This window comes from Perca flavescens, chromosome 1 (genome assembly GCF_004354835.1).
Source record: "Perca flavescens isolate YP-PL-M2 chromosome 1, PFLA_1.0, whole genome shotgun sequence".
Lineage (NCBI taxonomy): Eukaryota > Metazoa > Chordata > Actinopteri > Perciformes > Percidae > Perca > Perca flavescens.
In genome coordinates, this window is record NC_041331.1 from 10539832 (window position 1) to 10611920 (window position 72089).

General features: G+C 41.1%; 2 protein-coding genes across 2 annotated transcripts; one reads left to right on the top strand and one right to left on the bottom strand.

Annotated features, from left to right (window-relative positions):
- Window positions 1–25179: 25179 nt before the first annotated feature.
- Window positions 25180–28091, bottom strand: LOC114559573 (uncharacterized). The gene is made up of 2 exons (XM_028584308.1): window positions 27800–28091; window positions 25180–27079 (listed from the first exon to the last, which is right to left on the bottom strand). The coding sequence occupies exon 2, from the start codon at window positions 26853–26855 to the stop codon at window positions 25857–25859; it is 999 nt and encodes a 332-aa protein (XP_028440109.1). The 5' UTR covers window positions 26856–27079; window positions 27800–28091; the 3' UTR covers window positions 25180–25856.
- A 14870-nt stretch (window positions 28092–42961) lies between these two features.
- lto1 (LTO1 maturation factor of ABCE1) lies at window positions 42962–56702 on the top strand. Its single transcript, XM_028578780.1, has 6 exons — window positions 42962–43150; window positions 43270–43352; window positions 47190–47295; window positions 47679–47749; window positions 47882–47999; window positions 56050–56702. The coding sequence occupies exons 2-6, from the start codon at window positions 43294–43296 to the stop codon at window positions 56119–56121; spliced, it is 426 nt and encodes a 141-aa protein (XP_028434581.1). The 5' UTR covers window positions 42962–43150; window positions 43270–43293; the 3' UTR covers window positions 56122–56702.
- The last annotated feature ends 15387 nt before the right edge of the window (window positions 56703–72089 follow it).

Genomic DNA, 72089 nt, shown 5'->3' on the forward strand with positions numbered 1-72089 from the left:
CCGCCCGTCTGCCCAAAGGGACAAAAGTCCCCCTGCTAATTGCTGCCACATCAAATGAAGAGGGACATCCCAAATAGAAGCCCTCAGACTGATGGAGAGGGGGAGAGGGAAGAAAAAGGACAGCGTGTTATTCTTAAAGTTGCTCACTAGTTTTACTCAGATTACTTCCTTGGCCTTTGTTGAACACCATTTGATGAAGTCTGCATATATATGTCACGAAGTTTGATCTGGCTACACCGCTATTATACAGTATTCTGGGATAGGGGAAAAAACACTCTGGCTTGTTTGTATTTCTTTAATCCAATCACAACCATCTGCGACAGTGCCCTGCAAAAAAAGATAGCGAAGATAGCGGAAGGGGAGGGACGTCTGGCCTGACATGTCAGGCTTTATCACATGTCTGTACACCAGGCTATTACGCTGTCCACCAAAATTAGTATATAATAAGCAGGTTATTTTAACACGTCTAAACCTGCTAAAATTAGGCCATAGCCTCCTTTCCCATTACCAGCAGATGAGAATGCCTGTCTGTTTTCTTTCTGGTGTGTCACGTTTGACCTCATGAACGCTCCGGGGAACGGGTGTTGCTAACTTTTCCTGCTACAGCTTTCCTTTACAGTGCACAAAACTGCAAACACTGCTGTACATTCACTTGACATCTTCGCTAATTAACGTAAATGCTCAGACCGAACACACACACACACACACACACACACACACACACACACACACACACACACACACACACACACACGTACTGGCTCTGCTATTCTTTTCTAACAACACAGGGTTAGTAAACAGTAGAAAGCTGCATGGAGGCAGGTGGAGATGTTACCGCAGTTACACCTTTTTCATTCATCTGTTACTTATTTCATGTTCGAGCGGTGCTTGAGCAAAGATGGACTGATTTTGTGGCCAACTGGACAGAAGTTACCGACGTGAGTCACAGCATCGCGCCGGAAAAGAGTCAAAAGTAGGCGTATCTACCCGGTGTCCTGTTTCCATCACTGCCGATTGGAGCTGGAGTAGATTAATAGCCGTGCCTACTGCAGAGTCATTTTTCCCGGGAGTGAATGCCGATTGTAACCTTTCCCACTGCAGACAGAAGCCAGATGAGAAAGGGGAATATGGTTGCTTTTGATTATGCTAACTTCTGCTTCCTGGCGACCTCTCTCCTCCCGTGACCCGTAAACCGTTCCCCATCCACCATTAGGAAGGATCTACAATCCCTTAAATGCAGGTTGGGGAGGCAGAAATATGAAACATTGCTTTAGTTTAACCTATCCAACACTATAATGAAGTGGGACCAGCTGCAGCTTTAAAAATCTATTTATACATTAGCACCTCATTCTTAAATGTTATTATGGAAACATGACTCGGTTTACTGATGTTACTTTGTTTCCCTTTGCTTAAGTGGAGTTTTGCAACATTTCCCATTCTCACTTTGCTTGTATGGGATCTCAGAAGGTTTTCTGCCATTGTGCTCTTTCTGTATTTAAAAAAAAAATGGCAGCAGTGGTGAGATCTAAAGGGAAGGTTTTTAATCAATTTTTATCTCAGATCTGAAGTGTTGAATCCAGATATTCAGTTCAATTCAATTTTATTTATAGGATCAAATCATAACAAGAGTTATCTCGAGACACTTTACAGATTACTAGACCACATTGTAAAGTATGTTGTGGAGTTGATTAATGGTTTAATGAAGTCCCAATAATAATACTAATGTCATTATGTGAATAGGATTTTGGTGGTGGGTCCATGTGTTTCTTTTGTTTTATGTTTTTTGGAAAAGAGTTGGAGAGACATTCCCAGATTAGTTCTGCCCGTGCGACTGCCTGCTATGTTATTGGGGAGCAGACAGCAGCTGACTGACTGCCTGTGTGACTGACTGCCCCCTTATTGTCCTCCAGCAACCAGGAAGATCAGTGGACCAGGACCCAGCAACAAAAGGCTTGGAGCCAGTACTCTGTGTGTGTTTGTGTGTGTGTAGCTGTCACGGCCCAGTGATATAAGTGTCTCTGGGCCCCAGTCGGGTCCCTGCACCACACAGGGACAGAAAGAGAAAAAGCTGTCACTTCAGAGGGCCCTTTCAAAACCTGCATCACTTTAGAGCAAACAGGCCCCGAAAGTCACAGTCCATATAGTCCTCCAAGCAGTCAAATGGTTGCTGCTCACCTTCTGCATCAAATGGTTTGAAATGCTTTCTTAAACTTCCCCCTCCCACCCCAACATCAGCCCTCTCTCCCATCCAGTCCTTTCTTTTCACAACTCATGCATTCCTGTTTTCCAATTGTGTTGTCTTTGTGTCCCAGCGAGGCTTTGTTGGGGCCATGGTTGGCTGTTGAGGCCGGCGGAGAAGTTTCAAAGTGTTTATTGATGTGTAGTCTCTGCATGATGTTGGATCTTGTTGTCAGAGGTCACAACCTGTTGGTGTTCCGGTGTGGTCAAAGTAGGGCTCACATCTTGATCCATGGCGGCGGGTCACGCTAGGCCTTTGAAAGCAACAAGGCAAACAGATCTTTTGGACGTCGGCTCATCCATCAAGCACACCTTAAGACTGTATCAGCCAAGCATGCAGCGCTGTCACTCAGGAATAAGTAAGCTGTTGGCGGCAGGAAGCGAGGAGATGCTGTACATCAGTTGGTCAGAGCAACCTGGGGGCCACCCCTACCAGGGGTCTCCAGCTGGATCTTGGATCACAATATCACCCAGGTAGGAAATCGAAATACAAATTTGATAAACAAAATTGTGTTTATGATTTATGAAATACTGTATTTTCAATCTTTCAGACCTTTAACAATGAATCAAGTTAAACAATGTATAGACAACCTATGAAGAACGCTTGGTCAGTGTCTCAGCGTCAGATACAACGCAAAAATCACCCTTCAGCGTATGTATAGAACGCACCGGGCAGAGCAGCAGCTCGACCACGGCGCTGTAAGATGACGTAGTATTACAGTTTTTCTCAATTGTTTACACACAAATACTGGTACTTGAGACACAATGACCACAACATGAAACTCATGCACCAACCCCCTGAAACAATTCTGTTAAACTCCAAGCACAATTCCTGCTTTACACTCAAATTGCAGTTCTAAAACACACTTTTTTCAAAACACTACACACAATTCTCTGCATTTGGCACAATTTTCATGAAGAAAATCTCTTGTTTTTACAAGGAACACATTCAAATATGCACACTGACTCACACAAAGTCACACAGTTTTACAATTAGCAGAGCTTTAGCATAAAAGGGCAACAGGTGAGCTCTTTTGTTTTGGAAATTTTTTTCTGCCTGGAGATGGAAAGTGTATGACCGAAATCCACAAACGCATATACCCCATGTGGAGATATACAGTAGCAGTTGACGCTTTTCATGGCTGGATTCGCCATGCTAAGCGATATTTCCCCTGCTGCTTGGCCAGGGAAAACATTGCTTGTGATGTGGATGAGGTGCTGTGCCCAGACCGAAACAGAAGAGGGGATGCAGCATAGTTTTTTTTTTTACTGTAACTGTATACAGTAAATTCTTCTGTTGTTTTGTATGTAGACCACTGTATGTGCAACTTTGTGTTGGTTGGGATGTACATTGTTTTTGTGGGAAAAATAAATTATATTTGTTACTGTGTATTTGTGTGTTCTGAGTATAAAAACAATATTCTCAAATATTTTACAACACACTTATGTATGTACTGTCTGTAGTAAGTGTAACACTGAACAAAAAAAGGCCTAAGTCATTATGATGAATGGAGAAGAAGTGTTTTCCACTCATCATAGTGTTTTACATTGAGCACATGAAAACAAAATGGGTTTTCGTACCCCGCCGGTGCACACAGCAATGTGTTCTATTACAGTTTTACGATTGTTACACACTAAAATAAAAATTTCCACACAATTTGCAAAATTCTACTCCAATGAGCAAAACACCTCCAGATATGCACAACATTACACACAATGTCTGCTTCACCCTTTTTGCAAAACATTACACACAGTGATTTGCAAAACTCTACACACATTTTCACACCTTAGACACAGATAAGGATTGTGAGGTTACTTCCTTGTCATTACCAAGCCCCAGATTGCCAATGACCACACCAATGAACGAATTGGATAAACACATCCACCAGGTGTGGAAGCACACATGCTAATTTGAAAACGCAGCACTCAGGTGTGCTATATGGCCTGATCCAGCCAGACGGAGAGATGATGAATAGTTACAGTATTCTTGTTGCTTTTACAGTAGTTTTTCTTCAGAGTCAAAGTGTATGTACTTCATGCAGTAATTTTTATTTGTCTACAGATTTTATTTGTTTCATTGATTTCATTGTTGGTTGATTACTGTAACTGATTATGGTAAGAAATACTGTAAGTATCGAAATAAATACTTTAAATATTCAGTCTGCAGCATCAGTGTTGTGCAGTGCTTGGTAAGTTTATAGTAGGCTTATTTGTGTACATTATCCCTATATCTCAAACTAATCATGAAGAATGTTGTAGGTTTGTCACAATTTTTTTTGTCATCTAAATTAGCCCTTATATAACAATGTCTGGCCAAAAATCTAGCACATGCTATTTCTTAAAATTAGTTTTTTTTACAAATTCAATGTATGCTATTTGCAATAAGGCATGGATACCCGACCCAAGTCCGACAGGACCCGCCGGGCTGGGCCGGGCCGGGTTCGGACAGATCTTTAGAAATTATGGTCGGGTTCGGGTCGGGCTCGGTCACAGGCATTTGTTGTAAAATGGTGCTGCGGCTCCTTTAAGAGAATGTGGAAAGTGATCAGAAGAGAGAGAGAGGAAGCAGATGTGTTGAAGATGCAACCAGAGTAGAGTTGGTGGAATAAGTTTAAGTTTTGTACTCAGTGTGTGCGGTGTCCGAAACAAAGCAAGCAGGAAAGGTTAACACGTTGAACATTTTAACAGCTTATTAACGTGCGCTTGTTGCCCCGTGAGCGTTGATGCGCTCATCTGTTGACATTTCCGAATGCCTTCTTACGGTTCCTTAATCAAAGCTGGCTTTCCACACAAAAACGTAGCCTATATGTGTCATTAGTAAGAGGAAAAAATTAGATTTTAACTGTGTCAGGCTCGGGTCGGGCTCGGACACAAATCTCTTAATGCCGGGCTCGGGCCGGGTTTGGTCACAGCTCTGTTCGGCCTGATCCGGACTCTAATTTGCACCCCTGTGCAATTACAGTACCTTGGCATATATTTACACACAGTTATCCATACTAATCATGTATTACACCTTTTTGGAATATTATCATTTTTTACAGGGTGGTAGGGGAAGATTCATGAATATTCATTAGGGAACTCATCACTGATTGGCTCGCCCTGATATTTTTACCCTAACCATAACCAATCCCACTCCTCTTGCCTAAACCTAACCAACCCAACCAGAGCAGGCAACGAGTACTAGCCATTCAGGGATGAGTCCCCTAATGAATATTCATGAGTCTTCCCCTACCACCATGCAAAAACAAATTTGCGTTCGCGGGCCCTGCAATGGCATGCAAATTATCCAATCAAAAATGAAGAAAACAAGACCTCCTCACCAGGGAATCAAACTCCAAACTCCCAGACCAAAGCTCAATGTTCTAATCACTCACCTAGCAGTTCTTACAGAAAGTTATACAACTGTTTAATACTTGGTGTTTTCAAGCCTTGGTTGCTAGGTAACCATGCTGTATACAAAAAATAGGTACTAACTAACAAACATTGACATATATATAATGGACCAATAGACCTCGTTGCTCTGGACGGAGACCAGTGAAGGCTATTAGAAGCACTTTTCCGGTGATCTCTTGCTTTACTGCGCAGCCTCCAACTGACAGAGACAACGTAAATGTGACGTGAGCAACGTGTCTGAAAGTTGTAAGTCTTCTGGTAGCTGTGCCAAAAGAAATCTCAATCATTCCCAATCTTACAGGGACGGAGAGCGTAGGTATATGTAATGAGATAACATAAGCACAGGCTAATTATTGCTAACTAACATGCTAGTTAACATTAGTAATTAAACCTAAACAGCTAACATAAGTCGAAACTGCCTGCAAGCTTCTCCTGTACAATACGGTAATTCCTCTACTATGCGACAGTAAGTCACTTGGATATAAAACAATCGTTAGCCTATTTTTACAAAAACGTCTGCTACGGAGCCATAACGTGAGATACAAGGTAATGGAGCCTTTTATACATTGACGTGTTTCTTTAGAAATAAACAATGGACAAATAGAGTCTTTAAACGCTTCAGATGTAAAGTTATTCGCTGTCAAAGTGGCGCAGTCGCAGTCTAAAATAACGTTAAGTCAAACGTAATGGGAAAAGCAGGCTACAGCTAAATTAAGACTTTACAGTAATAACAATAAAGACAAATATTGAGTGATTGTATTTCAAATAAACTTTAGAGACAAAACTTTCCCAATATGCCAGTTTCTGCTGTCATGGAAGATGAACGTCCACCATGATTTTGGTGCACGCGAGCAACGTGTTTTTGTGGTTATGTCACAGGGGTGAATAGCTCAACTGTGTGGCCGAAGCTATTCGTACCGGGGGAGCAAATAGACACTCCAAAACAAAATACCATTTTGAGAAGAAATAACATTGTTTTGAATGTAAAGTTTCATTTTGCAGGAGAATTAAGGGGTTTTGCCCATTGTGTGTGTGTTTTTTGATTTGTTTGTAGAGTTCTGAGAATATGAAGCATGCTTTCAGAAAATGTGTGTAAACAATCAAGAAAAACTGTAAGAGAGACAACGGTAGAGAGTAGTATGAAAGGCTGCATAAGGAAGTTGGTTGGGGTGGTGGAATTGTCAAACAACACAGGACTTTCACCCAGGAGACCGGGATTCATGTCCCATTCTTGTCCCATGTGTCACAGAAACGTACGTATTTTTCTTTTTGGGCTTTTCCCGCCAGGACAGCTAGGTGAGAAAGGGGAGAGAGAGGGGGAAGACATGCAGGAAATTGTCACAGGTCGGATTTGAACCCTGGACCTCTTCATTGAGGCATAAACCTCTCAGTATACGTGCCCTGCTCTACCCACCTTAACCAGAGTGTTGTCAGGTCATAAAACTGATTATTTGAACAGTGATGTTGGACAGTGGTCTTAGACGGCACAGATACATGATGTGATCCTGCTGAAAGAGATCAGAAAACAGAAAACTATTCTACCACCACACACACACACACACACACACATACAAACATATTTTTGGTGTCTATCCTTCTAAGAAGATCTAAATTAATAAGAACTAAACTTCTTTTTTAAAGATTTCAGTGCTCTAATATAAGGTAAGCCAGTTTTGTGGGTCCGGTGGCAAAGCACGATAGGTGTGACTGTAATATAACTTATCTGGAATTTGTTAAACCTGGGTCAGACGTAGCTATTTTTGTCCTTCATGACACACACACTCTTCATTTATATCATATATTCCAATGCGTACACACTTCTACATACAGACAAAAGTGTGGGAAAAGGAGCATATCATTGAGTGTAAAGTACACCACATCATTCCCAAGGCTCTGCTGCCTGGAGTCCTCCCCTCCTTCCTGCCTGTTGTTTGAGTGTCTACCAGCTCGTTACACCTGACTGTCCTCATCAGCTCTCATTGTCATCTCATCAGGAGTTAGATCTAATGAGGCCCGCCGCAGTCTGACCTCTGACCTTCCTACGCCCAATCAAGCTTTTCTTTTTCTCCCTTTTAGTCTTTAGGTCAGACACAACACAAAATAAATAAAACAACAAATGGTGACAGAATGCTTGAGGATAAAAGAGGGAAAGAGACAGATGCTGTGAGGCGGATACAACTTTCCTTCAAAGTAATCTGTTTTTGAAAACATTAAATGTATTAAATGTTAACAAAAATGTAACTCTGCTGGTGCTCCTACTGACAAAGTTTTGATCCAAAGCATTATAATGTGCATTTAAAAACCTAAAACATTTTCCTGTTTCATAACGTAAGATGTGAACAAAAACCTCTACTAAGACAAGGAAAAAACAAACCTTTGAGAGTGAAAGATAGCCTCATATTTCTAGTGGGGTGATTGTAAAGCAGTAGGGGTGGGGGCAGGCAGCGGGGGTCACATTAAGGGTGGAGGTGAAGATTAGGGGGCAACAATGAGTTAAATGTTCCCCCGCCAGACCACGTAGAGGCCGAAGCATCCCCCCGGTGTCCATAATTTGTCTGGAATAATTGAGCGTGTGTTTGTGTAGCGGGGCTCAGGCCGGCTCTCTGGTAGCTGGAGGTGAAGGGGCTCTCCACACAGAGTGGAGGACCCTCGCTGTCACACAGGAATCTGAAGAGACCTCCCAGGAGCCCTCAGCGGTGAGACCCTGCCGCTCCATTTATTTGGTGATATGGGGCACACATGGACAAATGGCTACCAAGCTGCTTATATCTACAACACCGGCAATTATTGTACAATATGAGCACTTTTAAATATGATGTCATGCACAAAAAACGGTATTAACTGAAAGGAAATGAATTGCGATGAAATGAAAGAGATAGCACATTTTAAATCTATTACTTTATTTTTTACAATACTGGCGTACAACACTTAAGACAAAACATTTGTAATTTAAACACAGGCATATCTGATTTCTTACCTTTTACAACTTTGTGTCCAAGAAGTCCAAAAGTCCAATAAGACACTTGTCTCTATCTGAGGTGATGATGGAGGAGGAGGCTGCTGTGTTGTAGGTGGCAAGACAACAAATAGTCCTAAAATGAGACACATCGCAAGTGTTGTAGAATGCTGAATGTTCATAACATCAGCTTGTTGCTCAGCCAATGAGTGTGAATTGAAATTATGCACTGCCATCTGGTGGCAGGACTGTTGAACACAGGAAGGATCACTCCTGTGTTTCCATGGATACTGGACACTCTGGCTTCAGTAATGTGATCAGGTGAGTGGCATACTGACGTTTAGCCTCAGTTACAGGTATTTTGTATGACATTAAACTTGTTAGAAATCTTCCATAAACTTTTTTTAAATAAGTATTGGGCCATTCTCTCTCTCTCTCTCTCTATATATATATATATATATATATATATATATATATATATTTTTTTTTTTTTTTTTTTTTTTTTTTTCAGCAGAGTGAAAGAAGTTTAATTTTTATTTACAGAGAAGACTTAAGATTAGATAAATAATCCTTATGCAGTTAAACTAATCAATATTTTTATTTTGGGGCATTTTAGGCCTGTATTTGATATATCAGCTTAGACATGAAAGGGGTAAGAAATGGGGGAACAACATGCAGCAAAGGGCCACATATTGGAACCAAACCTGCGGCCACTACGGCGAAGACTGAGCCTCTGTTTGGGCGCAAGCTCTACCAGGTGAGCTACCCAGGCATCCCCACTACTACAGTTTTTTTTTATACTAACAAGGATCAAATGAGCTGTAAGGTGACAGGTGTGTCTCATAGTGACAGTGATAATTGGATGCATTTTCACCACAATCACATGAGCAATGTCCCTGCAGCTGACTGAGCAGCCATGTCTCCTGGTGCACCTCCTGACACGTTTGGCTGTATATGCTCTTTGTTTATTATAACTTTATATGTTTATGTCATTGTGGTGAGTAAGTCATTTTAGCGGAACTTACAGTTGTTTTTTTTTCCATTGCTAACAAGCATCTGTCAATATTGAAGCCACTTCTTAAAAACTCTTCATACAGTCTGCATTACCAACACACATCAGGCCGAACAGTTCATCTCACATCCAAAACTCACTCAAACCACCAAAACACTTCATATATAACATAAGGAAAACACTGGCAACACCTCCCACTCAGAAAGCAAACATCGCCACTCAGAACACACTAACACCAGGGAGCATTACCTAAATGATAAGCTTTTATTTTTGAAGTTTAAATGATTTCATTATAGAGTAAGAATAACTATATTATAATATTGGGTTTTTTTCAGGTATTGGAGTATGAATGAGATTTTTTTGAAAGCAATGAAAAATGATTGACAGTTTGGTCCACATAGACGGCTGTTTCTCTGACTGTGTGAAGAGTTTTGACAATGTGACTTTAGTTTGGACTGATGCATGTTAGCATTGGAAACAAACTGAAGTATCCTCTAGACAAGACATTTTTTGACAAGTCATCTTCATCTTTTCATCTGAACAAACTGGGCAAATAACACAATACTGTTTGTGTTTGTTGAGACTATCAGAGCCCTGCCCTTCACCTGGGGCAGGCTATCATATGGCATTATACATCCTATTTATGTTGAGCATAACAGCATGAAACACATACTCTCCCTTCTGATGACATAAAAAGAACAGATTCTTTTGAAGTTGTCCGTTTGCTTTGTTTATCACCTCTCGGATAACCTAGGACCTCTGTGACATAGGCAGAGGTTACTCTAGTTCAATTTCAACCAGCCAAGGAGGACAGACGGGAGAGTTACATGTATTAAGGTACCTATATTACAAAGAGTGGGACTGCATGAAATTAATGAAGCACAACAGGGACCTGTGTGGAGAATGCACAGAGGCAAAGAAATAAAGTCCTATGTCTATTGGCCGAGCTCTCTAACCCTAACCCTAACCCTAGCCAACGCTACTTTACCTGCAGTGCTATTTAAGATTTCAAATATATTGAAAATCTGAGATTTTCTACCTAAACATGCAATAACTGATGACTTTTGGCCCTTTGGGGCACAGCGGGAACAAGCTGTCAACTGACATATCAGCTTTTATAAGTGCCCTTAAAGTTTTCTTTCAAACAAAGTTTCTGTTTACATCCATTGTTACTCACCAAAAGTCGGTATGTACCCTTGAGGTCTAACTAATGTGTACATGCATCCTTGTGCACATGCATGAGACGAACAAAACAGGGACTTACTCATAAAAAAACAGCAGTCATGAAAACAAAATTATGACTGGTGTGTTAACTGCTTGCCAAATTAATCAGAGCACACAAGGCCAAATCGCCTCCTGAGTTATATTCTTTAAACAGAGTCCAACACAGTCACTCCACATAAAATAGGGATGGACCGATACTGGTTTTTCAAGGCCGATACCGATTATTAGTAGTTAATGAAACAGATAACAGATATTTGGAACCAATATTAATTTACAGTAAAAATGAAAATCTTTAAGTCAAAATTAAGATTTTGGAAAGTTACTCATACATACTCCAACACAAAACTTTGTTTAAATGCTTTAAAGCCCCAGTGCGTAACATTTGTAGTTGTTCATTATCAAAATCTGTATTGCCCTTCACAAACTTGTCCTTTTTCATGAATATTGACCACCACCATCAATTTCAAGTATTCCTATTAGCTTGGAATTTTACATTTGCACTTGCATGAACTGGGGTAGACCATAATGATGCGCCATCTTGAAATACATTAGCCAGTAAGGGACATACAGGCCATACTGCTCCGCCTTTCGCATTTTAGACTCACAGCTGCTGCTAATGGGTATCGTCGCTTTCCGGCACCAGCAAGTTTGAAGAAGGAAACATGGAGGACCACACATATTCATAATCTAAATTTCAGGAACAGGAGTCTTCTTCTTCGCCCAGAAAAAGAAAACAGATATTGAAAAGAGCAAGAGTCCGGAAAAGTGAACATTGGAGCTGCTTTCGAGGCACACACCAAATCCCAACTAGTTAATTATCCTCTAGACTGCTGCAGTCTCCTTTTCTTTCTCTCTCCTTTCCATCGGGTGTCGCTCGTGGTGTCCGCGCCACTCTCTGACATGAACTCATGGATGTATTACAGTTTTTTTCAATTGCTTACACACTAAAATTAAAACTTTCCCACAATTAGCAAAACCTTAGACTCAAGGACCAAAACACTAGGCTAGATTTGCACAACTGTAAGCACATTGTCAGCTTCACACTTTTTGCAAAACATTACACACAGTGATTTGCAAAACACTAAACACACTTGTATGCATTTGACACAGAAATTTCCATGATGTCATTTCCTTGCAATTTCAAAGCGAAGGTTTTGAAATGAACACACCCATGAACCAATTGGTTAAACACAGCCACCAGGTATGCAAACACATGACTGCTTAATTGTAGACACACCAATCAGGTTTAAGCACTATATAAAATGCAGCAGGTATGTTCACCTGTCTTCAACCAAAATAGAAGGAGTCCGAAGAAGAAGACTGAGAGTGAGAGGAGGAATTCACAGAGGAGGAGAAGGAGGTAGAGGAAGAGAAAGAGGTCCAGCCAGAGGTAGAGGCCGAGGTGGAGGTAGAGGAAGAGTGAGAGGGAAAGGAAGAGGAAGAGGGAGAGGGAGAGGAAGACCTGAAGCCAGAGAATATGCTCAAAGAAGAAGAGGACCAAATTTATCAAATGAAAGACTAAGAGTTTAGCCAGTAGATATACAGCGGCATCTGTCATAAGGACATTTTGACAAGGAAACAGGTGAAAGAAAATCTGTCTACAGTTACAGTAATCAGCTGCTCATTGTATGCACCATATCAGCACTTTTGATACCCCTGCCTGTGACATTTGAGGATTGAGGGTCGAGAACAACAAGGAGGAAAGGGGCCCATATTCACGCAAGGGTTTACGATCTCCGGCCCCAGGCTCAGGTACCCCTCATTCAGGCCATGGAGGACACCTGTGACCAAGTCAACGCCGCAGCTGTGCAAGGATGGATTTGCCTTTCAAGACGGTTGTCTTGCCAATGAGGATATTGCCTGTGATGTTGATGAAATTCTCTGGCCAGATCCAGCTAGGCAAAGAGATAATGTCTAGTATTTTCTGTACTTTTTCAGATAATTTTTTTGTTTGTTGTTGTTTTTCTGTGATTGTAACCTGTACTGGATACAGTATTTTATGTTTGTCTGTTGTTTACGCAGCTAACAGTGTTATGCACACTACTGTAGTAGCATGAAAACTGGGACTTGTTTTGTTGTTGATTCTCCATGTCGACATGTTGACTGATTTTGGTATATGGAGAGAAATAAATTATATTTTCCTCAGTCTGCAGCATTGGTCTTGTGTAGTGTTTGGTGAATTTATTGTAAATTTGCACTTTCTCAGTGTAGCAATTGAAAAAAAACTGTAAGAAAACGCATAAACTCCAACAATGACAGCTGAAAGACGGCCTTTTGTACACCTTTGCTTTTTGAAGCGTGAAGGCTACCGTAGCTGCAATACTGCGTGGCGAGAGAGAGTTGATTGCGATATATGATCTCAACGCAAGATGGGAGTAATTCTTACACAATGTAGCTTTAAGCAATTATTTAATAAATTAGAAACTTTCAACATAATACCCAGTAAAAGATAGTCAGATAGTGTTGTGGGCGGGACATTAAGTCAGACTCAGTGACGAGTGAAACTGAAGCAGTAGGACAGACACAGCTGTAGCCGAGCCAAAGTAGAACACTTTCAGGCAAATAAAACACTTATACAGATAATCTGCAAACTGCCAAAAAATGGACCGATAATCGGCCAGGGCCAATGATCGATCTATCCCTAACATAAAACACACCAAGACTACATTTACCTCCAGCTAACTAGCGAACTTCAGAGAACAATAACGGCAACACAGCATTACCGCTCTGTTTGAACCAAATATTCTCTGACTAGCTCAGCTAAAATCACCGGACCTGCAGCCCGTTACCGTATCGTTCACTGCCGGCCCACTTTATCCCCTGAATATATGTGATTCTGTATGATATGGGACATGCTGAGTGAATGAAATGTTCCTTGAAATGTTTGGTATGACTGTGTCTAAGCATACATGATGTACCAAGGTATTCTCTGACGTCAGATTTGTGTTGTAATAACTTCGGCTCATCAGGTTTGTTTCATTACTCATCAAAGTGAAGATTGACCAGAAGGTTTCCACATCACAAGTTACTCAGTAGCATTAAGACCAAACTCTTTTCTGCTACCCCAAATGACCCATCGCCTCTATGCCATCCATCAAATGCTAGCTATGGTCTTTCCTCATGTCCTGTACTGTACTGAGTCAGTGACATGGGGCAGCTGTTATCAGTTATCTGTTGGAGTCTGGCCAGCACGCACAGCTGTGGTGCTAAATGTGAAAGTCCTTTGAAAACAACATGTTGCTGTTGTGAGGTTTTTAGGTCATTAACATCACCAAGTCCTAGTAAACACTGTATGGTACCTTTTGGTCTATATAGCCAGATAGTGGACACTTGTGAGAGAACCTGAAGGTGTTCACTAGACTGAGATAAATGTGAGATCATCTTTGATTGAGAGTTGAGGTTATCCCTGCTCTTTTTTTAATCCTCACAATGACCTTGTAGTGACGCCTTATCTTTTCTCTGCACTCAGTGCATACAAACAGCACAGTGCAGCTGCCATTTGCACAGCTGTGTTGCTCTGGAGTCCTGCCAGTGTCTATCAGCCCACACAGCACACAACCCATCACACACACACACACACACACACACACACACACACACACACACAAATAGAGAGTGATGAGTAAAAACAAATTAGGGCCCCTCTTTAAGACAGGGCCTCAAGATCAGGTAAAACTTCCCTCACCACTTCAGTTTACATTCTGTGTTTGTGGCGGTGCACATTTTTAAACAAATGACTGATGAATGAATTAGACTACCACCAACTGCAATACAGTGAACCTGGGGCTTTTGGGGTCCTTGAGGACTTTTTCCAGTTGGTAATCCAGCCATGGCTGCCATGTACATGTCCATGACAGGATTCACACACAATGCTCAGAAGGTGTGAGATTTGGTCGGATCAATAGGCAATTTTATTTGCCCCTGGGCCCCCAAATAGCTTACAGGTTTTGCCGATTGCCTACAAACTAATTGAATACTGATTAACTAAGTAAATGCTTAGACAAAAGCATCAAAACCCCTAACTTTTGTAACCATGACTTAAACAAAGGCACTAAACGTTCTAACACGTTTTCTGCTCTGCACTTTGTTTGCAATTCTGCAACACATTTCTTGCAGAACACTACACACTGTATCTTACATTAGACACTTTGTTTGAAAATGAAAACTCTTGCAATGAATGGGAAAACACTTCCCTTTAAAATGCATAACACTATCTGAAATTAGGAACACACCCACACACTTGATCACCTTGTGTGCCGCCATTTGTCTGCAAGGAGTTCTCCATCACCATGCCACTCTAGGTTCCTACAATACTGCACACATAATCACTTTTGTGGATGCACTACATATGAAGCTCAGCGCAAATTCCTTCAGGAAGACTTCTATGACTGCAATCACCACTATTTCTCACTAATTCTATTCAGCTGTTAAGAGGCATGCACTCTTCAGTAAACCAATCAGAATTGGCCACGAAATCATGATCCAATCACAGAACGACATCTTGCTTTAAATGTCCCTCTCTTGCTATCAGCTGTCTTCTCAGGCAAAAGTGCAACCCTCCTCCTCCCCTTCCACCTCCGGGCTTCGTCAACCTTTGCAACCGGAGTCCCTTCTGGTGGACGGGTCCTCCGTTCGACCTCCTGCTTCCCTCTTCGCCATCACCAGTGTCTAGGCTGCATCAGGGAGGGGTGGGAATATGCCTGTTTTTCTGCCCCTTTAAATATTTACTATGATGGAGTTTAATCCCCAAAGACTATGCACATTTCATGTATCCATGTTCATATCATGCTCATCTATAATAAATATTTGCATATCTGCAACGAAGTCTCTCCTGATTGAAAATGTAGTTGTACAGGACGGCCCTGGTTTGTTGTCATCTGAGATAACACATTCTCACTCCCATCGCGTCAAAAAACGATGCTTGATCATATGCCTTTGGCGTTGTTATATTTAGAAGCACTTAGTCGGGACTCTTTGCTTCACTTTTTGACACCCTGGGTCGTGACTTACGCTTAACTGACATGTGGCACAAGATGGTGGGTGGGGTTACAAAATGTACGTTTTAGGGACAAGAATGGGACATGAACCCTGGTCTCCTGGGTGAAAGTCCTGTGTTGTTTGACCCATCCTCCACCCCAACCTGCTTCCTTAGGAGGATTTTCGGTCCTTCATACTACTCGCTACTGTTGTCACTCTTACAGTTTTTTTTCAATTGCTTAAGCACAATTTTGAAAACAGGGACTGTTTTTTTCAAAACACTACACACAATTAGCACAACCACACACCCAATTAGCAGAACACCTCAGACCCCTTTGCAAAATGAAACACTCTTGCAAAAACTATACATTCATTTATAGAAAACTTAATTCTGTCTGAACCGGTTACACACTGCTGTTGCTAACCTAAAACACTTTTAGCAATTCTACTTCCCAGTTACAGTTTTTTTGGATTGCTTAAGCACGATTTTCAAAACAGGGCCTGTGTTTTCAAAACACTACACACAATTAGCACAACCACACACACAATTAGCAAAACAACTTTGCACCTTTGCAAAATGAAACACTCTTGCAAAAACTATACACTAATTTATAAAAAACACATTTTGTTACCATATGAAACACACACCTTTCATTTGACTTAATTAAGTTTTAACCATATACACACTGCTGTTGCTAACCTAAAACACTTTTAGCAATTCTACTTCTCAGTGATTAGAGTACTGTAAATGAAGTACACAGAGAAATTTACAATAAGTTCACCAAACACTACACAAGACCAATGCTGCAGACTGAGGAAATATAATTTATTTCTCTCCATATACCCAAATCAGTCAACATGGAGAATCAACAACAAAACATGTCCCAGTTTTCATTCTACGACAGTAGTGTGCATAACACTGTTAGCTCCACAAACAACAAACCTAAAATATTCTATCCAGTACAGGTTACAATCACAGAAAAAACAGACAAAACAAAAACAAAAGATTTGAAAAAGTACAGAAAATACTAGACATTATCTCTTCGCCTAGCTGGATCCGGCCAAAAGAATTTCATCAACATCACAGGCGATATCCTCATTGGCAAGACAAAGTGGGAAGAACCGTCTTGAATGTTGAATCTATCCTTGCACAGCTGCAGCGTAGATTTGGTCACAGGCGTCCTCCATGGCCTTAATGAGGGGTACCTGAGCCTGGGGCCTCAATGAGGGGTACCTGAGCCTGGGGCCAGAGATCGTAAACCCTCGCGTGAATATGGGCCCCCTTCCTCCTTGTCGTTCTCGACCCTCAATCCTCACGTCACAGGGATGGGTATCAAAAGTGCTGATATGGTGCATACAATGAGCAGCTGATTACTGTAACTGTAGACAGATTTTCTTTTACCTGTTTCCTTGTTGAAATGTCCTTATGACAGATGCCGCTGTATATCTACTAAGATTAGTCCAGCCTCCCTCAGCATCAATCCGTGGTTCACAACATGGTCCACTAGTGTGCCTCTACCTCTGGCTGGGCCTCTTCCTCTTCCTCTACCTCCTTTTCCTCCTCTGTAGATTCTCCCTCTCACTCTCATTCTTCTTCTTCTTCTTCTGATTCCTTCCATTTTGGTTGAAGGCAGGTGAACTTACCTGCTGCATTTTATATAGTGCTTAAACCCGATTGGTGTGTCTACAATTTAGCAGTCATGTGTTTGCATACCTGGTGGCTGTGTTTAACCAATTGGTTCATGTGTGTTCATTTGCAAAATTGCAAGGAAGTGACATCATGATAAATTTCTGTGTCAAATGCATATAAGTGTGTTTAGTGTTTTGCAATCACTGTGTGTAATGTTTTGCAAAAAGTGTGAACCTGACAATGTGCTTACAATTGTGCAGATCTAGCCTAGTGTTTTGCTCCTTGAGTCTAAGGTTTTGCTAATTGTGGGAAAGTTTTAATTTTAGTGTGTAAGCAATTGTAAAAAACTGTAAACCAATCACAATCGTCATTGGCAGCGCTAAGCACCGGATGGAGCAACGGTGCCTCTGCAAAATAGCCTTGGGAAGGAACATGTTTTGGTGGAACATGTGTACGTTCAAAAGATAACTGCAATTTTAAATTTGGGTTTTACATTTTTTTTTAAATGTTTGTAACTTTAGTTTTTTGAATTTTGTCATCTACTTAGTATTGACATCAGATTGTAACATCAAACAAATTCAGTATTTTTAATGTCTTGTGATAATGCTGAAAGGTCAATACACTATAAACTATCAAGTATTGTGAAAATAACCACAGGTGTTGTATGTGTCTCTACCCACTGAAGGACCAGTGAGACTTTGCTTCAGAGAAGTGTTTGCAGAACTAAATCATTGATCTGTGTTAATGTACCTTATGGTCCCATATCCCAACGCTGCAGCTGTGTTTTCACAGCTGTTAGTGAGAAAATAGAACTTTATGGGGGCTCTGCGACATAACACCTCCTCTTTCCTGGTAGCATCGATATATACCACTACTGGACTTAGAACTGTTATGGACTATTTGTCTTCAAAGGCTACACCCTATCAACACGGCTCATGTTTGCTGTCAGCCTCCACTCAGAGAGAATACCAGTCTACAGACAGGTTTGTTCAGCGGATTCTGACGCCGCTGCAGAAACCTCCATTCATCTCTCCACTTGTTTTACAGCGCCCTCTGATGTTAGAATGACAGATTAACATTATTTTCATCAAATTCCAAAGTACTATAAAGTACTATAGAGCAGGGGTCTTCAACATTTTTTAGGCCAAGGCCCCTTCAGCTGATAAAGAGATGGAGCAGGGATCCTTTACCATATATATTGTATAAAATGGAGATGCAAATTAAACTGGGCCTACAATAACGTGTAGGGCGGCCTAAAAGCCTTTACACATACCTTTTTATGGTGCAAACAATACTAAGCTATTAAAATAATAAATAAAATAATAAATATTCATATAGTTATGTATCATGTTTTAACATGTGGCACAGTGGATCCTTATGGCTACATTATAGCTATCTATAGGCTATAAGCCTATCATCAATGTTGTGTAAATTAAAAAAGATGTATCTTTAAAAAATAATATGTTGGATTCATGGTAATGTATATTTTCTGACATATACTGTATATATATACAGTATATTTCTGAAAATATACATATATATATATATACATATATATTTTTTTTAAGTATCCGGGATACTATGCATTATGCTATGCAGCCTTTTAAAATGTCAATGACGTCATACACATTGTACGGCCAGAGATACTGCTTTACGGCAAGCTCTGAGTCACTTCCCTTTCTCTCACTCGAGGCATCGACAGCACAGCTAACAGGTTAGGCTCTCCCTGTCAATATGTGTGCTGGAAAGAGGTTTGCTAATGTTTTAAAGACCACGCCGAAATATTCACTCTGACGTTTTGGTTCTGCTTCTGATGCCGTCAAGCAGGATCTCTGATTGTAATCAGTCCTTATGTCTGACCAATCAGCATTCATTATCAGAATGCTAGCGTGTTATGGGCAACAACGACTCAACCTGTAAGAAATCAAAAGGACATAAGTACTCGTTCATTCAACTTTCAACCTATAATGGTCAGGATTTATGCTAAATTGATGCAAGTATCCGTAGGAGAACTCCCAATAGTAAAGAAAAGGGAGCGAGAGCTGAGCCTAGAGGGGAATGTAATTAATTGGGAGACAGTTTGGGACGACATGTCCCACTGTTCCAAGAACCCAAATCACCAGCAGATCCACTTCAACGTATGTCATAGGACATATTGGACAACTCGGAAGAGATACGTCTCTAAAGGCATTCCTACTCCCTATTGCACATTCTGTCAACCTGAACAAACTGGAACATAGTTATGCTGAAGCTCTCTACAGCAAGGATTAACAAAGCCAAATCATCAGCTATAGACCTATGGAAAGGTGCAGCAGCACAGGTATTAGTCCTAATGACGTCAGCATCACAAGAAGTAGAGGAGGGTGACTAGGCAAGGTGTGATTTATTTTTGTTTTTGTTTATTTGTTTGTTTGTTTTTTCTTTTCTTTTCCTCGAGACCGCAGAGGGTGGGTCGTTCTTGTTTAAGTGTGTTTGTCTGTTCTGTTTTTTGTTGTTTACAGTTTTTTACAATTGCTTACCCACTAAAATTAAAACTTTCCCACAATTAGCAAATCCTTACACTCAAGGAGCAAAACACTAGGCTAGATTTGCACAACTGTAAGCACATTGTCAGCTTCACACTTTTTGCAAAACATTACACACAGTGATTTGCAAAACACTAAACACACTTGTATGCATTTGACACAGAAATTTCTCATGATGTCATTTCCTTGCAATTTCAAAGCAAAGGCTTTCAAATGAACACACTTGAACCAATTGGTTAAACACAGCCACCAGGTACGCAAACACATTACTGCTAAATTGTAGACACACCAATCAGGTTTAAGCACTATATAAAATGCAGCAGGTAAGTTCACCTGCCTTCAACCAAAATGGAAGGAATCAGAAGAAGAAGAATGAGTGAGAGTGAGAGGGGGAATCCACAGAGGAGGAAAAGGAGGTAGAGGAAGAGGAAGAGACCCTGCCAGAGGTAGAGGCACATTAGTGGACCATGTTGTGAACCATGGATTGATGCTGAGGGAGGCTGGACTAAGAGTTCAGCCAAATCTTAGCAGATATACAGCGGCATCTGTCATAAGGACATTTCAACAAGGAAACAGGTAAAAGAAAATCTGTCTACAGTTACAGTAATCAGCTGCTCATTGGATGCACCATATCAGCACTTTTGATACCCATCCCTGTGACATGAGGATTGAGGGTCGAGAAAGACAAGGAGGAAGGGGGCCCATATTCACGCGAGGGTTTACGATCTCTGGCCCCAGGCTCAGGTACCCCTCATTGAGGCCCCAGGCTCAGGTACCCCTCATTGAGGCCCCAGGCTCAGGTACCCCTCATTGAGGCCATGGAGGACGCCTGTGACCAAATCTACGCTGCAGCTGTGCACGGATGGATTCGATATTCAAGACGGTTCTTCCCACGTTGTCTTGCCAATGAGGATATCGCCTGTGATGTTGATGAAATTCTCTTGGCCGGATCCAGCTAGGCGAAGAGATAATGTCTAGTATTTTCTGTACTTTTTCAGATCTTTTTTTTTTTTGTTTTGTCTGTTTTTTCTGTGATTGTAACCTGTATTGGATCAGAGGTGTCAAGTAACGAAGTAAAAATACTTTGTTACCTTACTTAAGTAGAAATTTTGGGTATCTATACTTTACTGGAGTAATTATTTTACAGCATACTTTTTACTTCTACTCCTTACATTTTCACGCAATTATCTGTACTTTCTACTCCTTACATTTTAAAATTAGCCTCGTTACTCATATTTCAGTTCAGCTTGTTCATCGTTCAAAAACACACACACAAAAACCCCTATCCAAATCGCTCCATCCGGAGGCGATATTATGAATCCCACTATGGCCACGCCAAGACCTTCAATAGCGTTCACATACTACTATTGGCTAAACCCAACCAATCAAGCTGCTTCGTAGGGCGGGTCTTGGCGTGGCCATAGTGGGATTCGTAATTTTGCCATCCGGAGAGAGTGAATTTGATTGTGGTTGGATGACAAGTATAAACATAGCTATTCCGACACCCTATTGGTTTGTACGCAATCCATCGCACCCGCACAGACCCGGTACTAATACGCCACGGGTGCTTTAACGACCGTTATCTACCGGACCGAATAGAGCTCGGGCGTAGACGTTATGGAACGGTGCATTGTGGGTAGCGGCGGCCATTTTAGAGGTAACGCAAACGCCGGTTGGGAACGTTTGGGAATAGGTAATAGCGTAGCCGGCCGGTCTCCACCGGCACCGAGAAAGGGTTATGGGCCGTGACAAAAAAAAGTTGACTCTACCGTATAGTGACAAACTTAACAATGAAGCCAAACAACGCTACTTAAAAAAAATTGAGGACATAGGCGGAATCGATCCCTATGAACATAACGTATGGTGTAATAATTATGAAAGTTTACCAAGCCTCAGCTTCCCTGATATTTTCTCCTACCAGGTCTGTGGAGTGAGCGCTTACACCTCCGATCAATTTAAAAACTTCAAATCACTGGAGGCTCACCTTCAGTTCACAAATGGATGGGTGCAAGATCTGCAGATTTTCAAAGTAAACGTAGAAAAAACAATCGTTCGCACTAAGGTAACGTTAAGCATCAGTGGTGACACAAACACACGCACACTTGTCAGATTCTGTGAGCCATGAAGCACAATAGTTTGTTTATGCGGGTTTGTTACACTTCAGGAGTAATTACTTACCTATCATACGTGCAATAATCCATTGATTTCGTCAGGTAGTTCTGTAATACTGTATACTATAGACGAACATTCACAACCCACCGTTCACCAAAATAAGACGCCTCACTTCCTATTTCAATATCGTTCAGCTTGTGACGTCGACCTCGCCTGATTGGTGGACGGCGGCCGGTGAACTAATTTAAAGTGATATTTTAATAACAAACTAATATAGTAAAATGTTATTGCAAATGTCTGTATTTATTTGTGCAGAAAAAAGCTTTTGTCACACACAACAGTGCCTAAATATTTCAGTCCGATCCGTGTGCAAGACAGCCATGGCTCACTGAGGTCTCTGCATTGTAGCTTGAATGTTATTTCTGATTTTGTGAATGGCTTTGGAAAAGCATCATCTAAATTAATTAAATTAAAATTAGGGAGTGGCAGCAGTTGTGTCATCACCCCATCCACCCTTGTAGCCACTCTTGTGTGCTGTAATTGTGCAACATCTGGAGGAGACATTTCCTCTCACTCTTATCGAATGCACTGCATCGTTTGTTTTTTAGGTTATGCACTCCCAGCGGCCAAATTAACCTCCACTTCAGCCATGGGTTATCCTCAGCTCCTGTGGCAAGGTTGACAATGGGCATTGCACATGCATGGCTGGCATTGCTGAGTCTTGCACCCATGTTGGGGCTTTGCTTTTTAAAATCGAGGCAGCAGTGAGGATACAGGGGACCAAGACAGTTACAGATGTTCCAGCGTACTGGATGATGCCCTCTAATGTGGACAAGGTTCGAGCAGAGGTGGCCCACAAAATTGATTTCTCCTCTGGTGCTGCTCAACGGAAAGAACTGGACCGGCGCATCAGTGGAGAAAAAGGCAGGCTGGGTATTCGTACCCGTGTTGGTAGTATTAATTCATGTGAACACAACCCCACACTTTCTGACCTGTCACCTCTTTTGAGAATTTTGCACATACACAGCAAGGCTGTTTGTCTGACGGGGATGGAGGACTATTATCAAAGTTATACAGACCCTGTCCCCCCTTGCATACTGCCAAAGTCCTTGCTGCAGCTTCATGATACAGGCAAGTATGGATGTGAGTTGTCTCTCCTCCAACAGCACTGTGAGGGCCTCGCAGACATGACTGCGGTAAATGAAGCACAGGCAGCTCTGGTGGAAGCTGAAACAAAACAGCAATGCCTATCACCGGCCTGGTATGCCCTGAGAGCAGGTAGGATAACCGTATCAAACATCCATGCCATTGTGTCCACCAGTGTTACCAAACCTGCCATCTCCACTGTGAGGAAGGTCTGCTACCCAAATAAATCGGCCACAACAGCTGCCATCAGATGGGGAATAGAACATGAGGAAGAGGCAAGGCAGGCCTATGTCACTGTTATGGCACCGCAGCATGAAAACCTGAAGGTGGAGCAATGTGGGTTAATATTAAATCCATCCTTTCCAGAAGTTGGGGCCTCACCTGATGGGCTCATCCACTGCACTTGTTGTGGAAAAGGCTGTCTCGAAGTCAAGTGCATTTTTAAGCACTGCAACACCCACATCCTAAAAGCCTGTGCAGATGACATGCATTTCTACCTCCAGGTAACTGATGGTAAAATTAGCTTGAAGAAGAAACATCAATACTACAGCCAAGTGCAAACACAAATCTTTGTGACTGAGTCAAAGTTCTGTGACTTTGTAGTGTGGACTGTGATAGACTGTGTTGTTGTTAGAATTTTACCTGATGTGGGCTTTTGGAGCATGTGTTTAGCTAAAGCACGGGAGTTCTTTCTTAAAGTGTCTCTGCCGGAGCTTGTGGCTCACCATTACACAAGGGCAGCCTCCACAACACCGCATGCCAAGGCTTTAACAGAAGTCTCACAGACATCTCGCACCGATCCCCCTATGGCATCCAGGCCAAGGAAACGGGCTCTACAGAAGAAAACCAAAACATGGTGCCTCTGTAGTGGTCCTGAAGGACTGGATGACATGGTAGCATCTGACAATGAGAACTGTGTAATTCAGTGGTTCCATCTCCGATGTGTGGGGCTTAGTGAGGCACCTTCAGCCAGCGAACCGTGGCTCTGTGCTACCTGCACACAGACAGGCTGACATATTTAGGCACTATTGTGTGTTGGTAGGTGTTGCGGCTGTAAGCAGTCCAACAAAGTGCTGCCGCGAGGGACCAAACCCAGATACATAAACACACTGTGACACGCTCGACATTGTATTGCAAAGATTTATTCCTCCACATGTAACATACAACTAGTTCTGCAGTTACAAAATGTAAAGTTAGCTTGTGAGTCGAAATAAGTGTTAGTGTGGCGGTCAACAGAAAGCGTTCGCTCCCAGGCTCAACCCTTCTCTGTCAAAACCCAAAAAAAACAGGTGAAGCAAACACATATGTTACAGCCACAGAAGCTCCTTATTAAAAAAATAACTTATATTGTTCATACTTTCAAATTAAATTTTATTTATTTCGATTTAATGATATTTATTTTTTACTTGTTTACTTACATGTTCTGCACTTCTTCATATTGTTCACTTATCCATGTTCTCTACATATGTTCTTATTGTGTATAGTCACCTTAAGGATTATTAGGAAAACCTGTTAAATTTCGCATTAATGAAATTATCTAATCAACCAATCACATGGCAGCTGCTTCAATGCATTTAGGGGTGTGGTCCAAGTCTAGCCAATCTCCTGAACTCCAAACTGAATTTTAGAATGGGAAAGGAAGGTGATCTAAGCTAGTTTGAGTGTGGCATGGTTGTTGGTGCCAGACGGACTGGTCTGAGTATTTCACAATCTGCTCAGTTACTGGGATTTTCACGCATAACCATTTCTAGGGTTTACAAAGAATGTTCTGAAAAAGGAAAAACATCCAGTATGCTGCAGTCCTGGGGGGGCAAAAATGCCTTGCTAATGCTAGAGGTCAGAGGAGAATGGGACGACTGATTCAAGCTGATAGAAGATCAACTTTGACTCAAATAACCACTCGTTACAACCGAGGTCTGCAGCAAAGCATTTGTGAAGCCACAACACGCACAACCTTGAGGCGGATTTACTACACCAGCACTCCACTAAAAATAGGAACATGAGGCTACAATTTGCACAAGCTCACCAAAATTGGAAAGCTGAAGACTGTAAAATTGTTGTCTGGTCTGATGTGTCTTGATTTCTGTTGAGACATTCAGATGGTAGAGTCAGAATTTGGTGTAAACAGAATCAGAGAACATGAATCAGTCATGCCTTGTTACCGCTGGGCAGGCTGGTGGTGGTGGGGGTGTAATAGTGTGGGTGGGATCCCTTTCGCTTTCAGAACTGTCTTAATTCTTTGTGTCATTGATTCAACAAGGAAGCATTCTTTAGAAAATGTTGGCCCATATTAATAGGATAGGGTCAAACACGGTATTGGAATGGTGTTCCTAATAATCCTTTAGGTAAGTGTATGTATAAATCAATTTCATGTTGCACAATATATTGTTACTGTGAATTTTTGTGTAAATGAAGGAAACACTTCAGTTACGCACCCTTAGTAACGGACTTCATTTAAAACACATTTGGCAACTTTATCAGCCTTTTCTTATTATTTCAACAACTGCCACAATATATTCACCAAACTTCTCACAACAATATGAACAGCAGTCTTCATACAGCAATATAACGATAATGACCGTAATAATAGTTCAGCTTTCCTGTAACATTATGGTTGGTTTCATAACAACACTGGGGCACATATTAGTCAGAGCACAGCACACACACACAATTTTGTCTAGTAAGACCATGTTTTTGCCGTTCACAGGAAACCACCATGCTTAGTGGAATTGTGTCGTTCAATATGCTGTACTTTCCGCGAACACAACCAATTACCCTCTCCACATGAACCCTTATGTGCGCTATCTTCCTGGTGTCTTCCACATCCTTCGCATCCAACTGACAGCGGCCTCGTGTGAAGGCGGGTGTTTTCACTTCAGCACACATCAGTCGAACACTGTCCCTGATGTCAAACCCACGATCCGCCAGCACCAAGTCTCCAAGGAGCAGATGATTAAGAATACCACAGTCCTCTGTCACTTGTTTGTCACTCACGCGACCACCCCACCCTTTTGAAATAAAAGATATTGCTCCCTGTGGTGTAATGCCAATTAGGTATTTCAACGTGTGTTTGTGCTTGTAGTGGGAAAATGTTTGTGCCCTAGCTTTAAGATTGGATGCCCTCTCTATGCCAATCTCGAAACAGTCCACAATAACTGCTACACGATCCCCGAAAGCCTCCACAAACTTATGTGGCATGGTACCTCGCAGACAATGCCTGTCTGGCCAGTGCACCAGTGGCCTGAGATGTGAAAACATTACTGCTATGGTCTCTCTGAAAGTAACTGAGACTGTCTTCCTGTCTAAGCCAAATAGATGTGCTACATGTTGAATTGGAAGGTTCAGCCTCAGCCGCATCAAAGTTGAAAGGACCATCTGAAAAGGTGAAAGTTTTCGACCTGTCTGTAGGCATGGAAGGAGCTGTGCCAGCACACCCATCAAAACAGCGAAGCAAGGCAGACCAGTGTAGTATTTCACCTTCATTTCATTGCCTTCAAGGAAGCTCTCATCAAAATTCTTCTTGGAGATCTCTTCCTTCATTTGCCTGTTCTCCTCTAGCAAACGGTTGATCTCAGCTTGCCTCTGCCCACAAAAGCTGCACTCTTGTGGTTCCCCAGAGTCAGAGGGTGTGTCATCGGCCATCGGTGTGTCAATAGGTAGGTCATCGGCTGTGTCAACAGGTGTGACACAGCAAGCATCATCAGATGTGGCGGCAGAAGGTGTGGTAAAGGGTGACACAACTGCAGCTTACTGCCGTTGAATCCTCCGCTGATATCTGTCAGAATTTCCACTGATCTCTTTATGACCAAGGTGTAGAGACGGTGCCCAGTCAGGGTCGCACTGCAACATTTCATATGCTGGCTTACCTGAAAACAAAAACAGAATTTCTGTTATGTAGCTTGCAGCAATTGTGTGATTTACATTTACATGCATTTCATTTGGTAGATATATTTAAATCCAAAGAGTTATAACAATATAATAACTTTAAGCAATTAACAATTACATTACAGAGCTCCAGCTATATAATACTATGTAAGCTATTAATAATAAAGCATTTTAGCATTTTAACATTTAAGCTACAGAACTACAGCTTCAGCAACAGAATAACATTTAAGGTCCAGTGCAGAGGAGACTATAGCTAGAAATTACCACTGCATTTGTGTGTCTATTGGCTGATGCTTTCTAGAAATGTAAAGTACAAATTATGCCATAGTCTGTCAGTATTACACTAACCTAGTCTAGCCACCAAAATCTAGATGAATAAACGAGGTGACATTGCTAATTGAGAATTGATATGCTGATTTGGCTAACAGCTACATAACTATTTTTATATATTTAATAGCTTGCTCACAAAACACAGCAACTTAATTAGCTACTGCTTTATTCTGAACAGCAGAACTTTAGTTAACTGCTAAATGAATACATCAAATGTAAATGTAGCTAGCTAATTCACTCTGGCAGCTGAAAATCTATTGACCATGTCATAAAAATATCAGTTAGCCTTAGCCTTAGCATTAGCAGCGATGCTAACGGAGTTGACCACAAAGCAAAGCAAAAAGACCCCAGCTTTAATAATAATACCTTACCTTTGTGAAAGTGCTGTGAGCAGACAAGCATGTACTTGGAAATATTATGAAAGGTGATGGTTTTCCTCCGTACAGCGGCGATCCAAGCCATCCGACGCCTCTTTGTCATGTCAGACACCAGGTCTCCTTGTGTTTTTTTCCAAGTAGGAAAATGGTGAAAACTAACATTATTTATCAGCCGTTTGCCCTTTCGATTGTGAGACCGATTGCAGCAGTTCACAATACAGCAACACTGAACCATTTCCTTGAAATAACCTAAATAAAACCTAATTCTCAAATGACCAACGTTCAATTTCAATAACCAACTGCCTACTAACTTCTACTTCCGTACCGTGATTCCCACAATGCATTGCGACGTGACGAAACGATCCCGAACTCTATAGCAACGCGGATTTCGTTGCCTTATTTAGGTGCCACTTAAATGAATGCGCTTCTCTCGGATGCTCGGATGCTCCGAAAACGGACGTTAGAGGGAACTGAAACATCGCCGCACGGGGCACTAGTTAACACTACAGTTGGCAGCAGGTAACGTTAGCCTAGCGTTAGCTAGCAGCTGGAGTAAACATGATAAAATGCAGAGAGCTAAACGGTGTAAAAGTGTGTCTGTATGTCACTGGAGAGGATTGTGACACCAGACTGTAGCTGCCATTGTCTGAAAAACACAGAAGAGATGTGTCACCTTTTTCAGCCCTGAGTTTGCAGGTACAATTTTAATATAACATTATTATAGTCATATGGTTTTGTCCCCACTTTTGGGGGTTACGTTTTTGTCCTTAATGGCATTTTTCCCCCTTACATCAGTGGTCTTTAACGTTTTTTTAAACCAAGGACCCCTTAACTTAAAGTGAGATGTAGCAGTGCACTATATTACATATATATATACATATTGTATGAAATTAAGTTGCATATTAAACTGGGCCTATAATAACTGTTAGGGAAACCTAAAGCCTTCTTATGTACCCTTTTTTCATAAGCTATTAAAATATTAATTGTTGGCATGATTTTATAAATCATATTTTAATGTTACATATGTGGCACAGTAAATCTAGGATTAACTGTATCTGTGGGCTGATATCTTAGTGACTACCTTACCTATAGGCCAGTAAGCCTATCATCAGTGGGAATTTATATTTGCTAATAATATGTTGGAATTATGGAATAATTTGGAGGTCCCCCTGCAATGACTCTGAGGACCCCCTGTTGAAGATCTCTGCTTTACATTACTTTTACTTTTATACTTTAAGTAGTTTTGAAACCAATACTTTTACACTTTTACTTAAAGGTGCAAAATGTAATATTGTATGTAATACTGGCAGCTAGCGGTTAAAATAGTTACTGCACTACCAATTCAAAATATTGGAGAGTGGTTTCCCCCGCCCCCTCCTGCCCAGACTCAAAGTTCACGGGGGTTGCCAGGCTGAGACCGCAGCATTCACAACAATGTTGCTAGACGCTTTTCTCACATAACCAGACATTACTCCACAGCACAGCGGAGTAGCTAACGGTAGATGCTGGCTATATTTGACAGTCATAAAAGCCCGTTCTCACGCGGAGCTCTGTAACCAACTGACAGACACACTTTTTTGGATTAAAATTACAGTATGAACCGCTAAAAACACAACAACCTCACTGTCCTCTCCACACGCCAGTCAGGCACACTTCCTCGGCTTAGAATTACAATACGAAACGCTAAAAATACCACTACCTTGCCGACGGAACACACTTCATTGGCTTAGAATTACGGCAACAAACGCTAAACACACTGCAAACTTACAGTCCTCTCTTTCCGATTTACAGCCCCCCTCTCGTGGCTTAAAATAACTCGCCGTTATTGGCTCCAGCCGCTGAAGAGGCTACACGCTGTAAACAGCCATGGGCTGCTTGCCTGGTCCTCCCGGTAACGTTAACAGTTAGCAGGTTTAGCATGGCGGAGTTAGCCAGGACCAGTCGGGATCACTTTACTGTCTATGTCTCAATTGTTTTTGCGAGTAACCAACTCGGGTACTCTAGCTATATAATTCAATATGAGTACACAAATGTTGAAATGACTAGTAGCTAGGCTAGCTGTGATAAATTAGCCTGAAGCTAATGCTTACCTGTTCAGGAGGAAATAAGCCAACTCTGCGTCCTTTTGGGATCTAAGCTGTCTCCATCTTTCAAATACAACTCCAATATTTACCAGGGGATTGTTACAGTTTAACATGTTTCCTTAATATCTGATGAGGCATTGGTGTCATTTTTGGATTTATTACAGTACAAATATTACATATTGGACCTTTAAGTAAAAAGCTTGAGTTGATACTTCAACTTCTACCAAAGTCTTTTCAAACTCTTGAGTAATGAATGTGAATACTTTTGACACCTCTGTACTGGATACAATATTTTAGGTTTGTTGTTTGTGGCGCTAACAGTGTTATGCACACTACTGTCGTAGAATGAAAACTGGGACATGTTTTGTTGTTGATTCTCCATGTCGACTGATTTGGGTATATGGAGAGAAATAAATTATATTTCCTCAGTCTGCAGCATTGGTCTTGTGTAGTGTTTGGTGAACTTATTGTAAATTTCTCTGTGTAATTCATTTACAGTACTCTTCTCACTGAGAAGTAGAATTGCTAAAAGTGTTTTAGGTTAGCAACAGCAGTGTGTATATGGTTAAAACTTAATTAAGTCAAATGAAAAGTGTGTGTTTCATATGGTAACAACATATGTTTTTTTATAAATGAGTGTATATTTTTTACAAGAGTGTTTCATTTTGCAAAGGTGCAAAGGTGTTGTGCTGATTGGGTGTGTGGTTGTGCTAATTGTGTGTAGTGTTTTGAAAACACGGGCCCTGTTTTGAAAATCGTGCTTAAGCAATCCAAAAAAACTGTAAATGAAAAATAAATAAAAAATTGATCTTAAAAACTTTCAACCTATAATCCATGTTGAACAAAAACTACAATCATATCTGCGATTTCTTAACAACAATCAGGCGAAAGAGACAAATTTAGCCGTCTAGCTCCATAGAGTCCCATTCATTTTGCACTCGCCTGCGATCACCCCCAGTGGAACTTTGGTGGAAAACATTCAGTACAATGGGGCTGAATAGGGAGTTAAAAGGCTTTCCGTAGACGGGATTTGCTTTGACCCACGGATATGGATCTTCAGAATCTGCATGATGAGGCTTTTAACAACCCTCAGCATAATAACAATAGGTTGTTCCAGACTGTTTTAAACTTATTTTTTTAATAATGCTTCCCTTTTTACTAAGCTGTGCTTCCAAACATTTATTGTGTATGCTGAATCATTTATTTCCAATTTTCATTCATTTTAAAGCCAATCACAATCAAAACTACAAATAAGAACAAAAAATAACATGGACGGCCCGCTGCTTGGCACTTTCCAACTGCTGGAATGTTCTATGGACTTGTACACGTGAGCAACTTGACACTAAGCAGTAACACCATTAGATATAGAACATTGTTTTATATCTATGAGTAGCACAGCCTGGAAGCTCTGGGTACACCCAAGGGGGTAAGCGAGCCTCCGCAAAGCATACCTCCTATGGCACCATTTTGATGCTAACAAGCCATCACCTCCCGTTAGCATTCCATTGACTGCCATTCATTTTGGCGCAATGTATAAAAGGCTTCATTATCAAAAATAGGCTAACGATTGTGTCATAACCACGCAACTTACTGTCGCACAGTAGAGGAATTACTGTATAGTACAGGAGAAGTTCGCAGACAGTTTCAACTCACATTAGCTGTTTAAGTTTAATTACTAATGTTAACTAGCATTTTAGTTAGCAATAATTAGCCTGTGCCTATGTTTCTCCTTACATATACCTACGCTCTCAGTCTGCAAGATTGGGAATGATTGCGATTTCTCTTGGCACAGCTACCAGAAGACTTACAACTTTCAGACAGGTTGCTCACGTCACATTTACGTGCTTCTAATATCCTTCACTGGTCTCTGTCATGGATGTTTAAAGAGAACTGGATACAGTGTTCGGGGGGAAGCCCCGTACGTTCCAATGAGAGTGCTCAAAAGCGCATAAAGCAAACATGGAGCTCGGATCTTCCACATTGACTGGCTCATGACGTCACAATGGACATGCACACCAGCAACATGACGTGACGTTACAGGCTTTACAGCATACATACATCCCTCGGGTGTATCATAAGATAACACCATGGACAATAGAACACATGGTGAATTACAACCATGGCAGGTTGCTAATTAGCCAATGCTAAAAAGTATGGCAGTACTAGTTTCCCCTGCTTTCTATCAATATTCCCCGTTATTTGTCTCTTGGTGTAGTTTGCTAACATGCTCATAGACATGTAAATTAACTGTTTGGGTGCTAGCTAAGGGCTGTTACAGAGTCAACGCGAGCAACGCGAACAAGCAACGTGAGCGACGCACTCCCTTTCATAGTCTAAACAGCGGACGCAAGTAGACGCAAGCGTCACGGGCAATGCGTGAAATGCAATATACCGCCCACGCAACAGGGGGTAGCGGAGTGCGCCACGATGTTCGGTCGGCAGAGCCAGACCCTCTCGGAGAGTGGCTCTTGTCAGGGAGCAGCTGGCTGGCTGACTTCTTTTTATCAGATGCTGGCATGTTTCCCCACCAGTACAGTGTGCTACGATTTGGTAGCACTGACCAATACATTGATAAAAGGTCACTTAAACATGGTTTAGCAGGTTTTAAAAATATATAGATACATTTGGGTCTCTCTCTCTCTCTCTCTCTCTCTCCTGCTGTAGGCTATTTCAGCCTCTTGAGGAGGGCACACAGCATAGACTACACACACACACACAATGTTGATACAAACCGAAAAATGTGACTCAGTAGTCCTATGTTTGATGAATTTGCTCAGCTAAGTTGATTCAATATTTTTGGTATGTACAATAGTGCACCGACAACGCATAGTATTGTGCGCATCGGCGCGTTGCGTATCAAAAACTGGGACGACACATTTGGCTACGCATGGACGCATAATGGCGGCCGAAGCGCAGCGCGGATGCGTATGCGTACCGATGCATTGACTCTGTAAGGGCCCTAATTCAACGGTCAACACCGTTTTTATATTTTTATATTGTAACGTGAAAGCTCAAGCTGCATTAGCTTCAGCTAAACCACAGCAGCAACTTGTACTGCCCCGTTAAAATGCAACTTCCACCCTCGGATATAACGGTAATCACATAGCGGTTTTTAGTGTATAGACATCTGTATGTGTGTTACACCTTTTGAAATACTTAGCTAGATTAGGTGTGTTACTGTGCAGGTAATATCCGAGGAGCATCTTGCATGATTGTGAATTCTACTGAACCAGACTGAGAGACCATTTAAAGGCTCAGGAACCCTTTAGCAGGTGTTTTGGATTAATTAGCTGATTAGAGTGTGACACTTTGAGCCTACAATATTGAACCTTTTCACAATATTCTAATTTTGAGGGTTTTCATAAACTGTAAGCCAATCATCAAAATTAAACAATAACAAATACAGGCTTGAAATATCTCGCTTTGCATGTAATAAGTCTATATAATATATTAGTTTTACCTTTTTATGCTTCTGGTTCACCTGTTAATTGTTAAAGACATTTGGTTGTAATGGAGACTGAATTCTTGCTGTTAATAAGTCCATAACGGAACAACACACCATTCTACTTTTAAGGGCTACATCAAATGAAATATGGCTTGTTTTCCATTTGAACACATTGTCATCAATATTAACAAGGTTTAAAATGATCCATTTTTCAAATTTGGATATCATTTCAAAATCGGAAATCAAATGAACAAAAAAGTACACCGGCCCAATACAGTAACTACATGAAAACTTCACTGTTGCATGAAATTTTGTTTGTGTTTAGCCTAAATCATCAGTTTCTATCTAATGTGAAACAAGAGGCTTTTTTTTTTTTTTTTTTTTTTTGTCTTCAAAAAACGTATTATTATTCAAGTACAGATACACATTGAAAACATTAAATGCATACACGAAAAAGGGGCGCATGAAATTTACATTAAAGAGGTTGTAAGGCATTGTGAGTCCAGATGGCTTTCTTATTTGTCAGTCCTTATAAAAGAAAAATTTAAAGATTCAAAATGAAAAGCATTTATCCAAATAATTTCCTTCATAGTAAAAAATGCTACCAGGCTGTCTTGGTCCGTTCGAGCGTATGGGGAGTGACTATAGACTGTATATAAGAAAATACCAACAGATCCGTTGCTCTGGACGGAGACCAGTGAAGGTGAAGTGAAGCACTTTTCCGGTGAGCGCTGAGCGTTACTGCGCAGCCTCCAACTGAGAGAGACGAAGTAAATGTGACGTGAGTAACCTGTCTGAAAGTTGTAAGTCTTCTGGTAGCTGTGCCAAGAGAAATCTCAATCATTCTCAATCTTACAGAGACAGAGAGCGTAGGTATATGTAAGGAGATAACATAGCCACAGGCTAATTATTGCTAACTAAAATGCTAGTTAACATTAGTAATTAAACCTAAACAGCTCATGTAAGTTGAAACTGCCTGCGAGCTTCTCCTGTACTATACGGTAATTCCTCTATTATGTGACACAATCGTTAGCCTATTTTTACAATAACGTGAGGTACTGGAGGTAATGGAGCCTTTTATACATTGTTGTGTTTCTTTAGAAATAAACAATGGACAAATAGAGTCTTTAAACGCTTCAGATATAAAGTTATTCGCTGTCAAAGTGACGTCAAAATGAATGGCAGTCAATTGAATGCTAATGGGAGGTGATATTTTTGTACCATCAAAATGGCGCCAAAAGAGGTTCGAGTTCTGAAGCGAAGCTTACCCCCTTGGGAGCATAGACAGTATATAATGGACCAACAGATCCCGTTGCTCTGGACGGAGACCAGTGAAGGCTATTAGAAGCACTTTTCTGGTGATCGCTAGCTTTACTGCGCAGCCTCCAACTGAGAGAGACAACGTAAATGTGACGTGAGCAACGTGTCTGAAAGTTGTAAGTCTTCTGCTAGCTGTGCCAAGAGAAATCTCAATCATTCCCAATCTTACAGAGGCAGAGAGCGTAGGTATATGTAAGGAGATAACATGGGCACAGGCTAATTATTGCTAACTAAAATGCTAGTTTACATTAGTAATTAAACCTAAACAGCTCACGTAAGTCGAAACTGCCTGCAAGCTTCTCCTGTACTATACGGTAATTCCTCTACTATGTGACACAATCGTTAGCCTATTTTTACAAAAACGTCTGCTACGGAGCCATAACGTAAGGTACAAGGTAATGGAGCCTTTTATACATTGTGTTTCTTTAGAAATAAACAATGGACGAATAGAGTCTTTAAACGCTTCAGATGTAAAGTTATTCGCTGTCAAGTGACATCAAAATGAATGCTAGTCAGTGGAATGCTAACGGGAGGTGATCTCTTTGTAGCATCAAAATGGCGCCATAGGAGGTTCGAGTTCTGAAGCGAAGCTTACCCAAGCCCCCAGGAAGAGCGCCATTTCTAAAAGCCACCATGGGCTTAGCGCATAACGGTGGTACTGCACCCCATGGCCCAGAAAGACTTTTCAAATAGACTTTGCATGGCGAAAGAAAAGTCTATATTTCAGCGGATAATTTGTTTTGGGGTATATCAACCTACCAGCCCGAACACTGAATCACGTTTTTAACATTTTTAACATTCACTTGAAACGAATCCAGAATTATTAAATTTGGAATGATAAAGGCGCATAATGGACGCGAGCAGACCCACGGGACTGCGCACGCCCGCATGACTGTTCTCCCGAGCTCATGTAGCTAGCTGTAATAACGGATATAGCTCATGGTTGTAATTCACCATGTGTTTTATTAATACGTCCATGGTATTATCTTATGAAGTTATGATACATCCGAGGGATGTATGTATGTTGTAAAGCCTGTTACGTGGATGTAACGTCATTAGCGTTTCCTAAAGTGGCAGGGCTATCGGCTAGCTAGCTAGTTGCTAACATCAGGGTTAGCTAGCATGGCTGTATTAAGATCATGCCTACATAACGTAACTACAGACATATTGATTACATGGCCTTGGTTCGCTCTTATGATACATCCGAGGGCTGTATGCTGTAAAGCTTGCAACGTGGATGAGAGATGAAGCCATGGATGAGCTCTGTTTACGAAACTGCAGGCTAATTGCTAGTGTTAATTGCTAGCTAGCTAGTAGCACAACATAATGATTAAATCTCCTTGGTTGTCTAGCTAAATACATCTATCGTTTATTTAGCTAAGCATGTAAACGATCGGGAACAACGAAAACACAATGTTTAACGTTAAGTGAATATTTTAGACAATGAAAACGGCGAGTTCGCCACTACAAGTCATGTAGCTAAGACACGAGAGATAAGCTCATGAACGAGCATGTTGCTACCGGGTGCTAAGACAACACAAACAAATTGGTGCTAGTGCGTGTTTCCATTGTGACGTCATGGGCCAAGAAAGCGGAAGAGCCAAGCTCCATGTTTGCTTTATGCGCTTTTGAGCACCCTCATTAGAATGTACGGGGCTTCCCGCCGAACACTGTATCCAGTTCTCTTAATACATCCATAGAGAGCCAAAGTCCCGCCCCTTCCGGTGGACCTCATGGGACCTAAACTCAGAAAAAATATGAACGGTGGTCAATGGCGAAAGACAAACTAGTTTGCTTAACTTTCTAGTCCCGATCGATTTGTGCCTTGGATTACACATATAATGTTTTTCAAAATAAAAAATGATTTTACATGTCAAGAATGTCATAGTTTGTCGCAAGAAAGTTAAGTAAAATGCTATGGGAAAATACGTAATTAGACAGACTACAAGTCCAAGTCGCTTACCTGACGTCACCACATTTTCCCTCCACTCACGGTTCTGTCCGCCCTTCTGTCACAGTTAAGTTAGAGAAACTCTCTCTCTATGGCTCTGAGCTAAGCTCGAAAACACGATGCCCGTGTGTTTTGTACCGGAATGCCACCATTCCAGCCACGAGAGTTGCTCTTTTTTTCGCTTCCCGGCGGATGAAAAGACGAGGACTCGGTGGACCAAAGTCATCAGGCAAGTGTGAACTTATCTAAATGAGCTTATTCAGTTAGCTAACAACGAGTGCTAGCTAATGTCCGCCTTTATTATTATTATTATTCCCATAATGTTTTAATACAGTCGTCATTAAAAATAATAATAATATTAATAAGGGAACCCTTTGGGAAATTGTGTGGTTTGCTGATTGCAGTAAGTAGGTCTACTACTCTCAGTTTTGATTTGCTATACAAGCACACGTCAAGTCAGGTTTTATATATCTAAGAGTTGTCACAGAGGTAAGACAGGTAAAACAATTAACATGTAACATTGACACACATTTTTCTCAATTGAGGTGTATTAACTGGTGTTATGATTTTAGAGCACACCCTTTTAAGTGTAATATTTAACACTAACATGATCAGGCAGTTCAGGGAAAGTCAAGGAGAGGAAGTCAGCCTTGCATGAAATTCTTCTGGACTGTTATTGCTTTGAAGGGTGAGTCAGGTCAATATTATACTTAACTAATTACTGCAATTGTGAATCAATGCGTCTATTAGGAAATAATTATGGTAATTACAAAGAAGTGGTTATTTATCTTTCCTTCAACTGATTTAACTAAAAGTTTTCTGTTTTGTTCCCTTTATTTCCTTTGCAAGAAGTACACAGGACTCTCCAACCAGAACCAACATGGACACAGGAAATCTAAAGTGAAGTGTTTTATTTTCAATCTTCACAGTTAACATTTTCAGGATACATAGCAATCTTTCAACGCTTGCTCATAGAACTAGAATTCAAATCAAATTTGTTCAGATACGTTCATGTTTTCTTTCTTTTTCTTTTCCTCAGCACCATCAGACCCAGTTCCTGTGTGTCCTGCTTGTGAATCAATGCCCTTAATGTTTATGTACCGTAATTACCAATAAACTCAATAACTTGTAGTCATTATGTTTCTGTCTTAATCTAAAACCAATATTTGTGTTGACAACATTCACACATAGTCCTTTACAGAAGATAAAATGAAGCCTTCTAGAACATACTTTAGACTTTTCACACACATTTGCTTAAGATCAATGACGTTATTCACACACAGTGCTCAGGGGTAGTAATGTTACTGTTAGTATTGATTGTGTATGTAGGTTTAAAGTCTAGGACCCTAATTGAAACAACAAAAAAAAAAAAAAAGTGACTTGTTCATAAACTAAAATGTGTGGGTGGATATAGCAATGGACTCCTCACTGGTGTATGCCGACCTTAAAGGGGGTGTTTGCTGGTTGATCTTCTGGTGAAAACCCAAAACAAAAAAAACAAAAAAATGAATATTTCATTTCTATGGATGTCTGTGGACATTTCAAGACCCAATATGCTACATCTACATACATTATTCCTAAGGATATACACAAGGGCTAGAAGGTGGGGAAGCAACAAGGGGGGTGGGCTCATTTTGTATTGAGACATAGTAAGATCAATTTAAATCATGAAAAGCTCTACACATATTTTACATGAAAAAGATGTCATGTATTGATTCCCAAGACTTCAAGTGGTGTATAATATGTTATATACTATGCTACATAACAATATGATTTACAAAAATGATTTAGAATGTCGGGGGAGGGGGGGGGGGCCTTCCCGCCAGCGCTAAAATGCGCCCAATATAGAATGAATGAATGAATGAGGAAATGAGAGAGAGCTGTCATTTTTTTTTTCATTTCATTTATTTATTTATTTGACAGGGACAATGCAAACAGACATAGTGTCAAAACAAAGCTTGTCACTGAAGTGCTGCATAAAAAGTTTATAGCAAATGCTAATTTTCAACTCCAGTCCCTGGTTGGGCTTTTATACAAAATAAAATTTACATACTTAACTATTTAAATAAAAAAAAATCTAAACATGATATATAGACAACTCCAGTCCTAATAAATAGAATATAAACATAGTATAAAAACATGCATATCATATATAATTCTGACCTACTTACAATAATTAAAAATTAGTACACTTTTGGTTTGTTTTTAACCAGTTTATGAGTCTGAAAGTAAACACTTTAAAGTCAGTTACAGTCTTGATGTCAGATGGCAATGAGTTCCAAAGTTTAGAGCTCTTCACAGTCAGAGGGAGGAGACGGAGAGAAACTCAAGGTTTCTTGAAGAAAACCTGCTCCCAACCAGGTTAGGTTCACAGACTCAGTTACCATAGTAACTGACTCTGAGGTTAAGTTACCTCTCTTTTTGAAACAGAAAACCCAGAGTTTCCCTCACCTCAGGGTTAACAAACTCAGTTCTAACTTAACCTGCTTTCTGAAACGGACCTTTAGTGTCTAATTGCACATCCTGTATATCCACACACCTGCGTGCTGGAGGACTGCAGACCCACTGATGGATCAGTCGCTGGTGGATGAAGGACGCGTTTGCCTTGGTTGTCTTCTTTGTGTTGGAAGAAGGGATCACTGACCTGGTCCAAATCTAAATGCATAAATACACTACAGGACTGTCAATACACACACAGGTAAAGAGAACGCACAGGAAGTAAACAGCGGCACAGGGCTGCTTTTAAGAAACTTACTAATGCTGTATGGGAAAGTCTCAAGATCAAGGATACTTAAATATCAGCAGTGTTCTTCACTTCTATCACTTAATCAATATTTAAATAATTACTTTTTAAGTAAGAAAACACAAGAAATGAATAAACAAACACTTTTTAGGTTTACACTCCCTAATTCCACATCCCATATATCCACACACCACCGAGCACTCTCATTAAATTACAATAGATGCAATTTACATTATAAAATATCAGTTCATACTGAATAAACTGACTGAACACTGAAACACAATGCTAATACATATTTTGCATTAAGTAAACTATGGATTGAGTATAATTATGCAGGTTTAAATTATTCGTTATTACATTTTCTCATTGCAGACGAGCAGACAAGGAGCCAGATGGGAACTCCAGAATATGCAGTTGCCATTTTCCATATGGGAAAGACAAAAGGCCGAGTCTTTTCCAGTGGAGCAAGACAAGCTTGGTCCTCCCAACAAGTCTGTCACAGTCAGACCACAATTATGTGTAAACAGCACTGGATAATGACACTGCTGCCACTGGCCCCAACTCAGGACCCTCCACAACACAATGTGGATCCACTCCACTGGATGGGAATGGAGACGGGGCTTCCAGATATGGCCATGTTCAGACGGGTGGTGGGGCTTGAAGGCTCCATTATTTATGCAGCTGGCTGGAATGTAGAAGGGGTACGTTTAGAAGACCAGGTCTTCATGACACTCATGAAGATCAGGCAAAACTATCCACATCTGCACCTAGCACAGCTGTTCTGCTGCAGCACTGCTACAGTAGCCAACATTGTGAAAACGATTATTCATGTGCTACACAAAGTCTTGTTTAAAGCAATGATGGCGACAGTGCCCAGTCGGCACAATAATTCCTACAGCATGCCTGCTTCATTTAGACCGTCTGCAGCTCTTTGCAGCTCCCAAAGAGATGGACAAGGCCAAATTAACATATTCGACTTACAGAGGGATGCACTCATTTAAGGTACTGATATCTGTGGCCCCAAATGGGGTCATGAATTACTGTAGTGCACTCTACCCTGGCTCTGTCTCCGACAAAGCAATCACGCAGCAGTCAGGGATTCTGGACCACCTGGTTGCTGGTGACCTGGTCTTGGCGGACAAGGGTTTTCTAATTTCAGACATTGTGCCAGAGGGTGTAACAGTAAATATACCACCCTTTCTGAACAAAGGAAAATTTAATGAGAGTGAAGTGAGGGCGACAAAAGAGATCGCAAAAAACAGGATTCATGTCAAGAGGGCTAATGCTAGGGTGAAGGAGTTTAGAATCCTTGACCAATGTCTTGTTGCAGCTGTGCTGTGCATTGGTCAATCTTCAGAACCCCCTCATACGGGAAGTAGGCAGCACCCTTGCTGAAAAATATTAAGCACAAGCTTATCTGTCCTCCACACACACACACACACACACACACACACACACACACACACACACACACACACACACACACACACACACACAGAGTGGTTACAGTTTTTCAAAACTTCACGTAGACAGCGGTTGCTGCGATATGATTCTACAGCACCTTTCAGCAATAAGGCAATTCAGTTACATTCCTTTGCACTTAAGTTAGTTCTCAATTACTTCAATGTTGACAACAGGGCAGTCACCAAGTCTATTGTTAAAAGTTTGTGTCATTGTGTCACAGTGCACTAAAAAGTCTTTTTTTACAGTCCTTTGCATTTTAGTTAGTTCAATATGAGCCTGTACACAATGTTATTTGTTTATTTATTTATTATTTATAATATGTTCATGTTGTGGCAAAAAAGGTTTTTCTTTTTTTTCAATTTCGGTTTGATTTTACAATCATAGCTATTGTATGTTCAGGACCTGTTGTCCTGTTGTTTATCTCTCTCTCCCCTTCTTTCCCTGTCTTCTTTGGAAGGCTTCTCGCCTTTCAAATAAATGTTTTCATGCTTTCCTTGTTTTTGTAAACTAATCAATATTTTCGTGTTATTTTGAAACCTGGTTCATGTTCACAAATTATACATGGCATTCTCTATTCTCTCTTTAACAGTATTCTAACCTACACAAGTCAATTTCAAACAGATTTCTGATAATAGTTTACAGATTACACCTATGAGGTTACTGAATTTGTATCTGGATCATTAGCTTCCCTGCCAATTGAACAGGTACTGACAGGAGACGCGACGGGAACGCTGATCCATTGTCTCCCAAATAAAAAAGAACTGATTGGAGAGGAAAAAAAAAACCCACTAAAACTATTTAAATATTTACATATATTTACATGTCCTCTCTACTGGCCAACACAGGGAGCATGTGCTGCCTGTAGAAAAAAATGAGGACATTTTCTCCCCATACAGGGTCTTTTGGGATGGGGATAATCACGACCTCCTTTGTAGTCCAAACAACAAAAAAACAAAGGTCCCGGTTTGTGACGTGCAGCTGCCCTTGGACTTGGTGCCAGTAGGGATGGTTGTCTTTGAGCACATACAACTCACCCTCCACACAGAGACAAAATGAGGGGGACTGCAGAGCTTCTGCGATGGTCATGTTCCGCTGGCTGTGGGGGCACTTCACCTCCAGCAGGGCAGATGGCTCCACAAGCCCATCAGGTGATGCTCCCAAGACACCAGACTTGCTCACAAAGAGTCCTGAGTCGAGCACCTCCATTTGATAAGCCTGCTCAAAGGCTTTCACTCCCTCTGGCTCATTCATGATACCCCAGTTGACAGCCATCACTCCATCCAAATTCTGCCCCCCAAGCACCCTCTTCATGAGGGATGTACGGGCGCCGTGACAGCAGCACCGCACCGAAATTGCTGGCTGTCAAACGTCCCTTCCTATGAAGCTGCCACTGAGGATTACTCCGCTGACCCCTGGTGGTTGCCAGTATGGTGGCCTGCTGGTCTTGGGTCAGATGCATTGAGGCAAGGATCGCCTCAAGCCCCTGACCCAGATGCTCCCTCACCAGTTCAGGCACAGTTGGCACCGGTTGATGCTCGGGCTGTGGCTCAGGTGACAACAGCCATGCCATGCCACACTCTGTTCCCCTCAGCTCAGACCTGAACCAGTCTACATCCTCAACACTTAGGTCCCTGGCCAGCGGGTTATAAGTGCCCTCCAACTGCGGGTACAGCTCCGACACTGGTAGAGTTGCTTTGGAGGAGGCAGGCTTCTTCCATTGACACTCCACGTCTGTCGTGCTGAACTCCCACATCCCAAAAATCTTTTGATACTTCTACCTTCGTCTTGGAAGAAGACGGTAAAGCTTGATAAGGAGGCGGCCATATTTCTCTGGTGACGTATATTGTTCGAGACGAGAGTGTAGTTCACTAAGCGATCTCACACAAAACCTAATGTTGTTCAACTTCTTTACGTCAAATCGTTGATCTCTTGACACGTAAACTTATATTTTAAATGTACACACGTCATTTGTGAAATGCATGGCACAATTCAAAGCGGATCAAAAAATAATTATTATCTCTCAATTGACTCTCGTTCATATTTTTTAGAAAGATAGGTCCCATGGGCCGGAAGTAGAAGGGCGGGACTTCGGCTCTCTATTAGCTTACCCCCTTGCTTGGGAGTGACGTAAGCAAAGAAAAATGGCTGACCCGCAGGCTGCAGCGAGATGGACTTGCCATCCAGAGCAACGGGATCTGTTGGTCCATTCTTATATACTGTCTATGGGTGCAGCCACTATGAGTGTGTGCAGACTCTGTGACTGTTCCCCTCCAGACAGCCAGGGAGCAGCACTGCTCTGATGGCGGAGAAAGCAGTTCCGGCTGCCTGCTGGAAATCGGTAGAATCCATACAGTAAACAGTTTGTAGCGGTTAGCAGCCAGCATTTTAGCCTACATCTGTGTTGATTAAAGCATCTGGCGCATAGGGCTGTAAATACTGTGAAATCTGTTTTTACAGAATAAGATTGTAAGTTAAGTGAAGATGGCTGGCGGCTCTGAAAATGAAGATCTATTTGACACTATTCTTCTAGCGGATGAAAGGTGAGTTTTCTGGCATTTGGATGTTGTCTTGTTTACCGGGACACGTCGTGCCTACCAAAACTTCGTAACGTTACATGGATATGTTAACGTAGCCCTTTAATATAGCCTAACATAACATAATGTTGGTGATTTTGCGTCTGGATGTTTTGGTTCTTCTACGCTGTAATTGTCAGAGCAGCAAGCCCTTACACCCGAGTTTGTGGGTGTAAAGTTAGGCTAGTGTTAGTGGAGCCAGACCACATGGACTCGGTTTCAGGAATGGCTCAGATTTATAATGAAAGAGAGTTTAATGTAGCCTAATTATGATCTTAGATGAGAACATGCAGGTTATTTTAAAATCTCTATTTTTTTGTTGGTGTAATTATCACATTTTCATTAAGAAGAGTGACCCATACATATGCATGATAAAATATAATTAAATAAAAATAATGAAAGTGTGTACACAACAAAAAGAACACACCAAATTGTTTGAGATATTAGCCAAAATACAAACTCGATTAAAATGTGTAGACAATTTTATTTAATTTGACATTAAAATTGAATTTCAACACTAACACTTTGATGACAATTGTTCACGCAATTAAATGCGGCTTTTTCAAGGAGACCTATTATGCTTTTCGTTTTTTCTGTCATATCTATAATGTTACAGTGTCGGATATTCATACTAAACATGGCCAAAGCTTCAAATACTAGCTAGCTACATGTAGATCTATAATACTCAATAATGTTTATTTCATAAGGTCTTAACCCTCATGTTGTCTTCCCGTCAACCATCAAAAAACTTCTCAAAAAAAATCTCAATGTTTAAGTCAGGTTTTTGTGTTATTCAACATTTTGGTCACTTTTTTTCCGACGTTTTTGTCACTTTTTCAATGTTGTGGGTGCTTTTTTCTTTTTGTGTTTTTGACGCCTTTTTTCATGTTGTGTTTTTTTTTATTTTTTTTATGCTTTTTCCAACGTTTTTTCATGTTCGTTTTGTTTAAATTTTCAGGCTTAGACCCATTCCATAGGGGCCCTACATTAAGTCAGTGCTAAAAGAGATTCAAGTATTTGACTGTCTGAGTTTCCAGCCAAGCAGCCCCATTGTAAACATAATGCCCATGGCTAAAAAAAAACGTTTAAGTGGAAATGACCTGTTGGCAGAATCATGGTTTCTTGTTTTGGAACTATTCCTTAAATAATGCATTGTTCAAGTCAGGTGTAGGGCTGCAGCTATCGATTATTTTAGTAATCAAGTATTCTATCGATTATTCCATCGATTAATCAAGTAATCGGATAAGAAATACTTTTGTTTTATTGAAGAGCAATAATATACAATTTTCGGGAAAAATTACATTGTTTTTAAAGAAAAGAAGAAAAAAAATTCTGAAATGCAATTATATCCTCAAACTAAGGCATACATTAAACATACATAAAACATTACCTTAAAGTGATGGTCTGGAGTGATTTCACCCTAGGGTCCTTTGCACCATGACCTCGAGCCAAACAACCCCCCAGAAGCTTTTTTCACCTGGATCGAACATTTGGAGAGTTAGCGTTATCAGCTGAATAGCTTAGTGCAGGCGTTAATGGATCCAACTGTGTATTTCGTAAGTTACCCCACTAATAATGCTCAAAATGATACCTAACTTCTACAGTAGTACAGGTTATTTACTCATAAAACGATGGATTGGAAAGTTTGTAAGTACACCAGGAGTTTATTTAAATAACACTTGTCTGCTGGCTTCTGCTCTCTGCTGCTACCGGCAGTAAGACGAGTGCTTAGGGACGTCTACAAATTACAACACCGAAAAGAGATACAACAAACATTTATTAATTTAATGATTAAATAAGGTAGTGTCTCCAAACTTACCTCAATTATAATATGTCTCCTGCTAGTTTACTACACCACTTACTTAAAAAAAAAAAAAAAAAAAAAAAAAGTTAAGCAGTGCAGAATAGCGTGGACATGCGCTTCACACCGCGAGTGGGCGCCACCCATCGGAGAAGTGAGAGAAAGGGGGAAAAAAAGAGACTCGCTGTCAGAGGTATAACTAGCCTTATTTATTTATAACAGCCTTACTTATGTTGCCGGTTCATTGTTAGCTGGTGATTTCGTTGTTTGTGTTCTTCACCTGCTAGCTAGGTTGCATGTGGCTGTTGATTCGATATAATGGCAATTGTTGAACTGTTATTTGCTAGCCTATATATATTTAATTCCTATGCATTGTGTATGGTAGCCTTTACAATGTTATTTATTTACAGCATTTGACCGCCATAAAATCGGCATATGCAGGGCTCCTGACTAACTTTTTGCCTTGGTTGCACTGGTGCGCCTAACTTTTTTTATTTAGGTGCACCAGCACAAAATTTAGGTGCACCCAAATTTTTCCTTGTGTCGCCGTTAACGCTGAATGGCGATACACGATATATAGCTCTGTATTCTTTTTACAAAGTGGGCTAAATGTTTTCACAATCTCTTTTATTAAAACAGATTGTGATTAAAATAAATTGCAAAGACAGGCTTTCCTTTACCAGTTTGAAAATATACAGCTGCAACACATGTAAATGAAAGTTATCTGAAATAAATAGCCTAGGATGAATGAAAAAAAAAAATATATCTCTGAGAAAGCTCCTTCACTTGTTTTTAACAACAACAACAAAAACAGATCAAAAGAGAAAGAGGACGCCTGGATAGCTCAGTTGGGTGTGTGTGTGTATATATATATATATATATATATATAGATAGATAGATAGATAGATAGAGGTTTGACTCCGACCTGCAGCCCTTTCCTGCATGTCATTCCCCCCTCTCTCTCTCTCTCCCCTTTCATGTCTTCAGCTTTCCTATCAAAATAAAGGCTGAAATCTTAAAAAGGAAAAACAAAAAAAAACAGACCGAAAGACAGAGGGAGAGGGGGGGAGTGCGATGGACTGAAGCGTATGCTACTCACAGAGTGATGGCTGACTCATTATGAATGGGTCCAGCACGGGTCGAATGCACTTTGGCGGTCAGCGGCGTTACACACGTCTTGTGTAGGCTATGAAATGTCTGTATCGTCACCGCGCTGTATTTTTATGAACTATGATATTCTGGTCATGGGTCACATCTCTCGCCCAGGTCCAGCAGGCTCCGTCTCACACGCCATTACTCAACGAACTGAAGTTAGTTGCATTTAATAACTTCTAATGTGCTATTCGCGGTGGCGGCCGCAATAACAGAGAGTTACCAGCAGAAACACTGGTACCAATACAGGTTTCCCTCTCATACTTAACAATATACAGCTGTGTTAATAACAATTAAAACTGTAGACAAATGTCAGCAGTTTTAGCAAAACAAACGATTGTGCCTGCTTTAGAAAGTTAACTAGTTGCAAGTTTGCCGCCCCACCACAAATTGCTTCCTAATCTGTGGGAAACACTGCAGCCTGTCGCCGGTCATGGCCGATCATGTCAAAATTGGCCAATTCGGTCACCAGCCGGTCAATCGGTGGATCTCTAATATGAGCTGAGATATTCTGCAAAGGAGTTAGCTGCTTGTTGTGTAGCCTAACATATTTTTGTTTAAAAATCATTCCCACATGCTTAGACCTGGCGTTCGCTCAGCAGCATTACATAAAAATGATTGGAAACCAATATCTTTTGTCCAGGAGCTTATCGATATTATTTCGGTACGGACCAGTCTGGAACCAGTCCCAGTTTAGGACTGGTTCTCGATAGGTGAATTTGTAACCAATGTTTACAAAGTTTAAGTAGTTTGTATTCCACTCACCAAGCATCATCCAACATATCCCAAAAATAATCAAAAACTCAAGTCTCAAGCAAAAACCATTGAGAAAGGGTGTGATTGTTTTTCAGGTTCCGAGGGGAGGGCTACCGGGAGGGATTTGATAAAGGGACTCGCCGAGGACTGCAGGACGGTCGCAGACATGGAGCCGCTCATGGGGCAAAGCTCTCCACTGAGGTGAGTTAACACAGGGACTCTAATGCTTTATTCTGCCATATATGGTTATATGTGTAGTGCCTTAACATTACCTGTTTACCCATCACACCAGACTGTAGATGTGTCAGTTTACTGTTCATTTTCTTTTGGCATAAGTACCAACTGCACAGAACTGACATAATTTACCAGACACCCCTCTATATCAGTAAGTCTGAACTTTAATAAGAACTGGTCACTATGACCATCCTATTTACTGTATGTGACCATTAGGTTAAATACATGGTCAGTTCGACAGGGTAGGCAGCCTGTTAGCCCATTTCATTTAAGAACAAGTTGAGTTGTGTTGCTTTGAATGCATTCAGCCTCTCAGGATTGTTTACAGTCTTTTCTCCTCTGACTGACAGATTTCATTCTATTATGGGTTTGCCATCACATGGAAATGTCTCCTCCAACATAATACAGATGTCAAATCAAGGTACGGTCTCCTCAAACAAGATGATTGTCTTGCTTAAATTTTCACTTCAGCACTCGGCTGGATGACTTCAGATTTTTTAATGGTGAGAGTGTCCTATTTGATAGTTTTGTGTCTGTATGGGTGTGCTGTCAGGAAGCGTATGAAAGCACTGGAGGCTCTCCTGGGTTTGATCCAAAACTCCCCTCATGATGATCCGCAGTCTGAAAAGCTACAGGAGCACATGGAAAGACTTCGTGCCAAGTTCAGACAGGTACTCCATTTACTTGACATTGGTAATAGTAAAGAATGTCTCAAATCAATCTTCATGATCAACCACTGTGGTCCAGATATGTCAGCTGTCAAACACACCATGAAAACACTGGTTTTGTAACCTGCAGTTAAGCAATATTATGCGCAAGCACCTCAATCCTGGCTAGCCTAGGGTGACCAGACATCCCAGTTTGACCCGGGACAGTCCCGACAAAAGCCTGTCGGGACGCTAAAATGTCCCAGTTTACACCAACCACTATGAAATTGTCTCGGTTGTCAGCAATTACATAGCCGACGTGGAATTATTATAGCCTGATCATTACCTAAACCCATGTAGAAAGACTAATAACGCGTCCAGCGTATCATTTTAACTGTGTGTGTGTGTGTCAGTCAATCGTAGCGGTCTGCGTCTGCATAATCCTGTGCAGCCAGCGCTACTATATATATTTGTAAACATTGTTGCAGTGCCTCTTCTTATCTGTCTCGTTTTAACCAGTCCCTCCAGGATTTTGCAGCCTTTTTTTGAGATTGTTGCGGCCCAAAATGCCTGATTTTGCAGGAGCTGTCCTCAATTTAGGTCATCGTGTCATCTCATCTTCGGTTTTTCCTGTATCCACCGTGTGTGTTTGTGTGTGCGTGAATCACGGGGGGAACTGAGCAACAGCCACGCCCGCTGCAGAGAGGGATGAAGTAATGCACAAATCATGAATTAATTCATCCATGAATTCATAATTCATGTACCCTTACCGTAAAGTGTTACCATAACTTTAGTTCAAGCCTGTGGCAGCAGTTCCAAATAATTCGTTTAGTGCCATGGAGTGAAAAATACCTTATCACAAAGTTTTTCATAAGTTCAGTGGGCTTTAATTCTGAAAAATAAAGTTGGTCCCACATGAAACTCACTCAATGTATTTCAGGGCTCCAGACTAACTTTTTGCCTTGGTTGCACTGGTGCGCCTGACTTTTTTATTTAGGTGCACCCAAATTTTTCCTTGTGTCGCCGTTAACGCTGAATGGCGATACACGATATATAGCTCTGTATTTTTTTACAAAGTGGGCTAAATGTTCAGTTTTAAGTCAAAGCCACTTTTTACAAGCTCTTTTATTAAAACAGATTGTGATTAAAATAAAATGCAGACAGGGTTTCCTTTACCAGTTTGAAAATATACAGCTGCAACACATGTAAATGAAAGTTATCTGAAATAAATAGCCTGGGATATATTAAAAAATATATATCTCTGAGAAAGCTCCTTCAATTGTTTTCAACAGCCATAACAGACTGATTAAAAGAGAAAGAGGACACCCGGATAGCTCAGTTGGTAAATATAGAGGTTCGACTCCTACCTGCGGCCCTTTCCTGCATGTCATTCCCCCCTCTCTCTCCTCTCCTCTCTTCCTCCTATCAAAATAAAGGCCGAAATCTTAAAAAAAAAAAGAGAAAGAGGGAGAGAGTTATGGACTGAAGCGTATGCTACTTACAGAGTGATGGCTGACTCATTATGAATGGGTCCAGCACGGGTCGAATGCGCTTTGGCGGGTCAGCAGCGTTACACACGTCTCGTGTAGGCTATGAAATGTCTGTATCGTCACCGCGCTTTTGCATTTTTATGAACTATGATATTCTGGCCATGGGTAACATCTCTCGCCCAGGTCCAGCAGGCTCCGTCTTATACGCTATTACTCAACAAACTGAAGTTAGTGGCATTTAATAACTTCTAATGTGTTTTTCGCCGTGGCAGCCGCAATAACCAAACCAAATACCAGCGGAAACACTGGTACCAATACAGGTTTCCCTCTCATACTTAACAATATACAGCTGTGTTAATAACAATTAAAGCTGTAGACCAGTGGTTCTCAACCTTTTTTATGCCAGCGCCCCCCTATCCATTATCCAGGTCCACTAACGCCCCCCATCAAATATTATGTAGGCTAATTGCCCCGAATATTAATGATTATGCCCTAATATAGGCCTATTATTGTTGTTACTATTGTTATCAAAAATAATCAATGTCACATGTATTAGTTTCCCAGGTATCAAAAAGCCATGTGAATAGAAATTATATATATTTACAGGTTTTTTAAAAAATGCAACCATTTGACATTCAAATTAAATAACATTAGCTAATCAGAACGACTAGATATGTAACATTCAAACTATAATTAGGTATTATCAAAAGGCCTGCTGCATGTCCCTGGTGTGAACCTCAGCACCTTCATAAGATGACTATAATTTGAATGTCCTTTTTTGTTTGTGAAGTGACCTTGGGTGTCATGAAAGGCACTTTAAATAAAATGTAGTATTATTATTATTATTATTATTATTATTATTATTATTATTATTATTACAAACACTAACAGTAGCCAATCAGAAACAGCTAGCAATTTAACATTCAAATCTATTTTTCATTCAAATCTAAATCTATAATCGAATCCAACGGAAAACAAGCTGGCACTTATCAAGGGGTAAAAGCAGAAGGATCTCACACACACACACACACACACAACTAAACGTTTGGAGAAACGCAACCCCATATTGCGGTGTGTTTTGTGGAGGTGTGAGAGTCCCGTACAGTAAACAAGTGACATCAATGCCTGTATCGCTTCCATAAGAAAGTTTTAAAACCGAAAACACAAGCCCTGAACTGCCCGGGAGTTTGTGAACCAGCTAAATGTTTGTGAAACAACAAAGCACAGTCGATATCTCTCGCTCTTCTCTTTTCTTTCTCCATGAAATGAAGCTGCCTTCAGGTGCAGTAGGAAACTTTGTGTTCTATAAACAATCTGCCGAAAAACTATTACTGTGAAATATAAAGTCTACTTGTGCTACATTGGGGGGCTTACAGAATACAACACGACGTCACGGCGATTGCTTTTTTTAAATTTTTAATCTGAATGCAGCTTCACGTAGTAGGCTAGGCTACTGAGCTCATTTAAGATGACCTCTGACGTCCCGTTTCCATGAAGGCAGCACGGAGCTGCGCCAAACTAAGCTGACAGAAGCACAGAAGAGAAGAGTTATGATACACCGTCTCATCCAGTCACAGTGCTGTAAACTGGCAGCTTTTAATGTTGTAGACCACTGATTTTTTTTTTTTTTAGTATTTTTAAGTGTAAACATGTATTGTTATTGTGAATCTTTGGTTTAAACAAGCTTTCAAACAAACGCCATCCAAGGGCACCTCAACGCCCCCCTTTCCAAAATATTGCTTCCAACGGCCCCCATCATCTTCTGAACACCCCCTGGGGGGGCGGTACCGCCCCCCTTGAAAAAACACTGGTGTAGACAAATGTCAGCAGTTTGGACCGGCAGCGCTGTTTCTCTCCACGTTGCAGGGGAGCCGTGTGTGAGTGAATGGGGGTGGGGCTGCGCAGAGGTGAGATCCAAACACAGACACGGCTTTACAGAAGGAATGGGTCATGTAACGCAACATTAAACCATATCGATATAAACGACATCCCTTCGTTCGTGGAAAGGCAGCGGATGCGAGGACGTTAGGTGCACCGGTGTGACCTAGGAAAAATCTTAGTTGCACCTTTACAAATTTTGGTCGCACTCTAGAGCCCTGTATTTTAATATTATTTCTTAGATATGTAGGCTACATACCAAAATTCATGAATATTAACTGAGCTACCCCATTATGTTGTGAGCAGTAGCCACATCACTGTTGTGCCAATAATGACGGTAAATCAAGCCCTCAAGTGTAATATTGCGATTATATAACGTTTACCAACAAAATAAGTTCTAATCAAAGTGTATTCGCTTTGTATAGCTGTCGGATTTCCCAAACTGAATAATTACAGCAAATCTAAACACCAAACTGCTTTGCTAGCTCTATCCTGTTACAACTAAGATATCTGCTGAAAAAAATATTTTTTCCATGGATAGATTTAGACACTAAAACGTCTGCGAACTTTGAACAACAGAGACAATTTCCTGTCCCTGTAACGTTACATTAGTCAGCAGCTAACTTAAGCTAACGTTAGCTTTGTAGAGATCGTGGGACTTCCCAAACTGAATAACTGCTGCACATATAACACAAAACTGCTTTGCTAGCTCAATCTTGTAATTAAGATATCTGCTGACAATTTTTTTTTTCATCGACCGATATAGCTCCTGCACATCCCCGAAAATCACATTTAGCAGATATTTTATAGATAGCGCTGGCACAGCTGATCCAAACATACAGTGGGGGAAATAAGTATTTGACCCCTTGCTGATTTTGCAGGTTTGCCCACTTACAAAGAATGCAAAAATCTACAATTTTAATCATATGTACATTCTAACAGTGAAAGACAGAATCCCAAAGAAAATTCCAGAAAATCACATCATATGAATTTATTAAAATTGATAACCATCTGATGAGGAAAAACAAGTATTTGACCCCCTGGACAAACAGCAAGTATTCTGGCTCCTACAAGCCAGTTAGTTTTTCTTTAAAACACAGCCCCAATCCGAACCAATTATCTACATCAAATATACCTGCCTCACCTCGTTACCTGTATAAAAGACACCTGTGAACACCCAAACAACCAGCATCCAACATCACTACCATGGGCAAGACCAAAGAGCTTTCTACGGACATCAGGGACAAGATTGTTGATCTGCACAAGGCTGGGATGGGCTACAAGAGAATCGGAAAGCAACTTGAGAGAAAAGATCAACTGTCGGTGCAGTTATCAGGAAATGGAAGAAGCACCACACCACCGCCAACCTCCTCGGTCTGGGCCTCCACACAAGATCTTGCCTCGTGGGGTGTCCCTGATCATGCGAACGGTGAGGAATCATCCCAAAACCACAAGGGGAACTGATGAATCAACTGAAGGCAGCTGGGACCACAGTTACAAAAGAAACGGTTGGTAACACACTACGCCGTCATGGATTGAAATCCTGCAGCGCACGCAAGGTCCCCCTGCTCAAGAAGAAACATGTACAGGCGCATGAAGTTCGCCATTCACCACCTGGACGACTCAGAAGAGGCCTGGAAGAAGGTGATGTGGTCAGATGAGACCAAAATAGAACTTTTGGCCTCAACTCGTCGTGTTTGGAGGGCAAAGAACACTGAGTACAACCCAAAGAACACCATCCCCACCGTCAAGCATGGTGGTGGCAACATCATGCTTTGGGGGTGCTTTTCAGCCAAGGGGACGGGACAACTCCATCGTATTGAGGGGAGGATGGGACGGGGCCATGTATCGTGGAATTCTGGACCGACATCTCCTTCCCTCAGTGAGAGAGCTGAAGATGGGTCGAGGATGGGTGTTTCAGCACGACAACGACCCTAAGCACACCGCCAAAGCAACAAAAGAGTGGCTGAAGAAGAAGCACATCAAGGTTCTGGAGTGGCCTAGCCAGTCTCCAGACCTGAACCGATTGAAAATCTTTGGAGGGAGCTTAAAATTCGAGTTGCCAGGCGACAACCTCGGAACCTGAATGATTTGGAGGCTGTCTGCAGGGAGGAGTGGGCCAACATCCCTGCCGAAATGTGCACAAACTTTGTCACCAACTATAAAAACCGTTTGACATCTGTGCTGGCCAATAATGGCTTTTCTACAAAATATTAACATGGTGTTTGTCCAGGGGGTCAAATACTTGTTTTTCCTCATCAGATGGTTATCAATTTTAATAAATTCATATGATGTGATTTTCTGGAATTTTCTTTGGGATTCTGTCTTTCACTGTTAGAATGTACATATGATTACAATTGTAGATTTTTGCATTCTTTGTAAGTGGGCAAACCTGCAAAATCAGCAAGGGGTCAAATACTTATTTCCCCCACTGTATCCAGTGAAAGTTGACTTCAGAGCACTGTAACAAATAAGTCGTTTAATCCGATAAATCCCTTTATATACTAGTTGGAGAGCTTTTGTGTGTTCCACTGAGGTTCCTGCAATACTTACATGAATACAAATGTTTTGAAACAGTTCTTTAATTCAACTCTGTAATGTTGACCGAGAAATGGCGGAGTGGTATTTTAAGTGGTGCGCCAGGTGTGCTAATATGGGTCTGGGTGTGCAGTTATGCTGATTTGAGCACGTTCTAAATGTCTAGTTGACCAATCAGATTGTCTGGTCGGATTTACATTAGCCTCCATGCAATATGTTATGTTACTGTGTGTTGTCTATATTTACTAGGTTAGCATTAGAGATGGTATATAAAGATGGACCATGCATCTCCACTCCACGCTGCCACTTTCCTGACTGTTACTTTGCTGCTACATATAGTAAACATGGAATGAACGATTTGCACTAGTGCTGTCAAACGATTCAAATATTTAATCGCATTGTCATAATTAACTCTCAATTAATCACACATTTTTATCTATTCTAAATGTCCCTTGATTTCTTTTTGTCCCATTTTTTATTTCTTTTTTCTCATTTTAATGCTTGCCTTTAATGCTTGCTTTGTGCAAATGTTTTTTTTTTTTTTATTATTGAAAACATTGGCATATACTGTAGTGTTCAATTTCACATTAACATTCTCACTTGGAGCAGTCATTCACACTTGGAGCAAATAATCTCTCACACAATGTAACACTGTCCGACACGAGGGGACGGAGAATTCTCATCAGCTGTGTGCTTGGCTATCAAGTGGTATTTCAGACTGCACATGCTGCAATGATAGCTCAGTTCACAACGACAAAACACACAGATCACTTTGGTCTTGTCAGTGGAACCATTTGGCAACTTTTTAACGTGTTAAACAAATGTTTAGTTTTTCTAACGTTACTAGTTGTTGCAACAGCATGTGAAACAAACTACAAAGTTTGCTAGGCCAAAAAGAACGTTAATCTCGCGATTTAAAAAAATGTACGTTGTTAAAATGGGTTTGCGTTTAACTGACAGCACTAATTTGCACATTTAGATAGTATTATAGAAGATATTCATCTTACCTCTATGCTGAAGCCAATACCTGTTGTGGAATTTCTCGATAAATCCCAACCACATGTACGAAACCCTCTACAGAAATGCTGCTACTTAAAGGTGCTATATGACATTTGGAACATTAAAGGGATAGTTTGGATTTTGGGCTGGATTGGCAGGAGGGGCAGCCCTATAAATGCGAAAGTCTGAGTGAGTGAGGGAGGGAGGGAGGGAGGGACATTGCTGAGCTTCCGTGTCGGTACTCCTGCCTTCTTCTCCAAACTGGGGGCGTGCTGACCGCCATCTACTTTAGCTAACACACTGACTATGGAGAAGTAGCTCATACAACCACAACACATCTGAACTATCCCTGTTAGATAGCAGCAAACTAATTTGCTATGTAAGGATATAGTGGAGTAATTGTGTCCTGAGCAGAGAATTAAGTCACTGTCCCTCTGTGTGTGTGTTGTAATCTGAGCTTCTCTGTTCTGTGTTTTGGTAGCCGGGCCGGCTGCACATGCATGTCAGTCCCTCCTTTTTAAAACTGCTTGTGACTACATAAGTGAGAGCTGTGTGGAGGCAATCCTGGCCCAGACTCTGAATGATGTAAATAGCACCTTTTCATGACCCACACTGCTGTTTTACCTTTAGGTAAATGGTCGCTGCTGCTGCAAAACTGCTGCGTTCCCTACACAGCCTGTGTAGTCACTCACTATGTTTAAATGCACATAATATTCAATTTTTTGTCCTTATTCCTACTAAGCCGTTTACATGGCTATTGAAAGTGATACCATTAGTATTCCACTAATATTCCCATTTACATGCAAACTGTTGGCTGCTTGGTTTGTGTACAATTGCCATAGCAACGCAAAGAGCTGACCGTAAGCCATAAACTCTCACAAATTGCAGTAAAAATCTTGATTGAGACGCAGATTCTGAATATACTGTATACATGTCCAAAGAATGATTCTAAAACCTGAATAATACCAGCATATCACCCATGTCTTAATCTGAAAATGCTAAATTCGGGGAAAGGCCTCATTCAGAATGTCTGTTTACATGACCTGTATCAATTTGGGAATAATAGTGGAACATCCGTGCGCGTGTAAACGTACTTGCGGTGTTGGTGTCAGTATGGATTAGCAGGGCACGTATTGCACACCAGCTAACCTCTGTCTGGTATTGTCCAGGTCTGCTCTATGCTGAGTGTCCCGGCTGACTTCAACGATCACATCAAAACTTGTGAAGGGACTTCTTTCTGAACCCAGGCTGATGGGGAGGATGTGCTGAGACCACTCTACGTCCTGGACAGAAGACAGCAAAGTCCTGTCCTGGGCTTGGTCTGCAGTGGATTCATTTCAGGGTCTGCAAGTGTGAAGCAGGGACTGCATCAGTTTGGCAGTCCTCTTTGAGATTAGTCTTTGCCTTCACATTCTGGTGGGAAAGTCTAACTTGTAGGAAAGTCCACGGCCCGCATTAAACTGGAAAATCTCAGGAGACGACTGCAGCCACTGGAATGGAGTCCCAGTAAGAAAGAAATGGTGTATATTTTTCTTGTTTGACTGTGGTAAATGAGTGGATTTATTGCAGTGATGTTGAAGCAACTGAATTGAAATCGAACAAAGACACAACAGAAGCAAAAGACACCAAAATAAAATCTTGGAACATAATTTGCTTTTTGGTGTCCTGAGTGTCTGTATTCTTTTTTTTTTATATTTTGTATTCTGTATTTCTTTACTGAACTACTGTGACTAAATAATAGGAGAAACTAATGATAGTAACTAACTGAATGACCAAACTGAATTTTCCCAAGAGGGATTAATAAAGTATATCTTCTCATGTGCTCAAGTCCTTTTAATTTTGTGCTGCTCTGTACTCCAATACACCACTATCATACAGCTGTTTAGTTTGCAGAAAAAAGATTTAACACAAATCTGAAGAGCTTCAAAAATAGGATTCATTGTTAGAGATTTCACATACAACAGGGTTCACTCAGTGTCAGTTTGTTAGGGCCACCAAGCTAAAACGAATGCATTAAACCTTACCTTCACCGTTGGTACATGAAAACACTGGTCAAACTGTCAGTTGTGATTATAGGGATGCACCGAAATCAGGATTCAGATTCGGCCGAATATTGGGCTTTTTGACTGGGTTCGGTTTCTGCTGAACCTTAGAATTTTTTTTACACCGAACCCTACGCTTGCACTGCGCGTGCTACGCTGGTCAACTTAATGTAGGTGGACCGTTCAATGCAGTAGCCTGTGAGAAAGTGAAAATGGAACTCGCTAGCAGAAATGGCACCGCCCGGCAGCACCCCCAACCCAAGCCGAGCCACACGCCCAACCCGCAATGCCGACCTGTTCCGCGACGGTAAGGACTCCAAACGACACACAACATCACCGCTGCCAAAACACCTGCGCATGAAACATCCAAAAGAATACGAGCCGCGCATGAAGGACTCCATAGACAGCAGCCAAAACGCAGCAAACCTAGGTACGGCAAAGGAAGGACAATCACAGCTAAAAACTTGTGTTAACCAGACCGGGCTGTCAGCTGTTCTCTCGGCAAATGAGTGTCCCTACAGTGGGAGAGGAGCAACCGAACAGCCAGCTGCTGCTCGTTAGTTAACGTTAGCTTTCTAATTTCACCCACCTAACATGCCTTCATCGTACACTGGTTAGCGAACATTTGCCAAACAAAATTGTCACTCCTACGATGTGGAAAGAGCGTGTGAATTCAACATTAAGTTGTTACATGTAACTATTTAAGAGGCCGTGGACGTTGTTTACTTCATTAATGTGTTTACTGTGTTAATGGACTGACGACTGGAGTAGGATTCGATATTCGGTTTCGGATTCAGCAGAATCTTAACAAGTGGATTCGGTATTCAGCCGAACCCCAAAAATCTGGATTTGGTGCATCCCTTATTAAGTACAGCGCAAAATGGCAAGACAGTGTTCTTTAGGACAATAGGATGTTAGTGTATACATCTGGACATTTGGAGAAAATATAATCTGAGTGATAAAAATTGCCCAGATACCTGTAATTTACACTGCTGAAAGAGAGATGGAAAAACTGATCCTTGGACATTCTACAGACTATGTAAGCAGCAAGCCACTAGAGGGCGGTGCTGTCATTCAGTGATTACACCATAATCACAAGCTCTGGCCCTTTCTCCTACACACACACACACACACACACACACACACACAAACATTTCTGTTAAAGTTGAGGTGAGCTGTGTTTAGGCATAACAACAAATACCTTGGAGCAGTCAAAAGAAATGACTGATATGCTGATTGGTTGGGTGATGCAGACCTGTCTCTTTGAAATAATGTTCCATACAACTAAACTACATTCTCAATTATTTTTCAAGGTAAACATGTTTTGTCTCGGATTACTTTTTTTTTTGACATATCACAGATAGGTTTAATCAAAGTCTGTTTAGGGAGCTTAGGGTGGAGGAGTCAAACATACCCAGGGCTTTCACCCAGAAGGCTGCTGTTCGTGTCCTGTGTAAAACCACTTAATTACGTAACAAGCTTACTTATTTTAACCCAAACCATGATATTTTTGTAAACCTAACTAAGTAGTTTTGTTTCAATTCCCACATTAACCACGTTTAAAACAGCGACTTTTGCACAACGTGCACTGGTCGCTGAAAAATATGTTTCCCTGGGAATATAATAAAGAATGCAGTTTTGTTGTATAGGAATGTAAGTTTTAGGAAACAGGGTTGTGTGTTGATTAAGGGCACAAATAAATGTTCTATGTTATGACTTATGGAAACATTCTGAGCAACTATAGCTTTGAAGTTATGTTGTGATGTTCTCTCACAGCTTCCGCCCTCATAATTTGCCCTGGCATTGTCCCAGCAACACCCGATTTGTCAGCAATAATCCCTCATTGCACAGAAACACCATGTGCACACACAGCTATGGCAAGTACAGTAGCCCAAAGTTAAAGCAGAATATTGGTCTGTAAACTGTGTAAATATATATATATATATATATATATATACAGTGGGGGAAATAAGTATTTGACCCCTTGCTGATTTTGCAGGTTTGCCCACTTACAAAGAATGCAAAAATCTACAATTTTAATCATATGTACATTCTAACAGTGAAAGACAGAATCCCAAAGAAAATTCCAGAAAATCACATCATATGAATTTATTAAAATTGATAACCATCTGATGAGGAAAAACAAGTATTTGACCCCCTGGACAAACAGCAAGTATTCTGGCTCCTACAAGCCAGTTAGTCTTTCTTTAAGACACAGCCCCAATCCAAACCAATTGTCTACATCAAATACACCTGCCTCACCTCGTTACCTGTATAAAAGACACTTGTCAACACCCAAACAACCAGCATCCAAGATCACCACCATGGGCAAGACCAAAGAGCTTTCTACGGACATCAGGGACAAGATTGTTGATCTGCACAAGGCTGGGATGGGCTACAAGAGAATCGGAAAGCAACTTGGAGAGAAAAGATCAACTGTCGGTGCAGTTATCAGGAAATGGAAGAAGCACCACACCACCGCCAACCTCCCTCGGTCTGGGCCTCCACACAAGATCTTGCCTCGTGGGGTGTCCCTGATCATGCGAACGGTGATGAATCAACTGAAGGCAGCTGGGACCACAGTTACAAAAGAAACGGTTGGTAACACACTACGCCGTCATGGATTGAAATCCTGCAGCGCACGCAAGGTCCCCCTGCTCAAGAAGAAACATGTACAGGCCCGCATGAAGTTCGCCATTCACCACCTGGACGACTCAGAAGAGGCCTGGAAGAAGGTGATGTGGTCAGATGAGACCAAAATAGAACTTTTTGGCCTCAACTCAACTCGTTGTGTTTGGAGGGCAAAGAACACCGAGTACAACCCAAAGAACACCATCCCCACCGTCAAGCATGGTGGTGGCAACATCATGTTTTGGGGGTGCTTTTCAGCCAAGGGGACGGGACAACTCCATCGTATTGAGGGGAGGATGGACGGGGCCATGTATTGTGGAATTCTGGACCGACATCTCCTTCCCTCAGTGAGAGAGCTGAAGATGGGTCGAGGATGGGTGTTTCAGCACGACAACAACCCTAAGCACACCGCCAAAGCAACAAAAGAGTGGCTGAAGAAGAAGCACATCAAGGTTCTGGAGTGGCCTAGCCAGTCTCCAGACCTGAATCCGATTGAAAATCTTTGGAGGGAGCTTAAAATTGAGTTGCCAGGCGACAACCTCGGAACCTGAATGATTTGGAGGCTGTCTGCAGGAGGGGGTGGGCCAACATCCCTGCCGAAATGTGCACAAACCTTGTCACCAACTATAAAAACCGTTTGACATCTGTGCTGGCCAATAATGACTTTTCTACAAAATATTAACATGCTGTTTGTCCAGGGGGTCAAATACTTGTTTTTCCTCATCAGATGGTTATCAATTTTAATAAATTCATATGATGTGATTTTCTGGAATTTTATTTGGGATTCTGTCTTTCACTGTTAGAATGTACATATGATAAAAATTGTAGATTTTTGCATTCTTTGTAAGTGGGCAAACCTGCAAAATCAGCAAGGGGTCAAATACTTATTTCCCCCACTGTATATATATATATATATATATATATATATATATATATATACACATATAATATATACATATAATATACATACAGTTTACAGACTGATAACCTGCTATATACATAATCAAATTGTTAAAAAAGAAAAAGAAAGTGCGAAACGTTTGGCTGTCTACAACAGCCTGTGTAATGGCCGAATGAGCAAGTGGGTGGGTTAATGACATTTCTATCATGCAGCTGGCACGAAATCGAAAGAATACAAACAACCGAGGGTGAAGAAGAAGAAGGGTGATTTACAAGAAAACGGGGACGTTTGTGTTTTAGTGGAAAGACGACGAGATTCAGGAACATCCGTCAATAAGGCTTGACGCCGAATTCTTTAGACAAATTCAAGAAACGGCGAAACACTTTGTTGTTTATGACCAAATTACGAAGCAGCTACATGGCCTTGGTGTAATCCACATGTTCTGCCTCCGGCTCTATAGCGAGAGTGCTACAGTCTTTACATAGAGTTTTACAACATAGGACATTATATTATTAATTTATTTTAAAATGTATGGGTATGAAGATCTTTTAAAATACATGTTTATGTTGAAATAATGAGGACTGTCACATAGTCTTAAATCACCAGCCAACGCAAGGCCTAGCAAGCTAGGTTGGCAAGGTGCTACCGAACGCTAAACAAGACATTTTTAGGCGACCAAAATGTTCACATCAACTTTGCTGAAATGAAAACACACAGTGAGACGTTCAAAGTTGAAAACATGAACAACACCCAAAAACAAGTTGAGATCTATTTTAATGTCCAAAGTGTTAGCATGGTTAGCATTGCTAAGCCTCTGTCCTGATTGACAGGTCCTAAATCATCCTCTGCTTGTACGGTTTATGAAAAAATTAAGACAGAGACAGAATTGCCCTGGTACTTGTCTTCTTCTCACTCGTGCAGGCATTTTTCTTGCTTTCTTTGTGTTCATCTATATTGTTCATTTTCCACACAAGATCAAGATCAGATTCAGATTAGTCTACTGAAAATTTCTTGGACCCAGAAATGTTGTTTCCTATGAACTTTTATGATTGAAATATCATCTACAGCCCTAGTGAATGAAATTAAGCTTGGTTGCTAAAAGTTGCATTTTGGGCAAGTTAGTAATTAGCATTATTAGCTTATTTAGGTGTAGACAACGCAGGTGAATAGGCTAAAAAAAATAACTAATATATATCAACATGGAACTTCCCAATTTGATTACTGATGTTAAGACAAAAAGAAAATGTACAAGTTTTCTGAAATGTTATGTTTAAATATGCAAATTAAGCATAATCTTATTGTCCAGAACTGAAATCTGAACATTGGATAAAGCCAGGTTTAAAAAAATCTTGTCAAATTTGGTTGACATATTAGCTTACAGTCAATGGTTTTTACAAAGAGAAAAACAGTTAATATGAGCAATGATGCGAAGTCCACCCTTATCCCACCTGCTGTGTCAACTGCTACTCTACCCCAGAAATTCTGCTGTGTCACCTAAATAAGCAAATTATGCTAATTACTAACATTGCCCAGAATGCAACTTTTAGCTTAATTTCATCCACTAGGGCTGTAGATGATATTTCAATCATAAAAGTTCATAGAAAACAACATTTCTGGGTTTCATATGGGCCGTGTAGGGGTTTCCAGTAGACTATATGGTCATGCGATTGAAAGAACCTCAACACCTGAGTGTGTTTCCTAGATGTCAATCAGCTGTGATTGATCTATTAGCATAACTTCAATCTGCTGTTTCTCAGTAGCAATGGAACAAAATGCAGGGGATATAATTGTGTTTAAATTTACAATATGAACAGCTGTTCACTTTGACTTTAGCCTAAAAGTTAGGTTTAGAACATGCTGTTATCTGTTCTGACATACAATGTGAAAGCATTTGTAAATTTGGCTGTAAAGATCCATTGTTTGGGTTTTGGTCTTGGTTGAGCTTGTGTGTAAAGGAAGTTCAAGCATTTTAAATTTGTTTTAACTGTATGCATTCTGTGTCAAAGCAACAAGACGTGTTAATTGTATAGTCTACACAGATGGATGTTATGCTAACTGTGTTAAGAGAAAAAAATTGTCATGGCAATAGTAAAAAAAAATTTAAGAAGAGAGTGTAATTTATAGGACATGACCTTCAGGTAGTTCCTGTCAGTTTATATTTCAGCAATGAGAAGTGCTGCCAAATACAACACATAGTGTTAGCTATATCTGTTAGCATGGATATAATGCTGGCACCGCACTAACCCAGCAGATAAATAAAAAATAATAATAATTGCAGGATGCACAATGCCTTTTGTGGTGTCAGGAGAGGAAAGCTTGTTCTCACAGATGCTAAATGTTTGCTGCTTGAGTAAAAGAAAGATTATGCTTTCAGAAGGATGGACAACTGGTGACACTGCTCCTGACAAAAAATAAAGTAAATCCTGTAAGTAAAACTGTATAGCTTTAAATGCAATACATGCATTTCAATTTGTCAAACAATGCAACTAACAACAACTGCTCAAATTTGTATAAATATAGTATAAATATAGGCCAATGGATACATTATTATTTTGAAAATATTATCAATATATATCATATTATGCATTTATCAATTGGCTGGTTACGGTGTAGGTCTAGTCTGTTGAAGTACAGCATGGGGATTGTCATAAAGAAATGGTCCAAAATAAAATGGGAATAATCCTGTAAGAGTTGAAACTTTAGTGAGAAGGAACACAGAGAGGATGATGAGAGCATGTCTGCAGACAGGCCAACACACTTTACATTAGCTTATGTTAGGGTCACATTGACCCGTTTTCAATTTTTGTTTTTTCAAGGTTGACAGGAAGACAACACGAGGGTTAACTCATGTCCCTCTCCAAATCACCAATCTCTATTGTACACAATGTATACCTGCTGCTGTTGGTCCACACACACACACACACACACACACACACACACACACACACACACACACACACACACACACACACACACACACATACACACCACCATCATCATCATCATCATCATCATCATCAACAACAACAGTAGCATCAGGAGGCACCAGAGGGGACCAAAGGGACTTTTTCAGCCTTTGTCAGTCAGCCTGCTTTCTATTCTATGTCCAAACTCACACAGACAATAACCCAACAGGACTGTGTGTGTGTGTGTGTGTGTGTGTGTGTGTGTGTGTGTGTGTGTGTGTTTCGGGTACAGTAGCAGCTGGTTTATGCAGTGTCAGGCAGCAGGTGAACGCTGTCTTCCAGTCGGCAGCTTCTGAAGGCAAACAGAAAAGAGAACGGGGGGGGCTCACTCGGCCAGAGGCCAGAGGCAGAGTGAGCAATTATCAAATGAAGAATCCAAAGAAAGAGAAAAGGAATGGATTGGTTGTTGCTGCAGTAAAGAGAGAGGAAGAAGAGGAGAAGGAAGGTTACGGAGTTAGAGGAATAATTAGCATAGGAAGAAGGAAAGGAGGTGAAAAGGAGGTGAAGGAGAAGAGGAGAAAGCGGAGGAGGAAGAGCAGGAGGGAGAGGAGGAGGGACGAGCTCTTTGAGAGAATGTAGAGGAATGTGGGGAGCAGGTGGTGAGTGGTGACATGAAAAGCAGTGGTGACAAATGCTGCTGAGCGGGCCGGCCGGCTGGCCGGCCGGCCAACAACGCAGGAGCCTCTGAATCAAATGGTGGCATTGGATTTCACCACAAGCAGGAGGAGGGGCCAGCAGACACGCAGACACACACACACACACACACAGAACATTTGTCTGTAATGTAACGAGTTACTGTTGATAACTCAGTAATCATATTACAGTTACTTATCCAATAATTATCGTGTTACTTGCGTTACTGGTTCTTGAACTATCTGCATAACAGGAGGAGAGAATAACAAATCAAACATCCGTATTTGTGCATGTTTGCGTAGCACCATAACACTCGTCCGAATTAGGGTTTAATATTTTTCCCGAAAATGAGATGAATCAGATCCCGGGAAATAGACAGCCCATATTCCGGGAATCCCGGGAAATGGCCAAGAAATGGCTGTTTTTTTGGTTTGTTTTTAGCCCAAGTAATGTATCGATATCATTCAAATATGCATTCCAAAATCCCAAACTGACATTTTTTATATTATTTGTATCATTTTTAGGACTAAAGAACACAGTTTATGTCCATCATCAACACAGTTTGCATTGATCAATTCTGCTGCGTGATCAAGTGAGCTGCGTGCTGTAGCGTGACATCTGCTGCAGCGCTAATTATGAAATGCCTTAAGCTTAAGTAAACCATTGAATGATTTCTAAACCATTACGTTATCGAAATCCATTCTGTGCCTGTTGGGGATGTGTAAGAGGCTGCAAACGGGAATAATCACTCAAAGTTAACCAAATACAAATACACCTTATAAACCGGTCACACAACTTGCACTGAGCTGTTTCATTGTCCGGTCTTTCAAAATGCTCCCAAACAAAGCTGGCCGCAGACATCATTAACGGAGCTAGGTGTGTAGTGCGTGCTGCTTAATGAACTTCTTCTTCTTCTTTAATGAATGAATGTATTGAGCCTGTGTAATGATTTAGGGAGCCTGTATTACCATAGCTACCGTCGCCTGCATCAATGTTACCGTATGAGAATAATAGACACGCACTCCTTGCCTTTTTTTATTTTATTTTATTTCCCGTTTCCCGTTTCCCGTTTCCCGTCATAACCTTTCCCGGGAAACGGGAAATGGTTTTGATCAGATTTCCCGGGAATCCCGTTTCCCGGGATTAAACCCTAGTCCAAATGGACTAAACAAAAATGTCAGAGCCACCACTTAAGACGTCTTTTGAGGGGTGGAGGTATGCCCATTACTTAAAATTAGTAAAAATGGACAAAAACTTGGGTGTAAATTGTGTCCAGGCCACAAACACCTCTCCACCGCTATGAACACAACATCCAATCTAAGCTAGTTGCTAAAGACCCCTGGACCCTGAGACGCTGATGAAAAGAGCATGTTGTTGCCGACACCAGCCAAGTAAGCAAGACTGTATTCAACAGCAGGTAAACAAAGCAGAGATAAGTGGGCTTGTGGCAGCATACATAGTGGAGGAAATGTAGCCTGTTTGGACAGTGGAAGCCCCTTCTTTTCGAAACATACTGGGCAAAATACAGATAATGAAGAGCGGATGGCCAGCAGTACTTCTTGACAAATTTTGTGCTGATGTTCACAACTTTGTTGTCAGCTCTGTGGTAGGGTGGATTGCCCTAATGTGGGACACTGCCTAATGTGGGACACCTAAGCTCCAGTGGGTGTGGCTCTTCCCCAAACTAATGACTGTCAGTGAAACTATGGGAAAGCCAAAGCTGTAGTGTCATGTGATCAAAATCACATAACCTTTGAACTGTCCAGTCATAAATTAGGGCGGGGCAATCATCAAACAGGAAGTACCTGCTGTGAAAGCTACCAGAAGGTCAGTGGCATAGCTTACAGTTTTGACCAAATTGTGTGTTAAGAGTATAAATTAATTATTATCAAAATAATCATGCTACTTTTTATCTTATCCTATGTGTTTATGAAATGTTTGTTCATTAAAAAATAGTATAGCATGGTGTATATTTAAACAATGCATTTGATTTTAATTGATTTTTCTATTGTCCCACTTTAGGACAAATAGTGTCCTAAAGTGAGATAGTATGATTAACCTAATGTGGGACAGTTGTCAAACTACAACCCAGTCAAGAATGTGTGGTGGAGCATGGTTTATGCAACAGTAATGGTTATTTACATGTTCTTAGTGATCTTTTGCAGTATTAAAATACTTTATTACTATAGATGTTTAAGGTCAAGGGACATTTTTATGGCGGTTTGAAGGTTGTGTGTGTGTGTGTGTGTGTGTGTGTGTGTGTGTGTGTGTGTGTGTCAAGGGAGTAGAGAGTCTTAAAGAAAATGGCAAAAATAGCAACTCAATAAGGCCCTTCCATTTTATTCCATGAATATAGTGTTGACTTTAATAAAATGTATTTCAGATCACAATGGCAAAGGTGAGAGAGATCGTCAGACACAGAGAGAGAGGCAGGCAAAGGCTAACAAATTGGAAATTAAATCAGTGGAAGCAGGACAGGATGAAAGGAGCAATAGATGAGTACAGGCAGGTCATTGAGAATGGTGGGGACCCTAACATGAGACTGCTGGCTAGGGCCTGGAACGTACCCAAGTCTACTCTCCAGCGCAGGGTAAAAGGTAATGGTCACACTGAGCACACAATAGGAAGAAAGCCAATCATCAGCAGTGAGGATGAGGTAGAGCTTGGGGAGATTAGGAAAAGGAGGATTCCCCCTGAGGATGAGTGATATACAGCAAATGTTCTACCAGTTTGCCACCAAGAAAGGAATCAGGGGATTCAGTGAAGTAAAGGCTGATTACAAATGGTTTAGGGTTTTTTTGTGACACAACCGGAATCTCAGGATCAGGAAACCAGAGGATCTCTCAGCCAAAAGAGCTGCTGGATTCAACCCCACTGTTGTGAATACGTTGTTCAAAAAAATATCAGGACACAACTGACAGACTGGGGTTGGAGATGAGACTGGGCTCCAAGATCACCTCCTCTCCACCAGGGTGGTTGCCGAGGCTGGGTCACCTTGTTTTGAGATCACTGCTGGGGAGAAAGGAGACACCTCAACCTGCCTTTCCAGCATCAACGCTGGTGGTGGGTATGGGCCAAACCTGATCATCTTCAAGGGCAAGAGGATGAAGGCAGATTTGCTCTTTGGGGCTCCCGAGAATACCTTCCTCAGGATGTCGGATAACGGGTGGATAAACACAGCCTGCAGATAGAGCTCTGTTCAAGAGTCTAAAACATTTCTGGAAGCTTGAGGGACAAAGGGTCACCGTGGAGAGTGGAGGGAAGCGACTTGACAGGGCGTTGTTCATGCCACTGTTTTCCAAGGCCTGGAAGAAAGCTGTAACACCATCAAATGCCCAGGCTGGATATCGTGGGTCAGGGATATTCCCATTCAACCCAGACAAGTTAAAGAAAAAAAAAACTGCATGTGCAACTCCAAGCCATCCTCCATGTGATGACAATAACGGGGATGATGATGATTCCTACCATCAAGAAATGTTCGTTCTTCCAGAGCACACCCCTTGCCACCCTCTGCATGATGCTGTTCAGCCAGCAATCTCTCCTCCTCCACAATCTCCACAGCACCTTTTTCTGTCTGCCATTATTGTCACCCCACCACCTTTGGCACAGGAAATTGTGACACAGCCAGAGGTCGCCTTCAAATCACTGATCACTCTTCCGGTCAGAGAACGCCCAACTACCAGCCGCCAGAGGGCAAAGCCTCCTTCATATGATCTGACCAGTGACAACCATTTTTCCTTGAAAAAGCAAAAACCTACAGCAAAGAAAACACTCAATCAGGCCACAACCAGTCAAGTCCGTCAAGTCAGCCAGGATCCTTGTGCTCCAAAGAGGAGTGGGTTTCTTGTGCAGTCTGTTCCCGTTGGTTTCATGAAAGCTGTGCAGAGGACAATGGGGTGATTGATGACGACATTGCCTTTACATGCAAAGCTTGCCTGTTTCCAGAAATGTATACCGACTTATTAACTTCTGCTGGCCATTTGTTATCTGCTGTTGTTTTTAATCTGCTGTTGTTTGTTATATTGTAATAGGCCTATGCAACATTTTGTATATTTACCTTTAAATATATTTCATGAGTTTATAATAAATGCATCAAAACCATCATATTGTTTTATTTGCTTGATGATGCTCAATTTTCCATGTTTCATCATAAACCTTGGTTTTGTAACAGGAACAACATTGCAAATGGTAAAATGACTGAACATAAAATGAACCTACAGAATTACTTATTGAGGAAGTTTTACTATCATTCATGAATGAAGGTGCACCATGGTTTAGGCCTTTTAACATAGACTTTACAGTGTCCCACATTAGGCAAATGACAGGCAGCTACACATTTTCTTTTTTTTTATGATCAATTTTTTATTTATTTTATATTTTTTGAACATAACATATAAAACAAACAAATACAATCGAACAGGAACCAAAACCTTCACCCACCCCCCACCCTCTGCGGTCTCGAGGAAAACAAAACAAAACAAAATACAAGAAAACAAAACAAAAATCACACCTTGCCTAGTCGCTCTCTTCTAATTCTTGTGGTGTTGAGTTCACCAGGACCGATACCTGTGCTGCTGCGTTTTTCCATAGGTCTATAGTCCATGACTTGGCTTTGTTAATCCTTGCTGTAGAGAGCAAGCATAACTATGTCCAGTACGCCAACCACTGTTTTATACAAAGCGAGTGGGGGGGAGCAAGTGCTGAGCTATAATTTTTTTGGTTGCGGTTGAGCCGGCTAGCCAAATCTTTGTCTGTTTCCCAAGCAGGTGTAATTTAGAGTCGTCATTAAGTAACAAAAAAATGAAAAACTCATGCACCTGTTCACACTCCCAGACCATGTGGAAGAAAGTTCCAGTTTGTTCAGGTTGACAGAACGTGCAATAAGAAGTCTGAATGACTTTAGAGACGTATCTCTTCTGAGGCATCCAATATGTCCTATGGCCTATGTTGAAGTGGATCTGCTGGTGATTTGGGTTCTTGGAACAGTGGGAAATGTTGTCCCAAACTGTCTCCCAATTAATTACGTTAATTAATTAATTAAACGTAATTTAATTACGTTTAATTAACGTAACTTAATTACATTTAGGGCTCAGCTCTCGCTCCCATTTCTTTACTATTGGGATTTCTCCTATGGATACTTGCATGAGTTTAGCATAAATCTTGGACACTAATCCTCTCACAGGGGAATCAAAAAGCCATTCAATGATTGGGTGGGTCTCAAGACTGTTTTCCCCATAACTCACTCCATTACATTTTAGGGCTGATCTTAAACAAAGATTATGGAAGAAGGATGTCCTAGGGACTTGTTCTAGCTAGCTCTCAGGTCTTCAAAACTTAACATACTTTCATCATTGAATAGCTGGTCTAAAGTATAAATACCTCTGTCACTCCACTGGTTACAAACAAAGGGTCTGTTACCAGACATTAAGTGTATGTTGTGCCAAATTGGGGTGTTCAAATGCCACTTATTAGTGTAACGTAGTTGCTCCTCCACCTGTTTAAAGTTGGACAACATGTTGATGATAAGAGGGCCATAGGCTAGCATACTCTTTCTTGGACACACACCCGCAAAGGCAAGATCCAGCAGTCTTAGACTTCCAGTGAGGTTTTTCTCTATTTCTCTCCATGGGACTGTAGATGAGGGTTCTCTCCACACCCTGAGGGCCTGTAGCTCAAATGGCGCTTTTCCATTACATGGTACCTACTCCCCTCGCCTCGACTCTACTCGCCTTTTTTGGTTTTCCATTACGAAAAAAAGTACCTGGTACCTGCTAACAGATACTTTTTTTAGTACCTGCTCAGTCGAGGTTCCAAGCGAGCTGAGGCGAGCCGAGAAGGTGACGTGAAACCCTGCAGGCTGCTGATTGATCGGAAAGAAGCTAAAATCTGCAATGGAAAACGGACGCACAGCGAGTCGAGGCGAGTAGAGTCGAGGCGAGTCGAGCAGGTACCATGTAATGGAAAAATGCCAAAAGGCTCTGTGATATACTTTATGGTTAGGAAGGGGCAGGTCTCCCGTGTTTGTGGTGCGTTGCAGTTGCACATTTTCTCAGACCGTTTGGCACTAAGAGCACTGATATCTGTATCATTTCTTTTATGAATGTGTTATCTGCATTTTCTCTTTTGATTTGATTAGGACACCCCCTGAGGGTTTAAAAATGGTATTGGGTGTGGATTTAATGTGCTACAGAACGTTAGTCCAATTACATCTTAATATACTTACATTTACGCGTAGGACTAGTCTATATCTCGGTCCTAACTTTAAGCATAGGCAGACGTCATCTAGCATCAAACTAGATGGCTAAGCCAGCTTTCGAGCGGCTTGATTAGGTTTAATTTACTGATATTACAACACGATCATTTCAGGGAAGCTCCATGGTAGCTAAATCTATGAGAATGTTGAGGACATAACTCTCTCTATGGCATTGCCCTAGATATAAGTGAGTTGCTTCAAATAAGGGAACTCTTGGAGATCCAGTCCAAAACTAATACAGTTGTCTAAGAATATGCTTGAATTGAATAATGAAGGGTTCACTTACTTTTCCCACTGGCACTTTGTGTCTCAATAAAGACACAAAATACAGTAATTTCTCTTGAACAATTTACTTTTGAACATTGTAAGCACAGTACTTACAGTATAAAACAAACCAACAGATTGATATAGTATGGTGGTGGACTGGTAGCTGGAGAGGTGCCAGTTCACCTCCTGGGCACTGCCAAGGTGCTCTTGAGCAAGGCACCGAATCCCCAACTGCTCAGGGCGCCTTTGTCTGACATCTCTCCATTAGTGCATGTATAGGTACTGAGCATGTGTGTGTAATTCAGGCCTGTGTGTAATGTGGATAATAACAACAGAAGGAAAACAATGTAATTTACCTTGCGGGATTAATAAAGTATAAATTATTATTGGCATGCAAAAATGAAAGGGATTCAACAACACTAACCACACGGACTCAGAGAACACAATGCTAGGCAGACATCTTCAATCAGATACCTGCCATAAGCCATGTGCCTCAGCACCAGGCGTGTGCTCTGCCAATTCCTTCTTTTATACAGTTATATGTATCAGACTGTCTTTAAGTTTGAGGTCCCCTGCCAAACCATTATTAATATACTGTAAACGGAGGGGCGGAATGGCTTGTGAGTTCCTGGAAAGTTTTCGAAACTATGTTGAACACACCAAGCATAGCCATGTCCATACTCAGCGTCTCTTTAATAATACGCTGAAGGACTACAGGTGGTAAGAATGGCCTGTCCTGTTGTGATGGTTGTGCCTTCTGGTCCTGCTGGACAGCAACACACTAGCATTCCAGACTATATGTGAATAAATCATAGTCCACACAACATTTCATATTAGGCTAATACACGTCTATTAACTCTTATATCTCTTCCTTTTGTTTAACAGGTGACCCTAACACACTGGACTCCTTGACTTTTAATATGTAGCCTAAATCCATGCACAACATCTGACAGTAACACACATCTATTAATTCTTATTTAGGGCTGTGACGATACCCGCATCACCGCAATACCGGCGGTGACATGCCACTACTTATTTATTACTTACTACTCTTTTTGCTTGTGTGATATGAAATCAATGAAAGCAATAATCAGTGTGTAGCCTAGTTATCTATCTTCTGTCTTCTATCCTACATTCAAGAGTTTATGGGGAGAAAAAAAAACTTAAATTGCAATTTGCACACGAGGATGGACAGTCCATTGAGCTGAGGTGGACGTGGACACATTAACGTTAACGCTGCAGTGTTTATCATTGCACATTACCCTAGCAGCCAGCGGAGTTTCCTTCTGTATATTGCTTAATCCCTAAAAAAACGCATGGTTGAATTTCAGCCTGCATGCACGTTTTGTAGCCTAAACAGAGCAGCTTATATTGGTTCTATTAGAGAGAACAACAAGTTAGCGAACTGCCGAGTCGCCCTCTATGCTCTCTGTCTGCTCAGCTGCTAAGACCGCTGTGCTGCGAAGCATCTGCCTTTGGCATTGTCAGCAAACTTTTTTTTCTTCTTTTTAGTTTA

Bases quoted from the DNA above. Each gene is read 5' to 3' on its own strand.
- LOC114559573 (XM_028584308.1), bottom strand. From the start codon at position 26,855: ATGGCCGATGACACACCCTCTGACTCTGGGGAACCACAAGAGTGCAGC.
- lto1 (XM_028578780.1), top strand. From the start codon at position 43,294: ATGGCTGGCGGCTCTGAAAATGAAGATCTATTTGACACTATTCTTCTA. The intron at 47,750-47,881 runs GTACGGTCTCCT...GTGTGCTGTCAG, and splicing joins AATACAGATGTCAAATCAAG to GAAGCGTATGAAAGCACTGG. The intron at 48,000-56,049 runs GTACTCCATTTA...GGTATTGTCCAG, and splicing joins TTCGTGCCAAGTTCAGACAG to GTCTGCTCTATGCTGAGTGT.